General features: G+C 44.0%; 1 protein-coding gene across 1 annotated transcript; it reads right to left on the reverse strand.

Annotated features, from left to right (window-relative positions):
* Positions 1-16,731: 16,731 nt before the first annotated feature.
* On the reverse strand, positions 16,732-32,851 carry LOC121282011 (EF-hand and coiled-coil domain-containing protein 1-like). Its single transcript, XM_041195326.1, has 7 exons — positions 31,764-32,851; positions 25,280-25,476; positions 24,842-24,965; positions 21,329-21,497; positions 18,794-18,952; positions 17,369-17,438; positions 16,732-17,274 (listed from the first exon to the last, which is right to left on the reverse strand). The coding sequence occupies exons 1-7, from the start codon at positions 32,849-32,851 to the stop codon at positions 17,144-17,146; spliced, it is 1,938 nt and encodes a 645-aa protein (XP_041051260.1). The 3' UTR covers positions 16,732-17,143.
* Positions 32,852-72,089: the final 39,238 nt, after the last annotated feature.

The following is a 72,089-nucleotide window of genomic DNA, read 5'->3' on the forward strand; positions in this document are numbered from 1 at the left end:
TGTCCAATATTATCCTTCAACCAACATAACATCTAGTAACTTGTCTATTTGTGGATCTTTGTTGTGCACAAGTTAACTACAGCATTGCCTTACATTTCAACAATGACTCCATTTCAAAAAAGAGGAGCTCCTTTGGCTGTGAACACCCTGAGATGATGAAAGGGGATTTAAGGGGAAGTACTTAATGCGGATGTCACTTTAACTTCTGAGAGATATTGTGTACATCTGATATGGCACCGACTGGAAGGATGATGTACAGGATAATATTATACCCATTTTGAGATAATATAGGCTGGTAACATTACAATGACGGAGAGATATTACTATTGGCAACATAGAGCATTCAATAGCAGGCACCATCATGTGCGTATGTTTCAATAGCACCATATCATGGAACATTTTTCCGTCCATCTGATCAAAGCCTTAACATCTCAGCTGAAGGATAATACTTCCTACAATGCAGTACTCCCTTGGTATTGCACTAGTCAGCCAATTATGCTCCCATGAGCTCACAACCTCCTGACTCATCAGACAGCCTGCCAACTCTACACTTTATAAGATAGTACTAGCTCACTCTATACTATTTAGAGACATTACATTCTAGATAGCACTAACCAAATAACTACAGTTTTAAGTAACACATAGTCAGTACTCCACACATTCGGAGACACTGCAATCCAGCCAATACTTGACACAAGAATGACTGACTAATAATACAGTATGAATAGTCATTCCCATTTCAAGTTCATACATTTAAGGTCGTAGCAAACTCAGAGGCTGTGGCAACTTAGCAGCACTGTGGGTGTACCTACACCACAGGGACTACAGAGGTTCAAGAAGGCGGCTCATCACTATCTTCTCAAGGGCAATTAGGGATGGGCAATAAATGTTGGCCTAGCCAGCGGCGCCCACATCCCATGAACTAAAAAGTAAAAGAATATAGGATAGCTCTGCACTGTACATTCTATGTAAGACACTAAAGATGGCTTTAAAAAAAATCATTCTTGGATGTGGGAATCGCTGATAAGGCCAGTATTTACTGCCCATCCCTAGTTGCCCTAAATAATTGAATGATTTGCTAGACTACTTCTAAGGACAGTTAAGAGTCAACCACATTGGTGGAGGACAGAAGTCACTTATTGGTCAGACTTGGTAAGAACAGTTAGTTTCCTCCCTTTAAGGGCATTAGTAAACCAGTGGGGTTTTTTTACATTACAGGTACAGTTTCTTCAAACCAGAAACCTCAGGACCAAGTCCATGCTGGATTTCGGATTTCGGATCGAGTGAAGTCACAGGTTGCCTGGGCCACCTGGAGTGTGGGAAACACAGGTGCGCAAAGTCAATAAGTAGTCAGTGTGCTGCTGTGCCAACGCTGCACCTAGCTGAACAAACCAATAAGTTATTTTACTCATCGAATAATAATTCAAATTTATGCATGACAGACTTAAAAAATGTTCGGTTTTAGGACATCGCTGGTTTTCAAATAGCTGAATTTGAAACACTAGCTGTTTGACAATCGGATAGATCCATGATCACTTTTACTGATCCCAGTTCTTTACTCCCAGATTTTATTTCTGAACTGAATTCAGTTTTTCAACACGCCATGCTGGCAGTTGAGTTCACGTCCTCTGGAGATGCCACATCTTTATCAGAGTGGAAGCAACTCTTTCTTTCTAGTTGAATAACACGCTTACTGTGCCTCGCTCCTAATCTCTGGGAATGGATTTAGCATCAACATCTGATCGTGTTACTTTGCCTGGTCCTTAGAGTATTTACAGTCTCAGTGTAGGATGATTTATCATTCACTGCGCGATTAAATAGTACTTAGCTTGCAGTCTGTGTCTTCTTGGTGCATAAAGGCTGTGGATGTGTGAAAGAATGAGAAAATGTGAAGCGATATCAATACTTCGGCCTGAACATAATGGTCAAAATTTGCCACATTGTAATCAGCGTAAGATAATGTTTAAATTATAGATTATAGAACATTTAGTTGAAATATTTCCATTTTTCTTGGAGGCATTTGCTTTCAAATATACCAATTAGGTATATGTATATTTCAATCTCTGCTCTGAAGACTGGAGTGCTCATTCTAACCCTGCAGAATGGTGCAGTACTGAGGGAGTGCTGCATTGTTAGAGGTGCTGTTTCCCAGATGAAGCATTAAATCCAGGCCCAGTCTATTTGCTTAAGTGAAAGTTAAAGATCCCATGGCACAGTTTGAATAAGAACAAGATGCGCACACCAAAATTCTTCTTTCAACCACCACCAAAAAACAGACTAACTACCGTTGTTTTGTTACTGTCTGTGGAATCATGCCATGTACAAAATGGCTGCCATACTTATGAACATTAAAACAGTCACTTCACTTCAGAAGTAATTAATTATACATGAAATGCTTAGAGATGTTTTAGAAAGGCACAATATAAATCCTCATCTTACTATGTACGTTATACAGCACTGTGGGTGTACCTACACCACACGGACTGCAACGGTTCAAGAAGGTGGCTCACTACCACCTTCTCAAGGGCAATTCAAGATGGGCAATAAATACTGGTCCAGCCAGTGATGCCCACATCCAATGAAAGAATTTAAAAAAACATATATCTCATGAGGTAACGAGTAGGTTAGACAAAGGAGAGCCAATGGATGTTATCTACTTGGACTTCCAGAAGGCCTTTGACAAGGTGCCGCACAGGAGGCTGCTCAGTAAGATGGTGTTAGAGGCAAGGTACTAGCATGGATAGAAGATTGGCTGTCTGTCAGGAGGCAGAGAGTGGGGTTAAGGGGGTCTTTCTCAGGATGGCGGCCAGTGACTAGTGGAGTTCCGCAGGGGTCAGTGTTGGGACCACAACTTTTCACTTTATACATTAATGATCTAGATGAAGGAACTGAGGGCTTCCTGGCTAAGTTTGCAGATGATACAAAGATAGGTGGAGGGACAGGTAGTATTGAGGAGGCGGGGAGGCTGCAGAAGGATTTGGACAGGTTAACAGAATGGGCAAAGAAGTGGCAGGTGGAATACAACGTGGGGAAGTGTGAGGTCATGCACTTTGGTAGGAAGAATAGAGGCATAGACTATTTTCTAAATGGGGAGAGAATTCAGAAATCTGGAGTGCAAAGGGACTTGGGAGTCCTAGTCCAGGATTCTCTTAAGGTTAACTTGCAAGTTGAGTCAGTAGTTAGGAAGGCAAATGCAATGTTGGCATTTATTTCGAGAGGACTAGAATATAAAAGCAGAAATGTGCTGCTGTGGCTTTATAAGGCTCTGGTCAGACCACATTTAGAATATTGTGAGCAATTTTGGGCCCCGTATCTCAGGAAGGATGTGCTGGCCCTGGAGAGGGTCCAAAGGAGGTTCACGAGAATGATCCCAGGAATGAAAGGTTTAACATATGAGGAATGTTTGAGGACTCTGGGTCTATACTCGATGGAGTTTAGAAGAATGAGGGGGGATCTGATTGAAACTTACAGAATACTGATAGGCCAGGATAGAGTGGACGTGAGGAAGATGTTCCATTAGTAGGAGAGACTAGGGTCCGAGGGTACAGCCTCAGAGTAAAGGGAAGACCTTTTAGAACAGAGATGAGGAGAAACTTCTTGAGCCAGAGAGTGGTGAATCTATGGAATTCATTGCCACAGAAGGCTGTGGAGGCCAGGTCATTGAGTGTATTTAAGACTGAGATAGATAGGTTCTTGATTGGTAAGGGGGATCAAAGGTTACAGGGAGGAGGCGGGAGAATGGGATTGAGAAACTTATCAGCCATGATTGAATGGCACAGCAGACTCGATGGGCCGAATGGCTTAATTTCTGCTCCTATGTCTTATGGTCTTATGATCTCATTGAATGGCAGAGCAGATATGAAAGGCTAACTGGCCTGCTACTATTCCTCTATCCTGCGTCTCTTTTTATGTATCCTTATGTAACTGTACAAAATTGTAAACTATACATCACCATAAGTGCTACTTTGTTTCTACCTCTATGGAATGATATCCAAATAAATGCAGCGCTCTTGGTTGACTCAAATCCAATTTACTGATTTAATAAGTTTTTAAATTAGTTCAAAATGCGATACAAATCATGAAATTCTTGCAGTTATTGACAATGAATTTTATTTACTGTCCCTCAGCTACCACACTCACCGCATGTCATGTCTCACACACCGTATCTCAAAGTGTTAGTTTCCGATAGCGATCGCTCAAATCTACCCTTGAAAGATAAAAACAAAAAACTGCGGATGCTGGAAATCAAAACAAAAACAAAAACAGAATTACCTGGAAAAACTCAGCAGGTCTGGCAGCATCGGCGGAGAAGAAAAGAGTCGACGTTTTGAGTCCTCATGACCCTTCGACAGAACTTCTGTCGAAGGGTCATGAGGACTCGAAACGTCGACTCTTTTCTTCTCCGCCGATGCTGCCAGACCTGCTGAGTTCTACCCTTGAAAGAATGGGTTCTGCTAGTCATAGTCAAGTTTATTAACAAGACGACAATATCAACATGCCATGTTTCAAGGTTACCCTGCCCTGTTCTTCCAGAGCATAAGCAAATGCATCATGGAAGGAAAGTAGGCACCTCAATAGTAAAAGACCCCACAAGCTAAAGACAATGGAGGTTGTTAGCCATGGAGACTACAGAACAGAAACTGACTGCAATTAGATAGATGGAACAGTGTATCAGCCTTGGAGATAACAGGATGGAGGTTATCAGTCGTGGGAGAAATATAACACTCAGCTGCCAACGAAGGTTGCTAGTTACTAGTAGTAACTCACACTAAACAGAAGTCCTTCATACCTTCAGATGAATACAGTAAACAGGTCGATAGCAATGTTAAAATGGCACAGTAAGAATTTATTGCAACCATATTCACTGCTGTGCTAAAAGTAGTCACTGGAAAGACTTTGTCTTTATATAGTGTCTGATCCTCATGGTAGCCACAGGGCAATTGAAGGCAAAGTGTTTTGATGCAAGGGTCAGCCATGGCTGAGTGATACCCCAATCTCACCTGAATCAACAGGTTGTGGCTTCAAGTCCCACTAGAGCCTTGAGAACAAAATCTAAGCTAACACTCCAATGTAGTTTTGAGGAAGCACTGTCTTTCAGAGAGACATTAAACCAAGGTTCAGTTGCCTCCTTGGGTGGATGTAAAATATCCCATGGCACTATTTCAAAGAAGAGCAGAGGAGCAATATTTGTCACTCAACGAGCTGAGTACATTAAAACAGAATATCTGATTTTTATCACCTTGCTGTTTGTGGGATCTTGCCGTGTGCAAAAAAGCACTGCATTTCCTACCTTGCAACAAATACTACACTTCAACAATACTTCGTTGTCTGTAGAGCACTTTGGAACATGCTGAAGTCATGAAAGGTGCTTTATAATTACAAATCTTCCTTAATCCAAGTTTTTTATATAAATGCATTTTTTCTGAGTCTCATTCTTACCTTTTTTCCATTAGTTGAGTGGTTCTGCAATACATTTTACTGAATCACCTGCTCCCAATATTGTGCTATACTGAAGTGCAGTCATTATATGTTAAAGAATAGGCTTTTGTAACATTAAACAGCATAGCCAATTGGTTAAAGGTATAAAGTAAATAGCTCCTGAACATTGACACAAATAACAATTTCAATGGTAAGGTCATTTACTTCATTGGATAGTTGTTCAACTTTCTTTAACATTTTGATTTAGATATTTATCCTGTGGAATCATAATTTCATATTAATTAAAAGAAAAATCAGAAAACTAATTTACTTTTGCATAATTAAAGTAAAACATTGTTAGAAATGGAAAGCTTTCATCTTTGTATTTCTACAGCATGGTTTCCCTCTTAAATCTGTTTCCGATGTGAATTACCTAAAAGCAAAAGCTTTACAGTTCTGGCTTCCTTCTCTGCCTCTTCCTGTAGTTTCTTTTCCAGTTCTTTTGACCTCTTGGCTAATTCCTTGTCCTCTGCACTGGCTCCACTTCCCATTTGTGAATCTTCACTTGATTCTAGTGCAGTAGTAGATGTAAAAAGAGAACTACTTTGCCCGTGAGCGGTTGCGCTTGACTTGGCCTCCGGCGCAAGGGAGTCTGGAGTGTCCTGCATTAGTCATTTACATGTCCCAACACACACACACACAGGCAAACTACTATTGGAGCTTTCCCCTTTGCTCTTCTGGCTTAAATACCCTTCCTATCAGCTAATCTCTTAGTTGGAGTTTGATCAACCATCTGAATGAAGAAATCCAATTACAACCAAAGACACTGTAAGGTCATAAGTTGGACTTCAGATTTGGTCAAACTTTCAAATGCACAGTGAAAAAAAATATTTGCAAGATAATTATGGATAGGGAAAGTCACTTAGACCAACTTAATTCAGAGTGATTCTAAAATTTCCCCAGGTGCAGGATTTAAGTGATTCCAGGAATTTGCCTTCCACTAAGTCTATCTGAGAGTCTGTTCATACATTGGCCACTCCTTGTGTGAAGGACCACCCCAATATCAGTTCTGAAATGATTTTGGGCTGGTTTGAATCTGTGGTCGCTTCTGCAGTTTAATTTAAATTAGTTGTGCTAGACACAACCTTGCATAGTCCTCAAGTGCCTCATCTAAGCTGAAAAGCCAGAGTTTGGGTAGTACTTCTTGATACTTCTGAACTCTTGACAAGAACTGGGCTCATGGATCATCTCCTCACTGTCTCCTGTGCTTCAATGTCTCCTGTGTTACTTGGCAGCCAGCATTGGAAGCAGGATTCAAGGTGAAGCCTGGCCACACTCGCTATAAAGTTTGATCAATGTCTCCTCAGACTTATACTCACTTTCTGTACAATAGTTACCCAGAAGTTAGAAGTGGTTTTAATTCTTCTAATTTTTTCTGGGTAACTATTGATGTCGAAACCAACTGAAGTCTGCGATCTAAATCACATCTTTGTATGGTTCCCAGTGCCGGGCAATGGCCCAAAGCAAGTTTGCACTTGCAGGGCAATTGCCTTGCATTCCTTACCTGGGAACTTCCCGAGGGGGTGATCGAGCATACCTTTGGGGTGCTCACTGTTTAAGATATATCATTCTTTGTTGTTTACTGCTCTGCATTGACTGGATTTGATCTGTGGTCTCTGTCCGCCTCATTCCTGGCGATTTAAAAAAATTCATCATGGGATGTGGGCATCACTGGCTGGACCAACATGTATTGCCCCTCCCTAATTGCCCTTGAGAAGGTGGTGGTGAGCTGCCTTCTTGAACCACTGCAGTCCATGTGGTGTAGGTACACCCGCAGTGCTGTTAGGGAGGGAGTTCCAGCATGTTGACCCAGCACCCAAGGATTAAGCACACGTCCCAAATTTCCACATGAGGGGAAACGTGTTACAATTTTCAGTGTTAAGTTTCTTCTGCTATTCTGTCCACTTACATTATTTTGTTCGATTCATTCTGTAATTTCTGAGCCACCTCCTCCCAATTCCATTACTCTTTGGTGTCATTGGTCAATTTGAATTAGGTTTCAGAATCCTGATCATTTCTGTAAATTAGAAATCACAGTGAACCCAGCACAAAGCTCTTGGTCTCCACCCACTCATGACCCTCCATGACCCTTAGATAGCACTGAGCGAAGAGTCATACCCTTCAACCAGTCTGGTTCACCTTAAACCCCACAGCTTCAGAGTTTAACTAACTTAAACTAAAAGATTTACTTTGACACTAGGAAATTAATATTCTGGTGTAACCTTATACATAGAAAATGCTGGAGATGGAATCCCTGCAACATGAAATGCATAAACACACTGAAATTGCTTACTCACCAGAGAAGATCATACTTAACTGATGCTTTTGTTGAATTGGGAATGACCAGTTTGACTATGGAAATGATATATCACAGGATTCCAAAAATGTGAAGTTATCATTCAATGTTCTGTATAACAATAGAGTTTCTATTCCTTCGGCAGACCGAGGATTATACATCACGACACATTACGGACCGTAACTTCCGAGCTCCAGGTCACTATAACTTGGGGGGGGGGGGGTACCCCAAATCTACACTGATGAACCCCCTCTGGAGGTTCCCAGATAAGGATTGCACGGCAATTGCCTGGGAAGTGCAAACTTTCTTTGGGCAATTGCCCTGCGCTGGGAACTGTACAAAAATGCAATTTAAATTGCAAACTTTGGATGGTTCCAACCGGGTTATGTCAATAGTCACGCAGAAAACGTTAGAAGAATTAAAACCACTTCTAATTTCTAGGTAACAATTATATATCCCACTCCAACCCGACACGGGACTCCGCCCACATTCCTGAACCCCAATGGGCTCCCTCCCAACTACACTCCCTCTACAGGACTCCCCCAACCCGGCTAACCTCACCTCATGGGACTTCCCCACACTCCGGCTACCCCCTGTTAGGGGAATCTCCCCACCACCACTACCCCCCGATTTCCACCCCCCCAACCCCCTGACTATACCGTCATGGGACACCCCCACTCCCCAACTACACCACACAAGGGGCATCCTATCCCCATGGGAGTTCCACCCCCCCCCCCCACCCCCGCCGCCATGGGTCTTCCCCCAACAAACATCCCACATGATTGGATTTCCACACTGTACTTATCACTCCTATTGTAAAATATCGGTCTTTTTCTACCTAAAGCATTGAATTTTAATATCAGGGAACCGACATAAGATGTAAGATTGAATCACATTTACCATGTCGGTGTGCTGATGTTCTAATGCAATGGCCCATTACAATGACTAACCCAATCCAATCTGCTTATTAACAGGGACTTCGCCTATTTATTGATCCTGTTTTGCATTGAAGGGAGGCCCAAAGTTCTTTGAGTTTTTGGGGTGAACAGGCATTGGCCAGATCTTGGAGAGAATCAGAGATGTTGGTATTTAAGAAGTGAAGTCATTTTTCAAATGCCAATTACCAACTCCTATCAGGTGTCCTCCCAATTGCCTTCACATTTACAGTTCACTCCAGAGGCTGCAGCACAAGCCTTTCCCATATCGACAGGGTTTGGGTCAAGTTTCACAGTAGGATTGTTCTGTGCAACTGAATGTGATGTCAGAACATGGACTGGAATAATTGCCTTTGGGATCTGATTTTATTGCTCTGGAGGTCCTTTTCCAAGGAGAAGCAGATAGAAACTTTAAACAATCATGTTGGCCTTCCAAACCCACTCCACTCTCATTTATTTGCCACTGAGATATAATGACTGTTTGTACAACATGGACTAATGCTGGTCAGTTAGTCTGGCAATATAGTCATGCATAGCTCAGTAGTGCAACTCTCCCCCGAGTCAGCTGCTTGTGAGTTCAAGCCCCACCCCACGTTTTCCATAATGCAGACTGATAGTTCAGCTCAGTATGGAGGGAGCTCCGCATTTCTGGAGGTGCTGTTTTTGGAAGAGACATTAAACCTCTGCTGGTTCACGTGGACTTAAATGCTATTGAAAAGAGACCAGTGGAGTCCTCCTCCCCCCAGGTCACAACTGACACCCACTCCTCAACTAGAACCACCAAAATAATTGGCCAATTATCTCATTGCAGTTTCTGCGATGTGATTAAGAAATTAATTGTCTTTGGGTTATCCTGAAAGATGTTAAATACATGCAAAGAGGTGGTGGTGTAATAGTATTGTTGTTAGATGAATAATCCTGAGATCAAGAATAATGCTCTGGGGACTTGGTTCCAATCCCACCTTAGCAGATGGTAAAATTTGAGAAACTCTTGTAGCTTGGTACTGTGGCTTAGTGAGTAAAAGCTCCTTGCCTAGTAAACAGAAGATCCTGAGTTTATAATCACAGGGGTGCCTTGCTCCTATTGCTTCAATACATGGGTCTGTTCTTTCTGACCCAACCCCCAATGGTGGGTAGGGGAGGGGAGAAGTGCAACATCTTTTATTACTTGTGTCTCCTCTAATTTCTTGTGGTAAATAGAACATGCAATGAGCAGCATAACTAAGCACCTTCACTGTAACCTAGATCACACACGCTAGTGACTCCGCCTGAACAGCAAGAATTAGTATCTGAGAGCATGATGCCTCAAAGAAATCCCTTTGAACGAGCTCCCAAAATTGACTAGGACTCCCAATTCTGAATCTGCTGCCTCCACACATAACAAGAATACAATATTCTTGCTGGAGCTAACATACTCAGACCCCTTGCACCAAGCCCCGAGCATAATTTCTGTATGAGCAACTGCAATGTAATCTTGTCAAGAGCTCAGCATGGAGCAGCTTAATGTGCACGGAAAAGCAAAGTCTAGTCACTAAAACTTAATGAGCTTTAATAAGGTGATGAAGGGGACCTAATTACTGAGGCAGATGCAGAGCCTGATTATTCTTTTACAAGCTTTAGGGGATTTTGTGCGCTTGGTAACTGTCAAATGTTATCATTGGTACCTTCAGCATTGGCTGGCAGCTGCCAAAACTTTTCCAGGTTAAGGAATTTTATTTCCACAGCCCACGTCCCCAAAGTCAATCCTCCTTAAAACTCGTCCCCAGGTGAACTTTGATATTGAGGCAGGCACTGTGGAAGAGGGATTGGTTTATTATGGAAGCATTCTCAATTACTGACTAAACTCCATGTAACAATTGCATTCAAATTGGGGTTGTTCAAGAGGCCAGAAAGGCAGATATCTCAGAGGGCAAGGCCGTGGAGGGATTTGAAAACATGATGGGGAACTTTAAACTTGAGGCAAAAACAAAAAAATTGCAGATGCTGGAAATCCAAAACAAAAACAGAATTACCTGGAAAAACTCAGCAGGTCTGGCAGCATCGGCGGAGAAGAAAAGAGTTGATGTTTCGAGTCCTCATGACCCTTCGACAGAACTTGAGTTCGAGTCCAAGAAAGAGTTGAAATATAAGCTGGTTTAAGGTGTGGGGTTGGGGGGGCGCGGAGCGGAGAGAGAGAGAGAGAAATGGAGGGGGTTGGTGTGGTTGTAGGGACAAACAAGCAGTGACATCTTTTGATGATCTGCTTCTATCACAGCTTGTTTGTCCCTACAACCACACCAACCCCCTCCACTTCTCTCTCTCTCTCTCTCTGCAACCCACCCCCCACCCCACACACACACCTTAAACCAGCTTATATTTTAACTCTTTCTTGGACTCGAACTCAAGTTCTGTTGAAGGGTCATGAGGACTCGAAACGTCAACTCTTTTCTTCTCCGCCGATGCTGCCAGACCTGCTGAGTTTTTCCAGGTAATTCTGTTTTTGTTTTAAATTTGAGGCGTTGCTTAACTGGGAACCAATTCAGATCAGAGCACAGGGGTGGTGGTAAAATCCAGCCCCGTGCATATGGCTCTCACATCAGACCTGAAAATGGACCTAAAGGAATCTCAACCACCCAACCCCACCTCCACTTGCTTTTTTAAGATATCTGCTCTGTATCGTTCTTTCACTTTCCAGTCAGGGGAAATGACAGAATCACAACCACTGAAACCACTGGTGCTTCCCATCACTCTTGTTCAATCACCATGAAGTCATAGAATCGAGTTTAGTTCCAAATCCCTGAGTGGAGGGTTCGAACCCCAATCCTAACAGTTCTGGCAAGTGAAGACTGCAGCTCAAGCTTGGAATTCTGTGTTGCAGTGTTGTTGGGGGTGGCTGGGGGGGAAATCTTACGTCTGGTGGGTGTGGGTGGCTCCCTCCTTCATCACTTGGGATGTAAGACCCTCCCCTTTGGCTTGTATAACGATGGGCACAGCCATTGTAGAAGAGTTGATGCCTCAGCCTGTCAGTCTGTGAATCCTTCCATGATTTTCCAAGGGAAGAACATTCTATCGACAGCCGTTACAGCATGAAAACAGGCCATTCGGCCCAATCTTTCTGAGTTAGCGTTTATCCCGGCACATCAGGAAATAGTTTTAATCACATTTCCCACCTTGTTCTGATATACCTGCTACCCTTTTTCCTTCATCCACCCATCCAATTTACTCCTGAATGCTGGTATGGTTTCAGTTTCAACCACTAACCCTGGAAGTGAATTCTACAGCCTCACGACTCTGTGACAAAATGTTTCTCCTGCCCTCTGTTCTAAATGACTAAGGCTATACACTGGGCTGGGTGTCAGTGAAATAACCCTGCTACCTAAGCAAACTACAGAATAAGACAAAAATATTGGGCTGGAATTCCTTCTCCAATATGAACTTTCCAACAGGAGTGGTTTGAAATTTGATCAATCTAATTATGTACAATAACGAAACAATCACTATTCAAAATGATTAAATGGCAATTGAAAACAAGGACATTCGCATACTTTTCCCATCAGTTTTTAATCTTTGCTGTTTAATCCTATTCACAAAAGTCCTATTATCAAAGGAATCTGCAGAACATCTCACTCCAGAATAGGAACTATAATAAATAACTTGATCACCCACGAGGGGGCGATAGATCCTTTAAAAGAATAATTCTTTGTACAATATCATAGTACCATGAATAAGGAAGACAGTGAATCAGTAAGTACCACAGACATGTATAGATAAACACAGGCTGAGAATCGGGATACAATTGCAGAAACTAAAATAATATCTTTTAAAGATACACAACCAGTACTGCTTCATATATACCAGTGGGTAATTTAAAGGGCATATGAATTCATAGGCTTACATAGAATACACGCCGTAGGAACAGACCACATGTACCAACTAGTCCATGCCAGCATTTAATGCTCCTCATTGAACTCTATCAGCACAGCCCTCTATTCCCTTCTCCCTCATGTTTTTCTAGCCACCCCTTAAATGCATTCATATTATTCACCTCAACCACTCTTTGCGGTAGCAAGTTACACATTCTCACCGTTCTGTCCGGGGAGGTGGGGGAATAGTGGTATTTTCACTGGGTTAGTATTCTGGAGACCCAGGGTAATGCCCTGCAGGCTCAGGTTCAAATGGTGAAATTTGAACTCAATAAAAATCTGGAATTAAAAGTCTGATGATGACCATGAAACCATTGCTGATTGTTGTAAAAACCCATCTGGTTCACTAACGTCCTTTAGGGAAGGAAATCTGCTGTCCTTACCTGGTCTGGCCTGCATGTGACTCCAGACCCGTGGTAAATGTGGTTGACTCGTAAATGCCCTCTGAACAAGGGCAATTAGGGATGAGCAATAAATGCTGGCCTAGCCAATGATGCCCACATGAACAGATTACTTGGCGACTATCTGACATTGACGGTCTCTAGTGATGCTTCTCCCAACAAGAGCAAACATTCTCTGTGTCTGAACTATCAAAACCTTTCATAGTTTTAAATACCTTGATTAGGTCATCCTAATCTTTTCAAGAGATGAGAACCCCAGCCTGTCAATCCTTTCCTGATATGTATACCCACTCATTTCTGGCATCCGCCTTGTATATCTTTTTTGCTCCCTTTCCATTGCCCCTATATCTTTTTTCCTATATCTTTTTTTTTATAATATGGTGACCAAAATTGTATGCAGCACTCCAGATGTGGTCTAACCAAGGTTCAATAACTTCTTCAGTACTTTTCAATTCTGTCCCTCTAGATAGAAATAAATCCTAGTGCTTGGTTTCTGTTTTTTTTTATGGCCTTGTAAAGTTGCATCGCTTCTTTTAGCGATTAATGTATTTGTACTCACAGATGGCATTGCTCCTCTACCCCATTTCCATTCTTATTCTCTAAGTAATGTGCGAACTCCTTATTTTTCGCACACTTACCTATGTTGAAATTCAGTAAATTCAGTGTAAATACACCTAGCCATTTATTAAATTCCTTCCAATGAGCAGTTTATTCCTGATAATTCCAAGTCATGGTCCGTGCTAAAGAAATTTGAAATCATTCAATAATTTTAATTAAGCAATTGCTTTTTTTTTTAAACTTCAGCATAGTGAAGTTTTACTTCTTAAAAATAATTTGGAATATTTGGATAATTTTAATATCATTTTGAATTAAGGAGCTGAGTCCATTCAGAAAATCCTAATGAACTTGAAGGCAAGTTTGAAAGCCTTGGGCTGGAACCGTACTGTGCAGTGTTAACGCTCTTTGCCTATCATTTTTGTGGAAATGACAGTGACCAGAGGACACAAATTTAAAATAACTGGCAAAAGAATCAGAAATAAAATGTAAAGGTATCTGGCACACGCTCGAACAGAAAACTCTCTCAGGGCTACAGGGAAAGAACAGGAAATGGGGCTGATTGGATCGTTCTTTCAGCACAGACAAACTGGCCAAATGGACATCTCCTGTGCCGTTTTATTCAGAGGGTGTTCATATCAAATTCTGTGTTTTTTTTTCCATTCATTTCATGGGATGTGAACAAAATTGGCAAGGGCGGCATTTATTGCCCAGCCCTAACTGCCCTTGAGAAGGTGGTGGGGAGCCCCCTTCTTGAACCGCTGCAGTCCATAAGGGGTAGGTTCACCCACGGTGCCGCTCAGGGGAAAGTTCCAGGACTTTGACCCAGCGACAACGAAGGAATGGTCAGCTCACGCAGCCTGTAAGTCAGATGTAACCTGCCCCTTGCCATCAGTTCCAACAACACAAAGATATTGGGCCTTTGCCCGTTCATAGATGCAAAAGAATGTTCGTTTTGAGGAGGAAGTAAAGAGGCTTCAAGGGAATTTAGACAGGCTAATTGAGCGGACAAGGACATGGCAGACAGAACATAATGTGGAAAAATGTGAAGTTATTCACTTTAGTAGGAAAAACAGAAATGCAGAGTATTTGTTAAATGGTGATAGATTGGATAATGTTGACGTCCAAAGGGACCCGGGTGTCACTAAAAGCTAACTTGCAGGTGCAGCAAACAATCAAGAAGATAAATGGTATGTTGGACCTTACTGCAAGAGATGAGTATATGATTAAAGAAGTCTTGCTGCAATTGTATAGAAACTTGGTAAGACTGCACCTGGAGTAATGTGTATAGCTTTGCTCTCCTTACCTAAGGAAGGATATACCTGCCATTGAGAGTGCAACAAAGGTTCAGCAGACTGATTCCTGGTGGCAGGAGTGTCCTATGAGGAGAGACTAAGGAGACTGACCCATATTCTCCAGAGTTTAGAAGAATGAGAGGCGATCTCATTCAAACACAAAATTCTTACAGGGTCAACAGGGTAGATGCAGGGAGGATGTTCCCACTGGCTGGGGGTCTAGAACCAAGGAGACACAATCTCAGAATAAAGGACAGGCCACTTAGGAGGAGCATTTTCTTCACTCAGAAGGTGGTGAATCTTTGGAATTTTCTACCCAGAGGGCTGTGAAGGCTCAGTCATTGAGTATATTCAAGAAAGGGATCAATAGATTTCTAGATATTAAAGCTTTCAAAGGTTGCGGGCATAGTGTAAGAAAATGGCATTGAGATAGAAGATCAGCCAAGACCTAGCTGAGCGGCAGAGCAGGCCTGGGGGCCAGACTGCATACTCTTATTTCCTACGTTCCTAAAATAAACCAATGTTAAGCCAAAGGTAAAGATATTAGGAGGGGTGACCAAAAGTGTTGTCAAAGATGGGGGTTTCATGGAGGTTCTTGAAGGAAGGGAGAGAGTTGAAGGGCCAGAGGGATATTGGGAGGGAATTCCAGAGTGTGGGCCTTCACAGCTCAAGGCATGGCTTCCAAGTGTAGGATGAAGAGGGGGCAATAAAGGGACAATGCACAAGTAGATCTAGAGATTAAATTAATTTTTCCCCTATCAGATATATACTATTCTACTCAATAATAGATATGGGGAATAGGCCACTGACTAAACATTTATGTTCTATTGACTAAAGAGCTGAATGACAGTTTGGCCAGCTAGATTGACGGCAATATATGGATAAAGATAGACAAAGATGACTGAAAGTTATGTCAGTTCCTTAGGCCTGAATTTTCCGGTTGACGATTTGTGGGCGGGGCCAGCTCGCCGACAGGAAAATGACGCGGGACAACGTTGGGAGGAACCCCCGACATCATCCAGGTCCCTTTAAATTTTTAGGAAGGTGGGTGGACAGCGAAATCAGCTGTTCACCCGCCGACCTGTCAATGCCCAATTAAATCCATTTTTAAAAACTTTAATACATTTTGTGTGATATTTATTAACATGTCCCATCTCGTGTGACGTTGTCACATGAGGGGGACATGTTAATAATTTTTTAATTTTTCAATTTTTAAAGTTCTTTGGACTGTCAGTAATCTCCCTGAGGTACCACTTAGTCTCAGGGAGCAGAGCACATGCGTGAAAGAGCGCACTTTGACAGTTGGGGAATCCCTCCCCCTCTCCCACAGGAAGCACTTCCTGTCAGGCAGGCCGCTGGGCGGGACCTTAATTGGCCCGTCCACTCAAAATGGTGGCAGGTCCTGTTTCGGTGGCGGGGGTCAGCTGTCCGCCCGCCACTGAGCCGGTGGGGCCCGCATGCTCACCGAGGGCAAAATTCTGCCCTTAGTGACTGGACCCATGAGAACACCCTAAATAAGAAGCCACGTAGAACATGATTAGCTGAGGCCCATTTCGAGACTTGAGCACATAATCTCAAGTCTGATAAAAGTTCCAGCCAGTTCAAAGGGTGTGCAGAATTGTAAGAGTGTTGAATTGGGGTAGAAGAGCAAAGGGATCTGGAGGTGTCACCTTTAGAATGAGACAAGAAACCAAGGCATTATCTGTCTGTTCGGGTGGACATGCTAGATCCATCACACACTTTCTGAAGAAGGTGAGCAGGGAGTTTTCCCAAAGTCCTGGCAAACGATCATCTTGCAGCCACCACCACCGAAACAGGTTAACTGGCGATGCGCCATTTTGCTCTTTGTGGGATTTCTTTGTGCACAATCTGGTTACCATATTTGTCCATTTTAAGCAACAGGTTTCATTAGCTGTGGATTGCTGTAGAATGTCCCAAGAACCCCTAAGACCTTTCTGAATTAGATTGCCATTCTTAATTTGCTTTTTTGGGACTGCGAGCAAATTTACAGAATCTTTGCCCAGGAGGTAAAATGTGTTGGTCAGAGGCCATGGTAACACATAACTTCTAGTTTCAGGCATCCTGTGTACACGGTGTCCTGTGATCGAACAGCCTTTGATGTACAAGCACGAAAGAACAAAGCATTTTTGAGTGATGAATTTTCAATGGTTTCTGTCTATTAATGTTGGCCATATCCCAACCAATCACTTAAGACGGAAGGTTGAAGATCGCTGCTTCAGGTCATTTATTCCATTCAATGGCATCTGTCCACTTCCGTACATTAACATGATATCACAAGGGAGTTTTTCATGCCCTGTTGATTCTCTGTTTGCGATGAACCTTTGGTGAGTAACTCACAAGACAGCAGCTCTTTATGGAGAACACTCAACATGTCCAAGGAGCCCATTGTTCCTGTAAAACAGGGAGCAGAAGAAGTTGTTGGTGACAAGTTAAATCAGCTGATTGTCCCTCCTTTTGAAAATAATTCACGGTCGTGATTCCTTACCATGTCCAGCACTGTAACAGGAGTCCAGAGTGTTCATTAAGATTTTCCCCAACAAGCGTCTGGGAATGTTCTGTGCACAAGCAGAATAAAAATTGAGCATGAATTGGAGTGCAAGAAAGTGGTTGGAATCGGAAGGACAGCAAAGCACATAGCAGCGGCTTCAAGTGGTGACAATTAAACTAATCCACTCAACTACCCTGGAGTGTGTTGTCCACTTGAACAGGTGCATTCCCATATCCTGCCAGTCAGTCTGGGTGCCAGCCTGATACCCAGAGTAGCTGGTGGCACCAAAATAATGTAACTGTATGTTTGATTGGGCCTCTGGATGTGCAAAAGAGCCATAAGATCCACAGACTAAAAGGCCAATTCAACATCATTGCCAAAAGTTCCATCCCTCTTTGACAGAGAAAGGCTAGAGAGGCTATAGGCAACAGCTTAACCTGCGCGTGTATGGACATACATCATTTTCAACCATTGCTGTTCTCAAAACTGTCCTTCAAACCTTTCTGGGTTGTCTTACCAAAGGCCAAGCCTCTGGTGGCATGTAGACCAAAATACTGTTGCTGCTGGTAACAAGCAGGCACAATCCCATACCATGACATGGTGCAGCCACTCCCACAACACACGTGTGAATGAAACACCTGTGAAAATTTATTCCATTCAATGGCATCTGTCCATGACGGTATTTTGATGTACAGAGCCCAATTGAAAATACCCTGATATCAGGGCTCCTGTTTCTCAATACCTGCTTGAGATGATCAGATTTGAAAACGCCACATCCATGTCCCATAACCCACCCACCCCCCCCCCACCTAGTGAAAGAGGGCGAGTCACACAGGCTGAGCAATGGAACAGATCGGCCCTCACCTGTGAATGCCAGGATGGAATTGAGGAAACCTTGAACGCCCACATACCCACCCAGTCGCTCACTCCACCTCAGCACCACGGTCAGCGATTAACTCAAATATGGATGATCAGCCTAAAGCCCTACTGGCCTATTAAACGCACCTGAATGAGGTGTCGCTGCTACACGAGGTGCTGTCTGAACACAAGGTCAATCCCAAAATCTTGTACACCCAGCAAGGAACAGCGCTCACATTCCATGCATGTTCGTTAGTGGCTCTACATCTAGTTCCTGTGATCCATTCCTTATGGGCACAGCTCCTTGGAGTGTGTGCCATCAGATGTAACATAAACTGGTTTGAATTTTACCAGGTGTCACGTTCAAAGAGAACCACTGACATAGAGACGAGCATCATTGCTATCTTACACATGTTCAGACAGAACCTGACAGATAGGTCAGCTCTGATGACAGTCCTTCAAAAACACCCATAGGTTTGAATCTAATCCAACAGTCATGCATTCAATCCTCTAACAATGCGGTTTAAAAATAGGTATTCACCCGAGAAGGTTAGAAATAATTACCAGCACTCGCAGCTGCTGTAGAAGCTGTAGTACATCGGTCAGCTTCTCCTCAATCAGCGAAAGTCGCACACGATCTGTTTCAACCATCTGCAGCTCCATCCTCAACATTTCCACCTCTTCCCCTTTCAGCTGAAGCTCCTTTGTCATTGAACATGTCCACTGGAAAACAAGGTAGAGTTCACACTGAGACTTTAGTAGCCTGAGGAAAGAATTACATTCTTATAGCACCTATTATTATGACCTCGGGATGTCCCAAAGCGCTTTACAGCCACAGAGGTACTTTTTGGAAGTGTAGTCACTGTTATGATGTAGGAAATGTGGCAGCCAATTGGTACACAGCAAGATCCTACATATAGCAATGAGATAGTAACCAGATCATCTGTTTTTAAGGATGAGGATTGAGGGATAAATATTGATTTAAACTTTGTGGGGATCTCCCCTGCTCTTCTTTGAAATAGTTCCTCTGATTTGAAAGGGCAGAAGTTTTACATTTTATCTGAAAGACAAAAAAACCATTACAAGCACAAACTGCCTCCGGAATGTCCTTTTATATAATTCCACGCTTCCCTGTGGCAGGGTTATTCAACTTATTTATTTTCTCCCCTCCACCTTTAAGAGTTCCCATGTTATGCAATATTCACAGCTTTGACAAACAACTTGACCCTCTACCCAGCCCCTGGAGGTTGCTGGGATACCTGTCGGGAACTAAAATTCACCGCAAAGTGAGTTCCAGCTTTCCGCTATAGGGATTTGTCAAATCAGCTGGGAAAAAATATCAGAGGCCACAACACTCCAGACCACTCTGGTGTATCTCCTCATTGGAAGGTTACAGATTCATAATAGCTGAAGTCTAGAAATGGGCTTCTCCTCCTCCTCCATCCAAGAAGCAGGATGAGCAAGCAGACAATCGGAAGCTGGAGTGTTGTGGGGAGACGGGAAAGGAAGCCTTCAGCAGCACGGGGAATCCAAGCACTGACAGGCGGAAAGCGGAAAGCTGAGTCAACAGCATCTCCCATTAACACGGAGACTCCTGTTCCCGAGAGGAACTGTGTCCTCCTTGGAACTACGCCCCCGCAAAACGCAGCTGTCTGGGTTTGAATCCGACGCCTCGAGCTCCCAGGAAGTGACCAGGATACATTCCCAGAAACCAGACACAACCTAAGGCAGCTGTGCTTTGCAGGGCTGGGTTACGTAATGTGATGGAAGCTGTTCTGAACATCGGTTCATTTTGTGTTTTGAAGTAAATCTCAATAGTTCCTGGTGTTGACTTAAGTTAACCAAACAAAGCAGGAATTTGGGTGCGTAAAACTTGTTTGGCTCGTGCTGAGTCCTGTCTAAACGAGAGCTGCCTCAACAACAATAACAACTTGCATTTAAGATAAAAACATCCGAACATTTTTCACTGAGGCATAATCAAATTTTGAACATGAGCCGAAAGGAGAGGCAGCCAAAAGAGATAGGTTTCGAGAAACGTTTTACAGCAGGGTGAAGAGTTGGAGGGGTTGAAGGACAGATTTCCCTCCTGTGGGGCCTGGATGGCTGAACGTTCAGTGGGGTGAAGGGATGTAAGTGGGGGGGTGGGGCTTGCAACAAGCCTGCTCTTCTGAATCTTAAAAGGGAGACTCTTTCCCCTCCCTTTAGGCCATTACCTCTGCTTTGAGGATCTTTGGCTTGTGAAGCGGCTTTTATGAAATTTAGGAACCTCTGCCCCTTTAGCTTTGGTGCCCTCACCTTCTGATGTCCCATTGCAGTACCCGCCATCTCTTCCTCCCTGGTAGCAACGGGCCCTCTTCATGCGGCAGGAGACCTGCCCAACTCAAAAATAAAAATACCGGGAAAAACTCAACAGGTCTGACAGCATCTGCAGAGAGGAATACAGTTAACGTTTCGAGTTCAACAGAACCTCAACCCAGCTCGGGTTAGGACCACGGCATCAGACAGAAGTCCATGTCTTAACTGTCTGTCGGTGGAAAGAGCTGCCGGAGAGTAATATTTAGCCTTGTGGCTTTACCGTCTTTTCACTTTGAGTTTGGATTAGTCTCATTGCTCTTCTCTACACCTTCAGTATTTGTATGTTTTTATTTTGTGACGATCAGAATTGGACACAACACTATGAACACAAGTAAGTCTTTCCTCACCATCCTATCCTGACGACACACTTGGTCTGCAGCCCATCACACTCTGCCCGAAAACATTCTAATTGTGACCTCCATACCCTATAATCTACACGCAGTTTGAGGGCTATGAAAGCACTTTCAAATGCCTGTGAGCTACATAAAAAATAGCTTTTACTCCAGTTGACTAAGTTGAAAATGCTTATTCTCTAGAGCCATGGAAAAAGCCAAGTTTATTTCTGAAAGTTTCCCACAGTATGAAAACTGTCCTAATGATTCAGGAGTCTGGAAGTGATTCTAAACTTTAAGTCTTGTGGAGAGGGGGCAAGAAGAGAACGTTTTACTAATCAGCAGTGTATAGTACAAGGCTGTAATTTTTGATTTGCACCCTTTGGTCGACTTTCATGATTATCATTCCTACCTTCTCTGTCTCAGTCTGGAGCTCTGTCACTTGTTTCTCCTTGTTCTTCAGCTGTACTGAGAGTTCCTGTTCTCTTTCCATCCATATTGGGGGGACGATGGAACCACTCTCCTTGTTAGCACAGCTGCAGTTGTGAGACAGTAGTGGTTGTAATGTACTACTACGGCACCTATAGGATCTGACAAGAATTTAAAATAAATCCTAAATAAAAGGTACCAACCCCCAAAAATCCGCTAAATTGTAAGTATCCCCACTCAGCTGTTGCTTGGTAAAGGGAGTTAATATAATGTGAGTGATTAACGTGGATATTGAACAAATACTAGAAACAATGCAAAGAGTTAAGTGGACTCAATGGTTTTAAAGACAAAACGTCTTTCACAACCTCAGGATGTCTCAAGTGTTTTAGAGCCAATAAAGTGCTGTTTAGAGTGTAGTGTGAGATAATCTGGCTTTACAGACGTTAGTTGAGGCATTAATATTGGAAAGAATGGTAAGGTTTCTTTGAAAGAGTGCTATGGGGAACTTTTATGACCATCGAAGGTGGGGGGAAAATAGTCTTTAAGCTGCTCCTGAACTGCTGACAGCTATTGGTTAGGATTGTTAAACACGGACAGTGATGAATAAGGCAATTTAGCTTCCATCAAGTGTGCAATTTATAATTTTCTGGTAAGTAAGAGCTATTTATCTTCTGTGGCGAGAATGATTCTTGAGATTTATTGCAATTGTGGTGTCAGGGTGGGAGAAGAAGAAAATGCCTGAGGAGCTTGGTGTAACGTGATAGACTGTTTATGAAGTAATGTCGTAACTTACAGCAGAAACCGCAAACTAGCGTTTTAAAGTATAGTGGGCTGCTTCTGAAACCTGTGTGGATGGCAGCGGTGTCAAGAAAGCAGCTCACCACCTTCTCAAGGTCAATTAGGGATGGGCAATAAATGCTGACTTAGCCAGTGACGCCCACATCCCATGAACGAAATAAAAACAACCCCCAAAACTTACTTTGCCGTCCAGCCCGGGTCTTAGGCTCTGTCATGGTGATGCAGGGACTGGAGAGCTGCTGGCCAGCAGGACTTTACAGAAAAGCTTTGACTTTGCACTTACCCCTGCAACTGCAGAGTAATGTACAGTGATTTCACTCAGCATTGCAACTGCAGAGTAATGTACAGTGATTTCACTCAGCATTGCAACTGCAGAGTAATGTACAGTGATTTCACTCAGCATTGCAACTGCAGAGTAATGTACAGTGATTTCACTCAGCATTGCAACTGCAGAGTAATGTACAGTGATTTCACTCAGCATTGCAACTGCAGAGTAATGTACAGTGATTTCACTCAGCATTGCAACTGCAGAGTAATGTACAGTGATTTCACTCAGCGTTGCAACTGCAGAGTAATGTACAGTGATTTCACTCAGCATTGCAACTGCAGAGTAATGTACAGTGAGTTCACTCAGCGTTGCAACTGCAGAGTAATGTACAGTGATTTCACTCAGCATTGCAACTGCAGAGTAATGTACAGTGATTTCACTCAGCATTGCAACTGCAGAGTAATGTATAGTGATTTCACTCAGCATTGCAACTGCAGAGTAATGTACAGTGATTTCACTCAGCATTGCAACTGCAGAGTGATGTACAGTGATTTCACTCAGCATTGCAACTGCAGAGTGATGTACAGTGATTTCACTCAGCATTGCAACTGCAGAGTAATGTACAGTGATTTCACTCAGCATTGCTACTGCAGAGTAATGTACAGTGATTTCACTCAGCATTGATACTGCAAAGTAATGTTCTTTACGCACAGAGGCCATTATTCCAGCCTAACAAAATTCTGTTCAGCCCGATATGCACTGGGGGCATGGAGGGTGTCCTCTGTTGCCACATTGTACTCAGGAAGACTATTCTGGTTTAAAAATATTACCTGAAACATGGGCCGACACCAGGAAAAGTGGGATGAGAATTTCCAGAGAAAGGCCGGGTCATTTCGGATGTTAGGATTTCCATCCCGCCTTCCAAAGAGTCAGCAGGGGACGCATCCCCACTGACTCCAAGTCACGTCCAAATGAGCGTCATCTGCTGCAGGTGGGATTTCCGCGCCTCCCTCAGGAGGAAGTGCTGCCTTAGGAAGCTGTCAGCCAGCAGTTCTCTAGTTCCTGCAGGTTCAGGAGCTGCAGTGGACAGAAGAGGGAGTGCTTCAACATGACAGAGCCTAAGTCCAGGAACCGGGCAGCAAAGTAAGTATTGGGTTTTTTCTTTTATTTGTTCACAGGATGTGGACATCGCTGTCTGGGCCAAAATTTATTGCCCATCCCTAATTGCCCTTGGGAAGGTGGTGGTGAGCTGCCTTCTTGAACTGCTGCAGTCCATGTGGTGTAGGTACACCCACAGTGCTGTTAGGAAGAGTGTTCCAAGATTTTGACCCAGCGATAGTGAAGGAACAGTGATATATTTCCAAGTCAGGGTGGTGTGCGGCTTGGAGGGGAACTTCCAGTTGGTGGTGCTCCCATGTGTCTGCTGCCCTTGTCCTTCTAGATGGTGGTGGTCGAGAGTTTGGAAGATCCTGTCTAAGGAGCCTTGGTAAATTCCTGGAGTGCGTCTTGTAGATTGGACATACTGCTGCCACTGTGCGTTGGTGGTGGAGGGAGTGAATATTTGTGGATGTGGTGCCAATCAAGTGGGCTGATTTGTCCTGGATGGTGTCAAGCTTCTTGAGTGCTGTGGGAGCTGCACTCATCCAGGCAAATGGAGAGTATTCCATTACACTCCTGACCTGTGCCTTGTAGATGGTGGACAGGCTTTGGGGAGTCAGGAGATGAGTTACTCACTGCAGGATTCCTAACCTCCGACCGGGGTAGCGAAGGCCTGGTGGGGGTTTGGAAAGGGGGCAATTGGAGTATCAGGGGAGAAGCTCGGGAGAGCGGTCCAGCAGCGACTGGACCTTAAGAGTAGGGACACACAAAATCAGAAGGGGGCTTCTGATTTCTATTGGAGGCCCCCCCCACCACCACCACCCACCTTACTGCCAAGGCCTAAGCCTGTTCATGTTCAGGCTTCCCCCATGCCAGGGTAACTCCTCCTGCCAGCCTCCTCCTCAATTAAAAATTGAGGCTGGGTGGGAAACAGCCCTTAAGTGGCCCATAACTGGCTTAAGGGCCTTAACTGGAGCAAGGATGGGCAGCCTGTCCCAGCGTGAAATTGCTGCGAGGTCGGTGTGGGCGTCGATCAGAGGAATCCCGTTCCGTCAATTTCACCCCCACCCCACCAAAAGAAACACCAGTGCGGTAACATGAAATTCAGGCCAAGGGAGTGGCATTCCCCTTTACCGATAGTCAGGTAGAGCCTTACTGCCCCCAATGTGAACTACACAAGGTCAATGTTGGTGCAACTGAACGCAGGAACACAAGACATGTGGGCTCTGACTGTCTCCATGGGTGGAAAATCATGGATTGCAAGGAACAGAGGAGGATGACTGTTAAGGTCAGAGAGTTGCCCCTTGATAGATCTGTCAGAACCTTACTCACCCTTCCCCACTGCCGCTATCCTTGTTCAGTTCCATCATCTGACATGGTCGGTCCTGCGTACATCTCTCTTCCTCCTCATCAGAAGCAGCTCGCCCCTCGACTGCTCTGAGTAAACGCCCCTCATCTGTGGAAAAACAGGTTAGGGCAGGCGCTCGCTGAAGGCTAACAGACTTGATCATAGTAAAAGTTTCAGAAAGTACTGGATTTAATGCTGTTACGGTCCATGGAAAAATTATTTGAAGCAGCGATCAGTGACAGCAGCAACCATGTCTTGCTGCATCAGCTGCTTGTATAGAGATGTCCTCAAAGATTTTATGCACCCGGTGTCTATTAGAGCAGAAGATTCTGGTGGTGGGAGTTTCCATAGATATTTTTTCAACAAGTTTACCTGATGCAGGTTTCTTTACCCCCCCCCCCCCCCCCCAAAATTGAAATTACCTTCATTACAGGAAGGGTTTCCATTGTGCCAGCTGCATTCCCTGCTTTCAGAGACAGAATCAGCTTTGCCGGTTGGTGGGCTCCGTGTTTGTTGGCAGGAGGGATTCCAGTCACTCTGACTAGAGCGGCAATATTTCTGGAAGGGCTGAGAGCTGTTCAGTAAAGCTGGGGCCTTCTTGCCTTGACCTTCTTGTGATCTTGATTAAAAACAAGTTAAGGCACTTGTTAGTATTGGCAGGTCAATACTGGTGGGTGGGTGGAGGAGTGAGGAGAGGTGTTACTTCACATTGAATCCAAATATCACGTCATCTCTGCCAACTTTGAAGCTGGCTACACTGAACTCACTTGCCAAAATCGGTTGTGGCAATTTTATTTACATTTTCTTGGGATATGGGCAATATGGACAAGGCCACATTTACTGGCCATTCCTAGCTGTCCTGGGGTGGTGGTGGTGAGCCGTCTTCTTGAACTCCTGCATTCACAGCAATTTTTTTCAACGGAATGATTATGTAGAGGGGATTTTGGAGTTATCACACAAAAGTGAGATTGGTGTGGTGTGTAGGTTCAGATCAAGGAAGCTCCCCTCCTCGTAGGACACTGGTGAACCAGTTGGGTTTTTCTCACCAACCTAGTTTTTTTCTGACTGTAACTCACAAATGATCAAATGGAATGAATTCAATTCCATGTTTTGTTATGGTTAGATTTGAACTCTTCACAGTGAGAGCAATCAGCCAACTGTATGAAAGACCATTTCTGGACCATTATTTCTTTATACGCTATTCCCATCTAGATTCCATGAAACATTGTGTGAGTGCTTTGATTTCTTTGAACTGCAGTTCCCATTGGCAGCATCGGTGAATTTCCCAGAAGGAATCCCCATGTGTGTGTGAGCTCTTTAGAGGAGAAGATTGAACTGGGAAAAAAAGGTCAGGGTGGCCAGGCTAGATCGGAGATATTCTGTGCCTATTTGGCAGAACACAACTGTATCTATGAGCAGTTGGCGCACATTCCATCCAAGATTAATACGTGCAGAGACTCCAACCCGTAGTTTGTAACTTAACACCTCATAACATCAATGTGATGTGTCAAATGTCATCCTGACACTTCTTTGGAAGCGCTCCAACCACAATGATGCTCTATCTCAGAACATGTGCCAGCTTGGCTCATTGGGCAACACCCATCAATCATGGCAGCAGACGTTGTCTCACCTAGCTAGCACCAGCCGGAGTTGGGGGTGGGTCGATGGGTGGGGAGAATAGTGTCGGGAGGGGTGGGGGTGGAGTAGATTGGTCTTTACAGACACTGAGTTGGCACAATCCAAGATCGACCATCTATTGCAATGAAATCCGCAGCTAAGCCTAGGATAGCCCATGATGGCCATATCCTCTGACCTGCTTCTACCTCTTCCCAGACAAGCTGCAATGCTGATCTTTGGGACAACGCTCTTTGCTGCCACCTCATGTAGTACCATTTCCACTTCAGCAGCCCCCAAACAGGAATCAGATGCTGACCATCACTTGCTTTCAGACCCCACCCGCATATAATGTTTCTTTCCTCTCCATTTTTGCCAGTCTTTTTCCGCTCTCTCCTCTTTCAGCATCAGGAAAGGCTACCCCAATGGTTTGCGAGGCCTCTTATCCCCTCTTACTTTGCAACTTTCTTTTATTATCCATGCCCTTTAAAAAAAAAGAAAATTGCATTCACCACAATTTTCTGTTCCCTGAACAGGTCCAAATCTGCACCCAGGGCTGTGAAGAATTATGCACATGAACAGTCCCAGGAAAGTTGCAAATTCTTCACACATTACCATTACCATCTTAATCATTATGAACTGAACTGTACCAAGGTGCACACATCAGGCAACTTGTGTTCAGTTTACAACACATTAAGATGGGTTAGGACAAAGAAGGCTCTTTGCTCCTTTGGACACATCCTTTCAAATACAAAGTTTCCTACTATAGTATCTAGCTGCTTTTTAAATGAGTCCTGTATCCTGCTCTTAACCCTTCTTCTGGCAACTTGTTCCAACTGTAGACTATATTCTGCATTAAGAAATTTGGTGCTTCAGAGAACTACTTTCATTTGTGTGTACAGGACAGAACGGAGTAACAATATTCCTTTCTCCATGTGAGAATTCTTTCACTTACAAAATGTCACACATATGGACAAAGATGTGAATAAGCAATAATTGCGTAGCAAAACACAACAATGACTCTGATTTCTGTTGCTTTGGCTTCGCTCCCTTGAGGGGGCACAGGAGGATATTTCATTTTCGCTCGATTGCTTTGTCCTATGAAGTGAGCAGTATATTTACTCTGTTCTCTATTGTGTATCTCAGCTGTCTGGTTGTGCTGACATGAGCAGATGATCTATGCCCCCTAATAAGAGTGTTACAAGTTGCTGTGGTTTCAAGTCTAACCAGCAGTTTAGAGATGGCTGATGGCAGCAAAAACCTACTGCAAAACACTCAGCAAGCCCAGACCACTTCACTCATCTTACCAAATACATGAGCTCACTGTGGGTACAGTAATTGTTCATGGGGTTATGAAGAAATTGTGACCGTTTTATCAGCTGTCTTGTCCAAAGACGGATCACAATGTAGACTGATTGCTAATTAGTCCCTTTCTGTCAGGAGCAGATTCCCTACACCCACCTATTGCATCATTTCAGTTCTATTCTGCTCACCTACACTTCACATTTTTCCGTTCAATTTGGTCCATTCTGTTACGCTCTTTTCCATTACACATTATCCTACAGTCTAACATCACTATAACATGTACTTGATCATTAATACATTGCTGTTTGTGAGACCTTGCTGATTGCAATTTAGCTGCTGCGTTTCTTCTATTAGTGGCGACAGTTAAAGTATTCAATTGGGTGAAAAATAGTTTGGGAAGTTGCAAAAGGAGCTATTATATAAATTCAGGTTTTTTTCCCCACTCTTTTATCCATTTTACTTCACTCCACTGGACTGAAATGCCTCCACTCCATTCCGCACCACAGGAGTGAGTTTCTGTGGGGGTTTCTCTTGTTTGGCCACCATAACTTCAGAAGAGCCTGCATGAAGGACTGTAGATATTGCACAATCCCTCGGATCTGTGTCCCCAACGATCAGCGGCCTCACTGGTCGAGTGGCCGCTGGCAAATCCTAAAAACCACAGGAACACACTGGAAGCAACAAATGATGCTTTGCTGCACTCTGTACCTTACCACCTCCAGAGCTGCAATCTGTGCTTTTAGGGAGGTGGGGGCATCAGCTGCTGTTTCCCGGCTGTTCATCTTGGGTTCTGCTGACGATTCCATTGAAAATGCCACTGGCTTCATTGGTGCTCCAATGTTGTTGCTCAAAAGACTCAGGCCACACCTGTCAGTTGCCACATATCCCCAAAGAGTGGTCTCAGCTTGCAAGTTGGTATAATGTTCCTCAAACATCCTTCATTTTGAGAAGGAGCTTTTGTTTTAAAGCTAATTTTATTTCTTTACAATTTAAGGTGAAATGAGGAGTGATCTGTTTGTTGGAACGAGCGGCATTAATTAGCGCCTTTCAGATGACATTATATAGAATCGGAGTCAGATGGAGTTGGAAAACATGTGAGAGAGGAGACTTGTTACCTCTGAAAGCATTTTGTTCAAATATTACCTAACCCTAAGTGTATTCAAGTCCAATTCCTTTGTCCATTATTTTTGAGAGAGATGTTGGCCCATTTAGCACAAAACCACATTACGTATTACTCCTATAATCTCCCTTCCCTGTTATTTTCAGAATAGGACAGCTCTTGTACGGGTAATAAAATTTCAAGCTGTTTTGTTATTCTCTTCCACCCTTTAAATAAACCAGAAGCATAAGTAGTAAACGTTTTTTTTAGGGCACTATTGGGTTAATAATAAGAAAACATGTCTTCAGAGCAAAAAAGGATCAAATGCTTCTTGATCCTGAGCACGACAAATAACGACAAATAGGTCAGTAAAAACATTCAGGCAAAGATTGCTTAGTACAGTTTGTACAAGTTGCAACACCAGGCTGCCCCCAGTACATTTATAAGTAAATTGAGCTGTGATGTGCAAACACTAGAAAGTAAGTTCAGAACTGTTTCCATTTTTAAGGTACAAAATTTGACAATGTCTGGTCTTGCCAACAGTAAGATCCAAGAGAAAAAAACAAAAAAACTGCGGATGCCCGAAATCCAAAACAAAAACAGAATTACCTGGAAAAACTCAGCAGCATCGGCGGAGAAGAAAAGAGTTGACGTTTCGAGTCCTCATGACCCTCCAAGAGAATGAGGCTCCAAATTGTATTAGCCCTGAGAAGGATGTTCTAGATGCACTGCATACACAGCTGACACAGAAATCTCTATGTTTCAATGTGTGCAGCTTGGGGGCTGGCAGTGGTGGGTGGTGGGGGGGCAGGGGGACAGTCACTTGGATCAGTGACTGAGAGAAGTTAGTCTGTCAAATGAGCTTTCCCTTGAGGATCAGAAGTTGATGAAGTTAATAAGGGCAAGTCACTGCCTTGGAGGTCTAAGTTCACAAAAAGATCGTATAGTCTTGGCAGGGATTAGTTAAGATGGGGTAGCAATAGTGCCCATCAATCCTGGCAGAATCTGCCTTCACAAGGAAACTAAGCAGATTAGATTCATAGTAAATGATTAACTTTTTAATTTAAATAGGCAATGGGGATGCAAAACAGACTTAAACAACATTACCTTCTATTAGGCAGAGTATTGACACAGCTGGTATTCAGAAAGATGGCACAGTTGGCATTTCATATGGCATTATGCCATATTCATTGAATGAAGGGATTGTATTTGCAACTTCCCACACGGCTTAAGATTTCCTCTGCTCAAAAAGAGAGCAGAATGATTTAAATATCCTCTTCCAATTGAGTACTCTGGCTACAATGTCTAAAGGATGAAATTCAGTAGCACTTCCCAAACCTGCAACATTCACCACCAAAATGGACAAAAGCAGCAGGTGCATGGTAACAACATCAGCTTCAAGTCATACGCCAACCCAACTTTGACATACATCACCAGTCCTTAGCAATAGTTGAGTAAAATTCCTGGAATTCACTACCTAACAGCACTGGGGAAGTATATTCCCCACAGTGGATACAGCACAACGTATTCCCCACAGTGGATACAGCACAACGTATTCCCCACAGTGGATACAGCACAACGTATTCCCCACAGTGGATACAGCACAACGTATTCCCCACAGTGGATACAGCACAACGTATTCCCCACAGTGGATACAGCACAGTATATACACTCAGACACTTCCTCATGGTAATTTCTTTTAGTGAAATCAGAAACTCATTACACTTTACAACACTTACACAATTATTAGAAATAGGAAAAATAAGAAATCTTCCCTCTCGTGTCTGCAATGACATAGTGCCAAGTCGGGATCACTCCTCTGCCCTGGCTGTTGTCTGTCATTACACCTTGGTGCAGATGGGGCTGCAGGGAGATGATTCAAACTAAATATAGGTCTGAAATCTTTACTGCCAAAATAAATAACTTTCATCCCAAGTATCTGGGCTAGATTTCAAGCAAAACCTCTATCAGGTTAAAGTCAATGTTATCTACCATGCTTTATCATCAATTACTTGCTCCTAACTACACGAGGCCCTGATGTCATTTGAAAACTAGACCAGCAATAGATTGGAGAATGGATATGACTTAGCTTGCTATTCATCAATTGGGACATGCTTCTTGATGCATAATAAATGATTTGAATTATTTAAATTAATGATCTAATGGGAGAGGCGGTGGTGGAGTGATAATGTCACTGGGCTCAGAAGCCCAGGCTAATGCCATGGTGACACAGTAACTGACGAAATTTAAAATTCAATTAATTCATCTGGAATTGAAAACTAGCCTCAGTGACTGTGACAATGAAACTATCATGGATTGTTGTAAAAATCACATTTGGTTCACCCAATGTCCTTTAGGGAAGGAAATCTGGCGTCCTTACCCGATCTGAACTACACGTGACTCCAGACCCACAGCAATAATCTTTCAGTTGAAACCAATTAAACCAAATCAACAAAATGAGGTCAAATCAAGCACAGCCCCTAATTCAGGTCAGCTGTAAAACCAAGAACAAAATTTAAAGGAGCCTTACAAACTTTAAATCAAAATGTGATTAAAAGGGTCAACAAAACACCCCAGTCCCCGCGGTGCCCACCGGGCACGGAAAGAGTGCCAGCAGACACCGTGTGCTCCCTCTCCAGGGACATCCGGCCACGAACGTAGCCGCGGAAGAGGGACAAACAATCGGGCGGGACTCTCCCGTCGATCGCCCGCTGCCTGGACCAACTTGGCCAGGCCCACAGCAATGTGGTTGACTCTTAGCTGCCCTCTGAAATGGCCTAGCAAGCTGCACAAGGACAATTGGTAATGGACAACAAATGCTGGTCTCGCCAGTGACGCCCCCATCCCCATGTAAGATTTTTTTTTAAAAATTCAATTAATTCACTGACCTGCATCGCTCCAGCTCTTGTTCCAGCTCCTGGATTCTGCTTTGCAGTTCTGGGATCTGCTTAGCTCTGCTTTCCAGCTCCTTCACCTTCTCCATGCCCTCCAGGATAGCTGCCCTCGCTCGCTCTGCCTTCTTTCTGACCAGGGCATTGCCAGCTTTGAGTGCCGAGGCGGAGTGCTCCCACTGCACCAACAAACCGTGAGCGGCTCGCAGTTCCTCCTCCAGCTCCTGGTTAAAGCGCATCGCCTCGTCGATCTGCCCATCCCTGGAGGACCTGATCAACTCCAGCTCCCGGACCAAGCTCTGGAACCCCCGGCAGCTCTGCCTGGCTGAGCAGCGGCCCTCCCCGGACCTGGCTCTCCTCTCCCTCGGCCAGCTGCTCCGGCCACTCGGGCCGCCGACCTTCTGCAGCCCCACCTGCAGCGCCAGGCAGCGGGCGTCGCTGCTCTGGAGGGCACCGCGGAGATCCTCCACCAGCTCCCGCAGGCTGGCGTTCTCCAGCTCCAGCTCCAGCGGGGGGGCGGCGGCGGCGGCGGCAGCAGCAGCGGCGGGGGCGCCGCGACCCTGCGGCGCGCCGGCGGTGGGTCGCGGCCGCCAGCCCTGGGCGGAGAGGTCGAAGGAGACGCATTGCTGCTGCTGCTGCTGCTTCCTCCTCCTCCGGCGGCGGCGGGGGCACCGGAGGCGGATCTGCCTCTCGATGTGCTCGGTCTCCTCCCCCACCGGCAGCCGGCCCGGCCCCTCCTCGCCCCGCTGCTGGAAATGCTCGCACAGCCGGGCGTGGAACTGGCGGAAGGTCAGCTCGGCCGGCAGTCCGGCCAGCAAGCCGGCGGGCGCCCCGTTCTCCGGCAGCCCCAGCACCGAGCAGAGCCGGCGGAAGTCCTCCCCCGAGATCAGCCCGTCCCCTTCGCCGTCCAGGTGGTGGAAGGTCTCCTGTAGGTACTGGTCCACCCCCGTGGCCAGGACCACCACCTCGTTGTCCACCTGCCCGCCCTCGCCCTCGCCCTCCGGACCCAAGTGGTGGGACAGGGCGCTGACCAGCCAGGCGGTTCTCCGGACAGGGCGAGCGGCCGGTTCAGAACAGCCCAACATAGCCAAAAAGAGAGAGAGAGAGGAAAAAAAAGGTAAAATTCCAAAAAAACCCCAAAAAAAGGATAAATTCCGATTTTTAAAATTCTCAGGAACTTTTCAAAGTTTTCAGCTCTCGATCCTCCGCAGAATAAATTCGGATTGTGCAAAATATTGTCCCCCAGCTAATGGAGGTTGAGGGTTAAAATTGGAATTTGATCCAATGTCACAGCCCAATTGTTTTTTCTCTCTCTCTCTTAAATCCCCCAATTACAATTCAAAATAAAAAAAAATATGAAGTTTAACACTTGCGTCTTGGCCGTAACTAACAGTGCAGGTCCCCCGAGCTGCTCTTCGGGTTGACCCAGTTGAAATACTACCTGGAAGTTTTTTTTTTCCTAATTAAAACCCAATTTCCACCCCCGCACCCCCTGCAATTCGCCTGAAAGGAGGTGCTGGTGGCTGAGCTGAATGAAGGGTGTAGCGAGAGGGAGAAGCAGCAGCTTCGCCTGGGGTCCTAGCGCTGGCTCTGGATCCACTTCCCTCGCACAGAACCAACGCGCCGTGTGTGGATGACTCGTTTTGAAGTGCGGGGGTGGGGGGGTGGTGGTTGGACCACGACAGGTCTTTTCAGGCTCCAGCTCTGCGGAGTTTCCAACTTTACCCCCAATGGCAGCAATTACTCCACACATCGACTGGGATGAACTTGGGAGGTTTATCAATGTGTGTGTATGTGTGCACACACAAGAACAAAGGGTTACCTTATAACTACAATTGTGAACTTTAGCCCCACAGAATAAAATTCTACCAATATAGCTATCACCCGTTTGTGTAAAAATAAGACCTGCATTTACGTAGCACCTTTCACAGCCACCATCCCAAAGCACTTTTCAGCCACTGAAGCCGGCTTTTGAAGTGTTGTATTGTCAGAAATGCAGCAGCCCATTTGTACACAGCAAGCTCCCACAAGCAGCAATACAATAATGACCAGGTACTCTGATCTTGTGATGTTGATTGAGGGATCAGTTTTGGCCAGGATACCAGGGATAACTCCCTGCTCTTCTTACAAATGGTGTCACAGGGTTTTTTTTTTATAAAAACAAAAAAACTGCGGATGCTGGAAATCCAAAACAAAAACAGAATTACCTGGAAAAACTCAGCAGGTCTGGCAGCATCGGCGGAGAAGAAGAGTTGACGTTTTGAGTCCTCATGACCCTTCGACAGAACTTCTGTCGAAGGGTCATGAGGACTCGAAACGTCAACTCTTTTCTTCTCCGCCGATGCTGCCAGACCTGCTGGGTTTTTTTTATGTTGCTTGAGAGGTTGGATGGGGTCTCAGTTTATTTACTTTTTTTATTCATTCATGGGATGTGGGCTTTGCTGGCTGGGCCAGCATTTATTGCCCATCCCTAGTTGTCCTTGAGAAGGTGGTGGTGATCTGCCTTCTTGAACCACTGCAGTCCCTGTGGTGTAGCAACACCCACAGTGCTGTTAGGGAGTTCTAGGATTTTGACCCAGTGACAGTGAAGGAACGGCGATATCTTTCCTAGTCAGGGTGGTGAGTGGCTTGGAGGCGAGCTTCCAGGTGGTGGTGTTCCCATCTTTCTGCTGCCCTTGTCCTTCTAGATTGAAGTGGTCGTCGGTTTGGAAGGTGCTGTCGAAGGAGCCTTGGTGAATTCCTGCAGTGTATCTTGTAGATGGTACACACTGCTGCCATTGTGTGTCGGTGGTGGAGGGAGTGAATGTTTGTGGATGTGATGCCAATCATGTGGACTGCTTTGTCCTGGATGGTGACAAGATTCTTGAGTGCTGTGGGAGCTGCAATCATCCAGGCAAGTGGGAAGTATCCCATCACTTGCGCCTTGTAGATGGTGCACAGGCTTTCGGGAGTCTGAAGTTGAGTTAGCTTTAGTACTATTCCTAGCCTCTGACCTGCTCTTATAACCACAGTATTTATATGGCTAGTCCAGTTCAGTATCTGGTCAATGGTAACCCCCAGAATGTTGATATTGGGGCATTCGGTGGTGGCAATGCCATTGAACATCAAGAGGCAATGGTTGAATTCTCTCTTGTTAGAGATGGTCATTGCCTGGCACTTGTGCGGCATGAATGTTACTTGCCACTTGTCCAGGATATTGTCCAGGTCTTGCTGCATTTGGACATGGACTGCTTCAGTATCTGAGGAGTCATGAATGCTGCTGAACATTGTGCAATCATCAGCGAACATCCCCACTTCTGACCTTATGATGGAAGGAAGGTCATTGATGAAGCAGCTGAAGATGGTTGGGCTGAGGACACTACCCTGAGGGACTCCTGCAGTGATGTCCTGGAGCTGAGGTGACTGACCTCCAACAACCACAACTATCTTACTTTGTGTTAGGTATAACTCCAACCAACGGAGAGATTTCCCCCGATTCCCATTGAATCCAGTTTTGCTCGGGCTCCTTGATGCACACTTGGTAAAAAGCAGCCTTGATGTCGGGGCAATCACTCTCACCTCAGGAGTTCAGCTCTTTTGTCCATGTTTGAACCAAGGCTGTAGTGAGGGCAGGAGCTGAATGGCCCTGGCGGAACCCAAACAAATTATTGCTGAGTAAATGACACTTTATAGCACTGTTGATGACCCCTTCCATTACTTTTCTGATAATGGAGAGTAGACTGATGAGGCGGTAATTGGCCAGGTTGGATTTGTCCTGCTTATTGTGTACAGGACATACCTGGGCAATTTTCCACATAGCCGGGTAGATGCCAGTGTTGTAGCTGTACTGGAACAGCTTGGCTAGGGGCATCACAAGTTCTGGAGAACAAGTCTTCAGTACTATTGTTGGAATATTGTCAGGGCCCATAGCCTTTGCTCTATCCAGTGCCTTCAGCCGTTTCTTGATATCATGTGGAGTGAATCGAATTGGCTGAAGACTGGCATCTGTGATGCTGGGGACCTCAGGAGGAGGCTGAGATGGATCATCCACTCAGCACTTCTGGCTGAAGATTGTTGTGAATGCTTCAGCTTTATCTTTTGCATTGATGTGCTGGGCTCCTCCATCATGGAGGATGGGGATATTTTTGGAGCCTTCTCCTCCAGTGAGTTGTTTAATTGTCCACTGCCATTCCTGACTGGATGTGGCAGTACTGCAGAGCTTAGATATGATCCATTGGTTGTGGGATCACTTAGCTCTGTCTATCACTTGCTGCTTATGCTGTTTGGCATGCAAGTAGTCCTGTGTTATAGCTTCACCAGGTTGACACCTCATGGTGCTCCTCCTGGCATGCCCTCCTGCACTCTTCATTGAACCAGTGTCAATTCCCTGGCTTGATGGTAATGGTAGAGTGGGAGATATGCCGGGCCATGAGGGTACAGATTTTGTTCAAGTACAATTCTGCTGCTGCAGATGTCCCACAGCGCCTCATGGATTCCCAGTCTTGAGTTGCTAGATCTGTTCGAAATCTATCCCATTTAGTGGTCATGCCACACAGCATGATGGAGGGTCTCTGGAATGCCAGCCTTAAATTTTGTAGTCAGGTCCTGGAGTAGGACTTGAACCCACAACCCTCTGACTCAGAGGTAAGAGCCACAGGTTAGGTGGACTGAAGCAATTGGTTCACAACACTGAAGGAACTATGTTTTGAAATGTTTACCCAGGTGGGCTTCATGCAGTTTTGTGACCGAATATCCAAAGATGGGTTGGCATTCTTTTCCAAATGGGATGGCAAATTAGGGAAGGGTCTTGCTTAATCGCAAAGTGTCCCTTTGACCTTGAGGTCACTGACACCAAAGGATTGGTTCTGTGTTCTGGAACTTCAGTATTGTGTTTTGATTGATTGATCTCTTGGATTTTGCTCGGTGACCATAGATTTCTAACGCTATTTCAGCAAACACATTATTCAATAACAAAACAATGAGCTGTTTCCTCTATATAGCACCTTCAACATAGTAAACTTCTTAAATTGTTTCACAGGAATGTAATCAGACAAAAATTGACACCAAGCCAACGAAAGTGACATTAGGATCAAAAACTTGGTCAAAAGCGTAGGTTTTAAGAAGAATTTTCAAAAAGAAGAGAGAGGTGGATGGTTTAGGCAGGGAATTCCGGAGCTTTGGTCCAAGACAACTGAAGGTACAGCCACCAAAGGGTGATGGAGACACGAAGGGGCAAATGAAATCGGAGATACAAAAGAGGCCAGAGTTGGATGAATGCAAATTTCTGAAAGGATTGTAGGGCTGGGGAGATAGGGAGGGTCAAGGCCAAGGGGGGATTTGAACACAAGGATAAGGATTTGAGAATTAAGATATTGGACCAGGAGCCAATGTAGGTCAGTGAGCACAGGGGTGATCAATGAATAGGACTTGAGATGAGCCAGGATACAAACACAGACCTTCAAATGAGCTGAAGTTAGTAAAGTGTGGCAGATGGGAAGGTGGTCAGGAGAGCTTTGGAATAGTTGAGTCTGGAGATCACAGAAGGACGGACAAGGATTTACATAGCTGATGGACAGAGACAGAAGATATAATGATGGTGAAAATAGGTGGTCGGTCGACTCTGAATCTCAGCTAAGGGCCAAATAGGATGTAGATGCTGGGCAACTCTACCTCATCCACAAAGTCAGAATGAGGTGATAGATTGGCCAGAAAAATATGAATGTTTACATAAAGTTTAGTGAAAATTCACATTACTGGAGTATGTTGGATCATTGAAATCTTGGATCGAGGGGGTTTAATCCACAGGATTTCAAACAATGGAAATAGAGAGATGTGTTTGTTTCAGACAGACCAACGGGGGAACAAACATAGTTCTTTCCAGAGTTTTGAGCAGAAGTGGGATGTAATGTTTACTTTTAAAAATTGCATTTTTGATGCATTAGTTGCACTTGACACAATATATGAAAGAATTGTTGTTTAGAAAGGCTATAGGCTAATTGGTAAGAGAAAAAGAATTTGCTTTAACATGGCATCCTTTACGATCCCAGAATGTGTCAAATGCAACACAGCCAATCAAGTACTTTTTAACATCTTGCTAATGTAAGGGGCTGCTGTCATGTAAGGAAACACAGCAACCATTGTGTGTGCATAGCAAGATCCAATTAACAGTGACCAGCTCATTGACTAGATAATCTTTCCTGTTAATGCTGGCTGAGCCATAAATATTGGCCAGACTACCAAAATTTCCATGCTTTCATTTGCATAGTGTCAAATGATTGTCCACCCAGTCAAAAACATAATCCAATTTATATTGTGAAACTATGTGGTTTCTAAGGACTGTGGTGTACCATTTCTAAAACAATGTGTGTTTTATGTAATATGCAGTGTGTTTGTAAATTATGTACAGTACATAGTGTTTTATGTATGTTGTACATAATGGATGTTATATACATAATATGTAGTATGTCTATTACATGACCAGATAAGTAGTGTCTATGTAAAATTGTATAATCTCAATAATTTCAGTAACTGACAAAAAGACTCCTAATAATACCAATTATGCAATGGCATACAAATCAACAACAACTTGCATTTATATACTTTCTTTAACATAGTAAAATGTCCCAAGGTGCTTTTCAGGAGTGTTATCAGGCAAAAAATGACACCAAGACAGAGAAGGAATTATTAGGACCAGTGACTAATAACCTTGCTCAAAGATTTATAATTTAAGGATTGTCTCAAAGAAAGAGACAGACGTTGAGAGTCAAAGAGGTTTAAGAAGAAAATTTCAAACATTAAGGGCAGCACGGTTGAAGTTATAAAAACAGAAAATGATGGGAAAAATCAGCAGGTTTGGCAACATCTGTGGAGAGAGAAACAGTCAATGTTTTGAGTTCAATATGACTCCTCTTTGGAACTGAACGAGGAAGAGCCATATTGGACTCAAAACATTAACTCTGTTTCTCTTTCCACAGATGCTGCCAGACCTGCTGTGTTTTTCCAGCACTTTCTGTTTTTATTTCAGATTTCCATCATCCGCAGAATTTTGCTTGTATTTTACGGTTGAAGTTATGGCTGCTAATGGTTGGGTAAAGGCAGTGGAGGATGCACAAGAGATCAGAGTTGGAAGATACGGAGCTCTTGGAAGGTTGTAAGGCTGGAGGAGGGTACACAGATGGTGAGCAATGAGGCATTGGTGGAATTTTAACATGAGGATGACAATGTCAAAATTGAGGTGAAAGTGGACTGGGAAACGATATAAATCAGCCAACACAGGGGTGATGGGTGAATGGGACTTGCATGATCATCATTTTTGGTAAATATTAAGCAGATCATTCAGAGCCTTCACATGTAATTACAGAATAACAAAAAGTAATGTTTCAGTTTCCTAGTTTCCAATGTCACAATTTAATCTGTGATTCACTTCCAGCTGTCTATTTTCCTACATTTATAAAATCTTCATCATTTTATATACTTTGTACATCTCCCTGAGGTAATTAGCTACTCTATACCTTGATGTAAAAAAAGGTTAAACTCAAGCTTAAATCAGTCTAGAAACAATTACATCAGTTTGAGAATCACTGTACTTTGAATGATGGCAATGTTGGTGATGCAGTGGGGGGTTTGTGGTTTTATTATTTGGGCCCACTAAACTTCAAAAGCAATCATCTCCCTCACTCCCAGTGGACCAGAGACTCTCCACCAGTGTTTCTCACTCTTTCTCTTGATCCACCCTGCCCCCACTCAAAAAGGTCTCTCTCTGTCTGAAGCAACAAGGTATCGCTCTCTTTCAGTCTCTGTCTCAACAAGGTGCCTGAACAAAGTTTCTCTCTCTTTCCCTCTTGCTGTCTGTCTCCATGAAGTGCCTCTTGCTCTGTTTCTCTGTCTTTCTCACTCTCCCTGTCTCAACAAAGTATGTCTCTTTCAGCCAAAACCTTTGGGCTACTAATGTTTTTATTTCAAATCTAACATCAATCAAACCTCTAATAGGTTTTGCTTGACTTGTAACACTTTGTTTTTGTAAATTACCAATTGTTTACGATGGAAAGCAAGTCACTAAAAGACCAATATAGTTACAGATGGTGATAACCTAAGAAGTCTTCATATTGCTATAATCACTATTCTCATTTCAATTGTCCTGCTCTTGACCTCTTGACAGTCAAATCAGTCTGTCAATTTTCACCTCTGTCATTGCTTGGCTGTTTAAATATGCTTTTTCTTCTTTCTAATTGGCTGTGCTTTATTAATCATTATATGTCAAATCTCTTTCCCCATTTCAATTTTATTCCCAATCATTTTCTATCAAACAAATTCTCGACAATTGTATTCCAGCAAAAAGTTGTTGTAAGGCGCAGCTACCAGGACTGTTACTTATCTATCCCACTGTGGAAAGCAGAGGAGAGGAGGCCTTTGTGGAAGTGGAAGTAGACAGAGGCACCTTGTTGGGACAGATGGAGATCTGTCTCAATGTGATGTCTCGACAAGGTGTCTCTCCATTTGTCCCAACAAGGTGCCTCTGTCTGCTCTGCTTCAATAAAGGTCTCCTCTCCTCTGCTTTCCACAGTGGGGTAGATAAGGAACAGTCCTGGTAGCTGTGTCTTACAACAACTTATTGCTGGAATGCAATTGTCGAGAATTTGTTTGATAGAAAATGATTGGGAACAAAATAGAAAAGGGGAGAAAGATTTTACATATAATGATTAATAAAGCACAGCCAATTAGAAAGGAGAAAAAAGCGGAATTAAACAGCCAAAGAATGACAGAGGTGAAAACTTACAGACTGATTTGATAGTCAAGAACTGGACAATTGAAATGAGAATAGTGTTTATAGCAACATGAAGAATTGTTAGATTATCACCTCCTGTAACTATATTGGTCTTTTATTAACTTATTTTCCTTTGTAAATAATTGCTAATTTATAAAAACACGAATCAAGCAAAACCTATTAAAGGTTTAGATCATGGTATGCCAATAGCTTTGAAATAAAAATATTAGTAGCCCAAAGGTTTCATCTGAAAATAAAATCTGTTATTTTGTCTGGAAGGAAAGGTGGTGCACAGCACACATTCCTTCACAATGAATTTCAGAATGACTCCTAGTTCCTAAGTAGAACCTCAGACAGCTATCTCCTCTTTAATACAATCACCAGTCATATTAGCTGTCCTGAACTCCCGCTGACTAATCATTAGGCAGAAATCTAATCCTCAGGAAGAAAAGCGCACACCTGGATTGCAGATAAAGTTTCTCCTCCACACTATGAGTCATTTAAGCTTCTGCTTTCTCAAGACAATGGCTGAAGCAAGAAGTACAGTAGCAGAAATATTTGGTGTCCCTTTTATTTCTCCAGAGGGAATAGTTGCAGCATTTTGTCATTGTGACAGTTTTTGTATTTCAATCCATCCTTTTAACCTCCAGTATGCAACAATTAAATAGAACCCACATCCTGTGCGCACCATCACAAAGAAGAACAACTATTCTGTGCACAGGAATCCTATATACAAGTTTACACATGGGGACCAATATCCTCTTAACAAAAATACAAGGGGTCATGTAGTCAGCACATTAAACCAGTATGCAGTTTGTATCGTAAGCACAGACACAGGGCCAAAAGATAAGAAGTAATGAGTGTAGGTGGACAGCAATTGTTAACAGTGAATAACCTCCTGTGTGTGTGTGTGTGTGTGTGTGTGTTTGGCATTCCCTGAAGTTCCTTCCTCAAAATGGAATTCATTATCTAAATTATTCAGTTTAACCCTTCCAGAGTAAAGGGGGTTTCCGAATGTAAAAATAAAGTTAGAATTACAATGGGTAAAGCTTGAAAGACAGTGGGTAAAATTTGAAACAAGCAGGTAAAACTTGAATTACAGTGAGTAATTGTTATGAAGAGATATTAATGTCTATAATGTTATTGGAAATTATTTTTAAATTGGAATTGTAGTCGGGTCTGAACCTATGTGTGTGTCTGTGTGTGTCATAATTGGATTAAAGCCAGCTATTCTGGGTGCTTTGATGTATAGTAGTTTGAGATGTTAATTAGATACATGTTAGGAAGGTAATGTATAAATTTGCAGTTGTTGAATAAACCATTCAAAAGTATGAGTAAAATCTTGCACCTAGTCAGGAGACACCAAGCAATGTGTTTATATTACTAATAAAATTGGTGAAATGAAAGGATTATTGTTAGGAGAGGTAAAATTTTTTAAAACCTATTAATACAATGGGAAATTTACATTGATAGGGGAAGCCAGGTATAAACAGAAAGGAGTTCATGTGTGAGTCAGAGCCATTTAAGACCTAACCAGCCTGTAAGCCTACAACTATGGCTACAAAGGAACCTCATAAGTTCAGATGTGCTTTGCCTGGTGCCTGTTTAAATTCTATGGGTTATTGTTGACTTGGTGAAGATTTACCTGGGAATGATTAATTTCGGGATTTGTTTAAAAGTTATTATTGTAGTGATTTGTGGACATGTGTTATGTGTTTATTTTGTTGTTAAATTAATGAATGTATAATTTAGTTTTATATAAAAAACCTTTTGAGGCTCTATGGTCTTATTCCTGAATTCAGAGCTGCATCTCAAACTTACAAATTCAAGATATAGGTTATGACAGTTGTTCAAGTTTCCCTCTGGGATTTAAACAACTCAGCATTTACCAACTGCTGTGTCATCACAGTAATACTTGAATTACAGTGGGTAAAGCTTGAATCACAGTAGGTAAATCTTGAACTACAGCGGGTAAAACTTGAATTACAGTGAGTAATTGTCATGAAGAGACATTATTGTCTATAATGTTATTGGAAATTATTTTTGAATTGGAATTGTAGTAGGGTCTGTGTCTTTGTGTGTTTTTATGTGTGTGCCCGTGTGTGTCTGTGTGCATTGTAATTGGATTAAAGCCAATTAGCTTGGGTGCTTTGATGTTTAATAGTTTGAGATGTTAATTAGATATACATAAGGAAGTTAAAAAAGGTTATGTGTAAATTTACATTTGTTGAATAAATCATTCGAAAGTATGGGTAAAATCTTGTACTTGGCTGGGAGACAAACATGTGTGAATCAGGGGCATTCAAGATCTAACCAGCCTGTAAGCCTACAACTGTGTCTGCAAAGGAAACAAATTGAAAGGAACCTCATTTTGAATTTGTAAGTTCAAATGTGCTTTGCCTGGTGTCTGTTTAAATTCTATGGGTTATTGTTGCCTTGGTGAAGGTTTATCTGGGAGTGATTAATTTCTGGATTTGTTTAAAAGTTATTATTGTAGTGATTTGTGGACATGTGTTATGTGTTTATTTTGTTGTTAAATTAATGAATGTATAATTTAGTTTTATATAAAAAACCTTTCGAGGCTCCATGGTCTTATTCCTGAATTCAGAGCTGCATCTCAAACATATCAATTGAAGATATAGGTTATGACAGTTTTTCAACTTTCCCTCTGGGGTTCAAACAACTCAGCCTTTACCAACTGCTGTGTAATAACAGCAATACTTGAATTACAGTCTGTAAAGGTTGATCACAGAGGAGAAAACTTGAATTGCAGTGGGTAAAACATGATTTTTTTTAAAAATTCATTCACGGGATGTGAGCTTTGCTGGTTGGCCCAACATTTATTGCCCATCCCAAGTTGTATTTGAGAAGGTGGTGGTGAGATGCCTTCTTGAACTGCTGCAGTCCATGTGGCGTAGGTGCACCCACAGTGCTGTTAGGAAGGATTTTGACCCAGCGACAGTGAAGGAACGGTGATGTATTTCCACGTCAGGATGGTGTGTGCCTTGGAGGCAAACTTCCAGGTGGTGGTGTTCCCATGCATCTGCTGCCCTTGTCCTTCTAGATGGTAGTGGCCCTGGGTTTGGAAGGTGCTGACTAAGGAACCTTGGTGAATTCCTGCAGTGCATCTTGTAGATAGTACACACTGCTACTGTGTATCAGTGGTGAAAGGAGTGAATGTTTGTGGATCTGGTGCCAATCAAGCGGGGCTGCTTTGTCCTGGACTGCGTCAAGCTTCTTGAGTGTTGTGGGAGCTGCACTCATCCAGGCAAGTGGGGAGTATTCCAACACACTCCTGGTATTCCATCACACAATGGTAAATCTTGAATAAGAATTGAATTACAGTGGGTAAACCTTTAATTACCATGGGTAAAACGTGAATAACAGTGGGTAAATCTTGAGTTACAGTGAGCGAAGCTTGAATTATAATGGATGAAGTTTGAATTACAGTGGGTAAACCTGAATTACAGTGGGTAAACCTGAATTACAGTGGGTAAAACTTGAACTATAGTGGGGAAGACTTGACTCACAGTGGGTAAAGCTTGAATTACCATGGCTAAATCCTGAATTACACTGGGCAAAACTTGAATTACAGTGGGTAATTTTCTTGAAGAGACATTAATATCTATAATGTTATTGGAAATTATATTTAAGTTGGAACTGTAATAGGGTCTGTGTCAATGGCCAGAATTTTCAGGTTGGCGAGTGGGGGTGGGGCCCATTCGCTGATGCATAAAATGTTGCGCGGTGATGTCGGGCGTGCGTCCCAACATCACCGCGTGTCATTCAGATCTTGAGTTCAGCGCGCACCAGAGTCGGCTGCACGCCCGCCGAACTGTCAAAGGCCTTTTAAGGCCATTTAAACACCATTAAACTAAGTAATGGAGCTGCCCATCCAACCTTAAGGTTGGCGGGCAGGCAAAGAGCCCAGGTGGCTTTAGCGTTTATCCACGGGTGGGATGAAGGTTTTTAAAGTTTAATGAAAGTTTTCAGTAAAACTCATTGGCATGTCTCAGCTCAAGTGACACTGTCACACGAGGGGACATGTCTTGAACATTTATTTTTTAATTACACCTTTCCAAAATCAAACTAATTCAAACAAAATCAAACTCCGTGCCTCAGGGAGATTTCTGCGTTCTTTCACGCACATGCTCGAAAGAGCACAGGCCCCGACTCACACTACTCCACCCCCACCCCCCCCCTCTCCTCCTCGCCTGCACAGGGAGCGCACCTTGATTGGTCTGCCCATATAAAACGGCAACGCGCAGCTGATCAGCTATGCGTCTGCCCGTTCCCGCTCCCATCCAACCCCCTGACGGAGAGAAATTTCTCCCCTATGTGTATGTTTATTTGTGTGTCTTAATTGGATTAAAGCCAGCTAGTCTGGGCGCTTTGATGTATAGCAGTTTGAGATGTTAGTCAGATAACCCTAAGGAATTTAAAAAAAGGTTATGTATAAATTCGCATTTGTTGAATAAACCATTCAAAATATGGGTAAAATCTTGCACCTAGCTGGGAGATGCCAAGCAATTATATTACTAATAAAATTGGAATGAAAGGATTATTGTTAGGACAGGTAAAATTTTAAAAACCTAGTAATATAATGAAAAATTTACATTGAAAGGGGAAGCTAAGTATAAACGGAAAGGAGTCTGCGTGTGAATCAGGAGCATTTAAGATCTAAACAGACTGTAAGCCTACAACTGTGTCTGCAAAGGAAACAAGTCGAAAGGAACCTCATTTTTAATTCATAAGGTCAAATGTGCTTTGCCTGGTGTCTGTTTAAATTCTATGGGTTATTGTTGCTTTGGTGAAGATTTACCTGGGAGTGATTAATTTCGGGATTTGTTTAAAAGTTATTGTTGTATTAATTTATAGACATGTGTATGTGTTTAATTTGTTGTTAAATTAGTAAATGTTTAATTTAGTTTTATTTAAAAAATCTTTTCGAGGCTCCGTGGTCTTATTCCTGAATTCAGAGCTGCATCTCAAACATACCAATTCAAGATATAGGTTATGACAGTTGTTCAAGTTTCCCTCTGGGATTTAAACAACTCATCCTTTACCAACTGCTGTGTCATAACAGTAATACTTGAATCACAATGGGTAACATGTGAATTACGGTGGGTAAAACATGAAGTTTTTTTGTATTCTTTCACGGGATGTGGGCTTCGCTGGCTGGGCCAGCATTTATTGCCCATCCCTAGTTGTATTTGAGAAGGTGATGGTGAGCTGCCTTCTTGAACCGCTGCAGTCCATGTGGTGTAGGTACACCCACAGTGCTGTTAGGAAAGGGGGGTCCAGGACTCTGGCCAAGCGACAGTGAAGGAATGGTGATATATTTCCAAGTCAGGATGGTGATCGATTTGGAGGGGAAATTCCAGGTGGTGTTGTTCCCATCTCTTTGCTGTCCTTGTCCTTCAAGATGGTAGCAGTCATGGGTTTGGAAGGTGCTGTCTTAGGAACCTTGATGAATTCCTGAAGTGCATTTAGTAGATGGTACACACGGCTGCCATTGTGCGTCAGTGGTGCAGGGTGTGAATGTTTGTGAATGGGGTGCCAATCAAGCAGGGCTGCTTTGTCCTGGATGGTGTCAAGCTTCTTGAGTGTTGTGGAAGCTGCACTCATCCAGGCAAGTGGAGAGTATTCTATCACACTCCTGATATTCCATCACTCAGTGGGTAAATCTTGGATTACAGTGGGTAAAGATTGAATTACAGTGGGTAAAGATTGAATTACAGTTGGTAAAGGTTGAATTACAGTGGTTAAAGCTTCAATCACAGTTCATAAAGCTTGAATTACAGTGGGTAAAACATGATTTTTTTAATTCATTCATGGGATGTGGGCTTTGCTGGCTGGGCCAGCATTTATTGCCCATCCTTAGTTGCCCTTGAGAAGGTGGTGGTGAGCTGCCTTCTTGAACTGTTGCAGTCCACGTGGTGTAGCTACACCGACAGTGCTGTTTGGGAGGGAGTTCCAGGATTTTGACCTAGCAACAGTGAGGGAATGGTGATATATTTCCAAGTCAGGATGGTGAGTGGCTTGGAGGGAAACTTCCAGATGGAGGTGTTCCCATCTTTCTGCTGCCCTTGTCCTTCTGGATAGTAGTGATCGTGGGTTTGGAAGGTGCTGTCTAAGGGGCCTTGGTGAATTCCTGCAGTTACAGTCATGAAATTACAGTAATCATTACAAACCTAGATAGGACATGATGTATTAGTCCTATGATTTGTAGGCTGTCTGCAAGCAGCAGGGTAGAGATTGGGTGTACAATACTTAGCTTCTACTGAACTTTATCTGTATATAGTTTTATCTTCAAATAAAGAACCCACACTATTGTTTCACCAATCCTTGTGTATGATTGGTATATTTCCATCAACGATAAGAACAATTTAACAGCCTCCACCCCACCGCCCATCACAATTTGCTGTCCTAATTCTGTTAAATCTGGAAGAGGGTGGGTTGGATTTGATTTGAGTTTTTTTAAGTTTTAACAACACACCCAACCTAAAGGCACCCACCTGTCTTTGGGAGATAAAATTGCCCCCATGATTGTATAAGTAAATTGGTATGTATTATTTGGGTGCCAGCTTAGTTGTGGGCAAGCTGCTGGTGTGACTAACACTGTTGATTGGGATTCCGTTTATTTGTGGGGGTGTGGGGTCAGGAGATTGTGTGCCAACAAAGATTCCTCACCCACAAGAGCCTAAAGCAGAAGGAGGCTTGTTTCCTGATGCCAAACAATTGAGAGATAGCAAGAGGAAAATGTTAGCTTCTAGTTGTGCAAGTGTGCCAGGAATCTGTGGTCGAAACTGATGTTGGAATGAACTGCCCAGGCAGCATAAGTGTTAGTTTAAAGGGAGAATAACTTCCTTTGTGCCCTATAGGTCACTTCGTATCCCTGGATGAGAGAAGGGTAGCCAGTGTTTGCCAGTTTTGTTGATCTTGATTAGTAGGAATATGTATGGGGGTGCACTTTGAGTGATGATTAGGCAGAAGCAGCATTTGACTATCTGACCCTGGGCTTTGGTCTCTTCTGGAATGTTCCTCACCTGAAAGGGAGACAAGCCTATTTCTGGAAAAAAAAATTCTATAGAGTTAAAACCTGATAGCGTTCAAGGAAACCCAAATGTCTGGCCCTTGTATCCCCACCATTTGGAAATCCTGCCCAGGAATATATCAGGGCCATAGACTCTTACTGTACAGAAGGAGGCTGTTAGGCCCAATGTACCTATATTGCCTCTTCAAAAGAGCTATCCATTCCATTGCCCCATTCCTGCTCCTTTCCCATAGCCCTATAATTTTTTCCCTCTCAAGTATATTCCAATTACTTCATGAAAGTTGCGATCGAATCTGCTTCCATTACCCTTTCAGGCAGTGCATTCAAGACTTGCTTCTGTCTGAACCAAGGACAGAGCTGAAAATCCATCCTAATCACTGGTAAATTTTTACAAAACAGAGCCTATTATTTGGGAACTTTAAACACGTTACGATTGGTGACATTTTGTTGTTGCTTTCTGTAGGTGCCTTGCTGACTGTCACCGTATACCTACCCCTGGGCATTCCTGCTTACCTTCTGCTCCTTTTTCTAGCTGTATCAGGTTTTAATTAACTGTTCCCATCTACACTTGGCGGAATAGCTTCTTGTCTTTACACTTGAGCTTAAGGAAAGTCAGATGGGGAGTTTCCTCTGTGTTCTGTTCAAGTGATAATTTATTCCCTGTATGGAAAATGAAAATTTACTCCAGTGCTTTGCTCCCAGGTGTAATTGATCATCTCTTGGCTATTACTGTATAGATATTATTGCCCCCGACTACCAGAATTAGTTATGTGCAATTGTAGCTGTCTAGATTTAAACATTTATGAATGTCCCATGTTTGTATTCAGCCATCTCTAAATTGGTTAGATATTGTGGGTTTTATCATCCTTGCCTGCTCTTGGCATTCCTTGCTCTGTCAGACCATTCCTAACTTGGACAGTTCCAGTTAATTTCGACACACTTCAAAGGCCACAGTTGGCACTGGAAGCATGAAATAATTGATCACTAGTTGTGGGTCTCCAGTAACACTCTCCTGCTCCCAGTGCACCCCAATTACATTCCTCTACCTGATTATCGCAATCACCACTGCTGTCCATCATTGTGCCCTGTGATATAACCCATCTGTGCTCTTTCTTGAACAAAGGGCTATAAACATCTCCTTCCACAGTATGATCCAAAAGCACCACTCCTCTCCAACTCAGTCCAATCCTGCTCTTTGTCTTGGATTCAAGACTCATCCCTCAGTCCATTCATATCTCAACGTGGCTGTTGTTACAATATATTCACAGCATGGAAGGATGACTTCAACCCATCTATGGTGATTCCTTTCCTGGATAATTCAAAACCAATCCCTTTGTATTTCTTTACTTCAGATGTTTAGTTATCGTTCCCTAAATTTATAAATTGATTTCCACCTCAATCATTTCTTTGTATGAAGCATTCTGTGTCTCTGCATTTTGTCTTGAAACTGTCTGCCAATCCTGCAAAACACATAGGGGAGAATTTTCCCCCTCTCTGGAGCAGGCGTGGGCTGGCGAGGACCTGATCGCCTCCCATGATCGGGTCCACGCCGCCATTTTACGTGGGTGGGCCAGTTAAGGCCCGTTCAATGTGCTTCACGACTCCCGTGCACAGCGGGACTGGGCAGGTGGCGGTGGGCGCACTCAGCCCTCCAGGTCCAATGGCGACTCGGCAGCCTGTATAAAGGAAGGGCTGGCAGCCTTGGAAAGGCTGCTCGCAATTGCTGGGAGAAGGGCTCTGCAGAGGGGCCGGGAGGAGGAGCCAGAGGGCCCACCCCTCACCCCTGAAGCTCCAGTATCACACCGTCTCAGCCAGGCAGGCACCAGTGCAGATACTAGCGCCTCGGTGGGCATTAGATCTTCGGCTAATGTCCCGGGGCACAGTGGTGAGGGCACTTCACACTGGCTTGAGGTGCAGGCAGGGACAGAGAGTGCCCAGGGCGCCGGCAGTCGGAGGACTGCTGGGGACCAAGCACAGGCTCAGTCGGTGACTGACGATGTGCCTCTGGAGTCGCTAGTGAGGCAGCGAACGGTGGAAGTGCAGCAGGGTTTGTGGGATGATGTGGCGGAGATACATGAGGCTATGCATGGCATGGTGCCCGTGCTGGAGGAGTCCACGCGGAGCATCTCCGATGCAATGAGCCTTTTGGCTGACCGCCAAGCTTCCTCCATGGAGACAGTGGTGACTCTCATAGAGGGGCTCCTCCAGGAGAACCATCAGGGCCTCCAGGGGTTGCTCTCGGACCTGCAAGCCCCCACAGCGGCATTGGACACAGCTGGTCAGTGCCAGTATGGGAGATGGTCTGGGCATCAAGTATCCCAGCTCGGTGCTCATTCATCTACGGTGAGCAAGGAGGTCCGAAGCGACCTCACTTTGCGGAGCAGCTGCCTGTCATCTCTGCGAGCTCCTCTCAGAGTGCTCCGGATGAGGGCAGCAGCTCCTCTGCCCCTCTGCCGGTGGCCGTGGCATCCGGTGACACTGCGGTGACTGGGCAGAAGCCAGCTGTGGCACTGCCCGCTCCCTCCCAGGCGGGGCCATCAAATGCTCCACAGGCCAGAGGATGTCCTCCAAGGTCATCGAGGCCAACAGGACAGCACAGTGAGCAGGCGGTCTCAGATGCCAGCGAGCGGGCAGCACCAAGACGTAGCACCCTCAAGCTTAAATTGAAGGCACCTTAGGCACACCATGGATTCCTCACTGGTGTTTTTATGTTGGTCCATAATATTTATTCGAAGACGTGGTGTGATGTCCAACACCGTTTATGTTTTGCTTTATGAATTTACTTTTGTTTACTCAATAAATTTTGACATGTTGCCACGCCTCAGGGTGATTCCTTACTTATGCATGTAAGCCAGGATGCTGTGAGTGAGTTGTTTGATATTGAGCTTTATTGATAAGGGCCTTAGTTAATATTATTATCCAGGCTGATTTAGCACTCAGGTATCTAGTGTGGAGCCTGCAGCCCTGGCTTGTGTTGAAGGTCTATCTGTGGTGGGCTAGCTGAAGGTTCTTTGGATTAAAGCCTCTCGGGTGTCCCTGCCTCCCTGGAGTATGCCTGGGTCAGCGTCTACCCCCTCAGCATTGTCCTGTGCAATGCTCATCCTCGGACTCAATGCTGGACTCATCGTGTGCAGCAGCAGACACTGTGTCTAAGTCTTCATCGTCCACAGCATCCCCCCTTTCCAGCGCAAGATTGTGGAGAGCGCAGCATGCTACCACTATCACCAACACATGATCTGGGGGTATTATAGTGCGCCCCCTGAGCGGTCCAGGCAATAGAAGCGCATCTTGAGAAGACCGATGGCTCTCTCCACCACAGCCCTTGTGGAGCCGTGGCTCCTATTGTACCGCTGCTCAGCTTCTGTTCTTGGATGGTGGAGAGGCGTCATGAACCACCTTCTGAGGGGAAAGCCCTTGTCACCCAGCAGCCATCCATCCAGCCGGGCTGGAGCATTGAAGAGCCCCGGTACCTGGGAGCATTTGAGTTTGTAAGTATCATGGGAGCTGCCTTGCACAGACTTGTAGAATCAGCGTCCTGTGATCACACACTATCTGCACGTTCATGGAGTGGAAGCTCTTCCTGTTGACGAAGGCACCGGACTCACCTGCTGGAGCCTTGATGGCCACATGTGTACAGTCTATAGCACCCTGGACACTGGGGAAGCCAGCAATGGCTGCGAAGCCTCTGGCTCGCTCTGTCTGGCTTACCTGGTCCCAATGGAAGTGGATGAAGGTCAGTGCCCACCTGAACAGAACGTCTGTGTTCTGCTTGACACAATTGTGGACAGCTGATTGGGAGACACCACAAAGATCACCCACCAAGCCCTGGAAAGAGCTGGAGGCTTGGAATTGGAGGGCAGCTGTGACCTTCAAAGCCACTGGCATGGGTTGTCCGCCCACACAGTTAGCGGAGATATCAGAGCCAATCATCTGACAGATGGAGGTGACTGTCTCCCTTGAGAGATGGAGCCTCCTTCAGCACTGCACCTCAGACATATTGAGGTAGCTGCTTCGCAGCCTGTCTACCCTGGCAGCGGGATAGTGGTGTCTTCTGCGGCCCCTTTCATTTTGCGTTTCCTTTTGGCCCTGTGCCCCTTGTGCCTGCTCTCCCCTCAAAGGTAGCTCCCCTGGAGGCTAAATGTGGACTCCTGGCCTCTTCCCCCTTCTGACCCTCCCTTCCTCCTCAGAGGAGGTGCCTCCAGTGGAGAGCACAACTCCCATTTCCAGTCTAAGGGAAGGCTTCCTGAAATCTGCAGGCCCCGGAAATGATTTCTACTGTAGAATCCTGACCGAGGCTTTTACTCCTGCCCTAGCAGCTGGTATGAGTTTTGAAGCCCACCTGCTCACTCAGGCAAGCAAAAGTTACTTTCACACTTAAATACCTCAAACATCACATTTGCAACCTCACTGACCCCTCTTATCCAGCCTTTGGGTGAGTTTTATACAAAAGTCTCCTACCCGCCTGCTCGTTGCGCCAATGCGATGACCTGAAGATTGCGTGGGCTGCGAAAAATCGAGATTAATTGCTGCCTGAAGGGCCTTAACTAGCCCGTTAATTGATGGCGGGCGCGCATCTGGACTCGTGGCGTGTCCGCCTACCCAAATATCACAATGGTGGTGTCGGGACACACGCCCAGCATCACCGCGCGTCATTTTACACGGGAGTGTGCAGGGCCCACCTCCTGCAAACCAACGGGAAAATTCTGGCCATAAGAAGGATTGAAAGATTGTGGTCAGTAACTGGTACTATATTAACCCAGAGCCCAGTGACTAATCCACCTTTAGCTCTGCTCAATTTTTCTTTTCCTAACAGGGTTACTTCTAACTATTTTTTCCCACATCTTTCCCCAGTGCATTTACATTCTCATTGCCAGTGCCACTTATAAAGAGGAATTTGCAAAATATTCATAGAACATCTAGTCCACAAGTTTCTTCTTCATCCCTGAGCCGTCTTACTCTCTTTAACTTCCCTTGTCCTTTTAAAATACTTACAAAAGTCAATACTACCTCCTTTTATATTATATGGTAGTTCACCCCCACACTCTCTTTTAGCCTCTGATGACCTCTGACTTCATTTGCCATATTTTTTGGTATCATTTAAGTTCTCACTTTTAAATTTCGGTTTAGTTTTAATTTTTCTATTCATCTATTAATCCTTCCATTAATCCTATCATGGACCTCCTCACACAAAAATATACTTTTACAAATCTATCCATGTCCTACTTAAAGGTACCCCACTGTCGAACCACCATTTAACTTTTCTGCCCAATTAATGTGGGCAGGATTACTTAAATTAAAAACAAAAAAACTGCGGATGCTGGAAATCCAAAACAAAAACAGAATTACCTGGAAAAACTCAGCAGGTCTGGCAGCATCGGCGGAGAAGAAAAGAGTTGACGTTTTGAGTCCTCATGAAACTTCGACAGCACTTGAGTTCGAGTCCAAGAAAGAGTTGAAATATAAGCTGGTTTAAGGTGTGTGTGTGGGGGGCGGAGAGAGAGAGAGAGAGAGAAGTGGAGGGGGTTGGTGTGGTTGTAGGGACAAACAAGCAGTGATAGAAGCAGATCATCAAAAGATGTCACCAACAACAGAACAAAAGAACACATAGGTGTTAAAGTTGGTGATATTATCTTAAATTATACTTAAATTAACCTAACCCGCATGTTAGGAAACTGATGAGATTGGGTGCAATGCCAGTTTTAACCCCCATCTGATTTTACTTCCAGTTAGAGAGTAATATAATACTGATCACAAAACAAAAACAGAATTACCTGGAAAAACTCAGCAGGTCTGGCAGCATCGGCGGAGAAGAAAAGAGTTGACGTTTCGAGTCCTCACGACCCTTCGACAGAACTTGCATTCGAGTCCAAGAAAGAGTTGAAATATAAGCTGGTTTAAGGTGTGTGTGTGGGGGGCGGAGAGATAGAGAGACAAAGAGGTGGGGGGGGTGGTGGGGGGGTGTGATTGTAGGGACAAACAAGCAGTGATAGAAGCAGATCATCAAAAGATGTCAACGACAATACTACAATAGAACACATAGGTGTTAAAACTAAAGTTGGTGATATTATCTAAACGAATGTGCTAATTAAGAATGGATGGTAGGGCACTCAAGGTATAGCTCTAGTGGGTTTTTTTTTATATATAATGGAAATAGGTGGGAAAAGGAAAATCTTTATAATTTATTGGAAAAAAAAGGGGAAGTGGGAAACAGAAAGGGGGTGGGGATGGGGGAGGGAGCTTACGACCTAAAGTTGTTGAATTCAATATTCAGTCCAGAAGGCTGTAAAGTCCCTAGTCGGAAGATGAGGTGTTGTTCCTCCATTTTGCGTTGGGCTTCACTGGAACAATGCAGCAAGCCAAGGACTGACATGTGGGCAAGAGAGCAGGGTGGAGTGTTGAAATGGCAAGCGACAGGGAGGTTTGGGTCATTCTTGCGGACAGACCGCAGGTGTTCTGCAAAGCGGTCGCCCAGTTTACGTTTGGTCTCTCCAATGTAGAGGAGACCACATTGGGAGCAATGGATGCAGTAGACTAAGTTGGGGGAAATGCAAGTGAGATGCTGCTTCACTTGAAAGGAGTGTTTGGGTCCTTGGACGGTGAGGAGAGAGGAAGTGAAGGGGCAGGTATTGCATTTTTTGCGTGGACATGGGGTGGTGCCATAGGAGGGGGTTGAGGAGTAGGGGGTGATGGAGGAGTGGACCAGGGTGTCCCGGAGGGAGCGATCCCTATGAAATGCCGATAAGGGGGGTGAAGGGAAGATGTGTTTGGTGGTGGCATCATGCTGGAGTTGGCGGAAATGGCGGAGGATGATCCTTTGAATGCGGAGGCTGGTGGGGTGATAAGTGAGGACAAGGGGGACCCTATCATGTTTCTGGGAGGGAGGAGAAGGCGTGAGGGCGGATGCGCGGGAGATGGGCCGGACACGGTTGAGGGCCCTGTCAACGACCGTGGGTGGAAAACCTCGGTTAAGGAAGAAGGAGGACATGTCAGAGGAACTGTTTTTGAATGTAGCATCATCGGAACAGATGCGACGGAGGCGAAGGAACTGAGAGAATGGGATGGAGTCCTTACAGGAAGCAGGGTGTGAGGAGCTGTAGTCGAGATAGCTGTGGGAGTCGGTGGGTTTGTAATGGATATTGGTGGACAGTCTATCACCAGAGATTGAGACAGAGAGGTCAAGGAAGGGAAGGGAAGTGTCAGAGATGGACCACGTGAAAATGATGGTGGGGTGGAGATTGGAAGCAAAATTAATAAATTTTTCCAAGTCCTGACGAGAGCATGAAGCAGCACCGAAGTAATCATCGATGTACCGGAGAAAGAGTTGTGGAAGGGGGCCGGAGTAGGACTGCAACAAGGAATGTTCCACATACCCCATAAAGAGACAGGCATAGCTGGGGCCCATGCGGGTACCCATAGCCACACCTTTTATTTGGAGGAAGTGAGAGGAGTTGAAGGAGAAATTGTTCAGTGTGAGAACAAGTTCAGCCAGACGGAGGAGAGTAGTGGTGGATGGGGATTGTTCGGGCCTCTGTTCGAGGAAGAAGCTAAGGGCCCTCAGACCATCCTGGTGGGGGATGGAGGTGTAGAGGGATTGGACGTCCATGGTGAAGAGTAAGCGGTTGGGGCCAGGGAACTGGAAATTGTTGATGTGACGTAAGGTGTCAGAGGAATCACGGATGTAGGTGGGAAGGGACTGGACAAGGGGAGAGAGAAGGGAGTCAAGATAACGAGAAATGAGTTCTGTGGGGCAGGAGCAAGCTGCCTTCTCCTCCCTCCCAGAAACATGATAGGGTCCCCCTTGTCCTCACTTATCACCCCACCAGCCTCCGCATTCAAAGGATCATCCTCCGCCATTTCCGCCAACTCCAGCATGATGCCACCACCAAACACATCTTCCCTTCACCCCCCTTATCGGCATTTCATAGGGATCGCTCCCTCCGGGACACTCCTCCATCACCCCCTACTCCTCAAACCCCTCCTATGGCACCACCCCATGTCCACGCGAAAAATGCAATACCTGCCCCTTCACTTTCTCTCTCCTCACCGTCCAAGGACCCAAACACTCCTTTCAAGTGAAGCAGCATTTCACTTGCATTTCCCCCAACTTAGTCTACTGCATCCGTTGCTCCCAATGTGGTCTCCTCTACATTGGAGAGACCAAACGTAAACTGGGCGACCGCTTTGCAGAACACCTGCGGTCTGTCCGCAAGAATGACCCAAACCTCCCTGTCGCTTGCCATTTCAACACTCCACCCTGCTCTCTTGCCCACATGTCAGTCCTTGGCTTGCTGCATTGTTCCAGTGAAGCCCAACGCAAACTGAAGGAACAACACCTCATCTTCCGACTAGGGACTTTACAGCCTTCTGGATTGAATATTGAATTCAACAACTTTAGGTCGTAAGCTCCCTCCCCCATCCCCACCCCCTTTCTGTTTCCCCCTTCCCCTTTTTTTTCCAATAAATTATAAAGATTTTCCTTTTCCCACCTATTTCCATTATATAAAAAAACCCCACTAGAGCTATACCTTGAGTGCCCTACCATCCATTCTTAATTAGCACATTCGTTTAGATAATATCACCAACTTTAATTTTAACACCTATGTGTTCTATTGTAGTATTGTCGTTGACATCTTTTGATGATCTGCTTCTATCACTGCTTGTTTGTCCCTACAATCACACCCCCCCACCCCCCCCTCCACCTCTTTGTCTCTCTATCTCTCCGCCCCCCACACACACACCTTAAACCAGCTTATATTTCAACTCTTTCTTGGACTCGAATGCAAGTTCTGTCAAAGGGTCATGAGGACTCGAAACGTCAACTCTTTTCTTCTCCGCCGATGCTGCCAGACCTGCTGAGTTTTTCCAGGTAATTCTGTTTTTGTTTTGGATTTCCAATATAATACTGATGTTCACCTAACCCTGTGGCTTTCCCACCCAAATCTTCAATCTCATTAAACTTTGCTTTATTTTTGACTCTTTATTATCCTTTTCCATATTCACATTGTACCTAACTATGGTGTAGTAACTTTTTCACAATAATTTTCCTGTTCTCCCAATAAATATTTGTCCCATTTCATCAACTGAATTCAATCAAACAAGGTTGCTACTCTTTATTGTACTAGAAATGTACTGACCCAGAAAGCAGTAAGGAGTGTTATTTTAAAAAGCATTCCCACTTTGACCACCTACACTATCTGATCCTAATCTATTTTAGGGTTGTTCAAATTTACTTTTATTCCATTCTCTCTTGACATACATAACACCTCCCCAATCCATTAAAAATTTGCCCCTCCTCCAAAAGAGCCATAATCAATGTTTTTTTAAAGCATTTCCATAAAAATTTATCTTTTTTTTTAATCCTGTTTCTTAGCCAGTTGTTACAGGTGTGTGCACATGTCTGTGGTAGGGCAGAGATGTGCTTAGTTGACTAGAGAATTAACTTAAAATGGGTTGGGTTTAAATGAATAATCTATTGGGCGTGGCGAGAACACTGCTGCCTTTGATTCTACTCAAGGATCAAGACTGCTCTTTGACCCTGGACTTTTAATAATTAACCGGCTGTCAAACCTTAACCAATGCAGTCAGCATCACAGCTATTGTATTATACCACTGGCTGCTGTGCAGCCCCACAGCACAAAACAGTCACTAGATTCTAAAGATCACTAAATTCATCTGTCGTTCAGTGTTTGATGTTTTGGGGCCATTTTAAAGTTTCTTTTATGTCTGTTTATATTCTACTTTAGTATTAAAGCCCCTCTTAAATGCTAATGGCCAGAAGTTGACACCAGAGCCCTCTTTAAAATGCTCATTCTATTTGGAGAGTCCTTTGGGGGCATTTTGAAAATGGTTTTAATCATGGTGACAGCATTTTGGGTCCTTTATATAAGAACACAGCAAAATATCCTAAAGCAGCCATTTAGAAAGAATCAAAATGCAGTTCAGACAGTTTAATCAATCCAAGCCCTAACAAGTACAAACCTCTTTGAATTAGGAATAGGACTGAGCCAATAAAGTTTCTTTTCCCTTGCAAAGCAAAAGGTGTAAAATTTCCTAATTTCTCAAACTTTCTGTCTGAATAAAGCAGGGGTTCTGCAATTAAACCAGAGAAAATAAAAATGTGACATTTCTCTGCCCAGGGCCTGAATGGTCACCTGGGGCTATTTTCAATTGCCCAAGGGGGTCGGAGAGGTGTTTCCCAGATTTTTGTGTCCCCGCACCACCCAAATTGGTGTGGGTTTTAAATCTTATTTTCCGCTTCTCCCTGGAGATCATGTGATTTTGGGTGGCGTGCAGAGTGTATATATTATGATGCACAAAGGTACCATCATTGTGCAATCTATGGGGCAGGCTGGATGGACCAGTGAGTCTTTTCCTGTCTGTCATGGTTGATATATTTGCACAACCCCATCTTGAACTTGGCTTTTGGCTCTGGAGAGTTCAACTGTATGGGCTAGTTGTTTTCCTCATTATCTTGTGCTATGTCAAGGGAAATGGAGCTAACCAATCAATTCAGTGGAAGTGTAGTTTTAACTGAATTAAGATCCTTTGTAAAAATCACGACAACCAATATCACAGGCAGAAAGGCCTGTGATATGTTGCATGGTAGAATCTACCCCATCCATTGAAATAAAGCTGCCCAGATCAGAAGTGATAAAACCCACTTCTTTTAGTCACCATGAGAGATGGTGCCAGTGATTGCCTCTGGCTTTTGCAGCACAAAACCAATACCTCGATATTTTACACCTGGGACGAAGTGATCATTGAGCACCTTTTCCCAATGAGAAAGATCTGGCTGGATCAGGTGCAAGGGCTTGTTCATATAATCAGACAGCACAGAAGGAGACCATTGCCCTTATGCCAGGCTCTTTTGAAGAGCTATCCAATTAGGATGGTCCTCTGCACTTTCCCCATAGCCCTTCTCTGAAGGACTGGCCTGACGTGTGTAAGTGAATGGGTTTTGAGTGAGTTAAAATTGGGCCCAATTTATTGTCAAATTGCACCCATTTGTGTTCCCCGCTGTTAACATTACAAAGTCAGGAATCTAAGCTCAGATCAGTAAAGCGGTCAGCATTCCCAAGTAGTACTAACGACAGCTTCACTAGGATCTGGCAATGATCTGAATCTGTATCGATAAAACACCAAAAAGAAAAGGGTAATAAATTATAACCAGTTATGACTTGTGTGGAGAGTGTGCCAAGAACTGTGCTCATTCAGTTAAGAATAAAGCCTCTTTTCTTTTTGAATACAGACCAAACATTCCAGTGTGGCTACATCAGGCAGTTTATGTGTAATTACAGGTCCTAAGGTGTACTTCTAGCATTTAAAATGTTAAATAACACAATGCAACTAAGTGTAATTTTCTTTCATTCTCTTGTTGTATCAAGGTGACAAAAAAACTGTTCTAGGTGGTTCCTTGCTGCGCACAATACTGCTCTCTGCAGCCCATCAAGCACATTTTATGAAGCTACACATTTAATTGATTGCCGGCTGTCCTATTGCAGTCCCTCTCATTTCACTGCACTTGTGTTAGAGAGTTATGGAAGTATTGATCAAAGGTGTTACGTGGGGATAATTCGGTGCCAATATCCCTGTAGGAGGGAGTTCAGATATTTTTCTATCAAATCTTATCTGAGGTCACTGTACGTAACAGATTGCATATGTGCTCACACATACATACGTTGATGTCCTTACACAACACTGTGCATGTAGTTAGCTCTACTGAGGTTATTTATTGGAAGGAAGGTTAGGAATAAATAGTGAGTGTGAGCCAGGCATAAGACTTAGGCAATATTTAGGCAGATGTGATGCTTGGCAAAGCTGGTAATTACTCATCGGGACTAAGATTGATAGCTTTTTGTTGGGCCCAGGTTATCAAGGGACATGGAGCAAAGGTAGGTAAAAACAGAGGTACAGATCACCATGACAGGATTGGACAGGGTAGATGCAGGAAGGATGTTCCCGATGGTGGGGGAGTCCGGCACCAGGGGTCACAATCTGAGGATATGGGGTAGACCATTTAGGACTGAGGTGAGGAGAAATTTCTTCACCCTGAATGTGGTGAGCCTGTGGAATTCATTACCACAGCAAGTAGTTGAGACCAAAGCATTGTATGTTTTCAAGAAGGAGTTAGATATAGCTCTTGGGGCGAAAGGGATAAAAGGGTATGGGGAGAAAGCGGGAGCAGGTTATTGAGTTGGACGATCAGCCATGATCATAATGAATGGCGGAACAGGCTCGAAGGGCCGAATGGCCTACTCCTGCTCCTAGTTTCTATGTTTCTATGACCTAACTGAATAACAGAGCAGGCTCCAGGGGCTGAATGGCCTCCTTCTGTTCCCAAAGTTCCTATCTGGTTCCCTTTGCCTGTGGCTATGTCAGGGTTTATGGATGTGTATGGGGAAGGATTAGGTAGAATATAGACTGAAAGAAAGAGGCCCATGGATTCCTGCACCTTTCCTAACTCCCAAGTTTGAGATGCCTACTTTGCGTTAAGGCACATATTTGGTTGGAGAGTATTAAATGTATTGGCTTATCAGAAAACCATTTGTGCTCCTGTTTCTGAAGAATTGATCCTTCCTGCATGCCTGCAGTAAATTTAAACTCTCCAGTCAGAGAAATTATACAATAATAGGCTTGTACAAGTTCAGTGAACTTAGAATGATCCTATTACATGAGGAGATTGAGCAACAAGCTAAAAAAGGCTAATTGGTTCATCAGTCCTAGTCTTTCCATCATTGATGCATGGCTGTCTCAAATCAGTTCGTTTCATTCTCTGTATTTTGCAATTACACTGGGTTTGTCTCAATTGATTAGAGTAGCTTGAGCTGGCCAAATCTCTGATCCCTGTGTAATGTTTTCTGTGAGCCCTAATTTAATATGAAGCTATGCTTAACAGTAACAGAGCTAGGATCTTATTATTAATCTTAGAGCCCTGCAATAAGGGCAGAGCAGGGAAAGATTTCAGTGCATAGGAATTAGTCATAAAATAAGTCATAACACCTTAAAGCATGATAGGTCATGTCATTGGTAATTTTCAGCAGGATTAATATCAAAATGATCTCAATTTATTTTGGAGTTTAAGTACAATTCTCTTGCTGTCGCTTGATGTATATCACAGTTTATTTAACTTTGCTTTGCTGAGACAATTCACGGTGTCTCTGAGCAGTTTAAATGTGCCCATGCCAGAATATATATTTTGAATTGAAATGTGGCTGATTTATATTAGAGTGGACCTCTCTCACTGTGGGCTAGGCAGTGCCTCCTGCTGCTCGCTGTTCTAAATTTCCTTTATCCACTGCCAGACCATGAATCAGTTTTCTCTTCCACTGTGTGAAGATTGATGCTTCATTTTGTGTTGCCAGGTTACAAAGAATGCTGCAAGGCACAAAACACTTGGGAAACTTATGGGGATTACTGTAGACTCCCGCTGCCTCCTCTCTCAAAAATTGATATTATTGATTTAAGGATTCTGTCATAATTCCAGTTATATCAATATTCCACTAGTGTTTGTGGTTAATACAAAAATCAACCTGACTTTAGGCCATAGCTTTGGTTCACTAAAACAAATAGCAGTAATGAAAGGAATGCAGCCTAAAGATGAAGGAATCCAAGTCACTTTTAGTGACCTGAATGATTATGGACTGGGAATTAGATACCACAAGCGTGTTTTTGGAATGGAAGCTGGGCTGCATATGTGCCATGGGATTGGACTAATGGTATCACTATTAGGCAAATAAATGAAAGAATTTGCATCTACATAGCATCTCAGCACATGCTCAGAATGTTGTGTTATTATAATGATATAATACCTTGGGCTTATTTACTGTACAAGATAAAAGGCAACAATCACTCAAAAGGGATTGGGTAACATGTGTGGGTTTAATTATTAAGGCTGGGCACATGAAAACAGTCATACATCGGTATAAAGCTTGAAGGGATCAGAGCTGTGTGTGTGTGCTCTCTGCTCAAAGCAAAAGTGAAACGAAGACTGGATCACATGACACATTTCCCTTCTAGTGATGTCATGCTGATATCCCTTAAAGGCATATTACAACATTCCCCCTTCTTTTTAAAGATAATTTTCCCTCCTTCCAAAGAAGTTTAACTATATATAATACATGTTCATGTTTAGTTCCTATTACATAAGTGCATAGAACTGATGAATCTATGAGTCTCTAAAGTGTAAAGCTGCTGTTATGCCCAGATCTTGTGATGGTAACCTTGTCTGGAGGTTTCTGTAATTGCTCACAGTGATCTGTGGGATTATCATTCTTGTTGTTCCTGGTTGCATTTGGGATCTGGCCCTAGATGCAATGGGACTGCACGGTGGTTGAGGAGCTGGAATGGGTCTGACTTCTCCTCGGTTATGCCTGACCATTGGGCCTTTGTGTGTAATGACTTCAGAGGGCCTTGGTTCTGAACAAACCCTTGTCACCTCAGCTGGCTGCCATGTACCATCTGTGGGACCCTGGATGCAAACTTGTTGTCCCAACAGTAAACTTGGGAATTCTGTACCTGCATTTTTATCGTACATGTTGGTCAGCTTCTCCTACAGTTTGAAAAGTTGCTCTCTAGTTTCTGAGAGAGTAGAATGGGTAAGAGTAAGTTAATTGGTATGCACTAGTCTGCCAAAAATGTGCTATGCCAGTGATGGAATTGTTGCACTTAAAGATGTTGCTCTCAGATATAACATTGCAACGTGTAGATCTTGCTTGGTCTGTCTACATCTGAGAATTAGGGATTTCACCCTGTGAATAATTTGTTTAGCCAGGCCACTAGATCCAGGGTAATGAGGAGAAGAAGGAGTGTGATCAATATCCCACTTCTCACACATATCCTGAAATGGCTTACCAATAAATTGTGAACTGTTACCTGTAATGATCTCTCTAGGCACACCAAATAAACTGAAAATAGCACTTGGAGTGTGCACGACAGCTGTGCTTGACATAATGTGCAATTGTCAAATAAAGGGGTACTTAATAAAGTAATTGACAATGATGTTGGAGTCAGTGCCATGAATATGAAAGATGTCGGATGTGATTTTGGACCAAGGTTGGTTAGGAACTTTATGTGGAATCAGTGGTGCTTTGTGCTGACTTGGCTTATGCTCTTGACATGCCGTGCACTTCTTGATGACAACTTCAGTGTCATTGTTCATAACCCGGCCAATAGACTCTCTCTATTGTGAGTCTTCTCATCCGATCTATGCCTTGTGATGTCTGACTGAGTCCATAGATTGTTCCTAGTGTGAGGTCCCAACATGTCGGTAGCACTACAATCACTGGGCCTTTAGCTTCCACAGCGTAGAACATCTGTGACACCCAAGAAGATTGATTCTACTTACACTCCAGGACTATGGATCCTGCACGTGGAATTAGTGAAACATTGTACGTTGAGAGTTTTACAGCAGTAAGCTTTGCCATGGCCTTCCATGTCTGTGGATACATGGGTAGAATTCTCCCCCCGTTGGGGGGCGGTTGTGTGAGGGCGGGCATGGACCGATTGGCGCCCCCGATTGGGTCTGTGCTGCTATTTTATGTGGGCGGGCCAATTAAGGCCAGAAACGCTGAGCACTCCCCGTGCGGGCAGTGGGGGAGGGGGGTGGGGGGGGGTGGGGTGGGGTGGGGGGGGGCGGGGGGGGGGGTGGAGTCCTTGAGTCGGGGGCTGCACTATTTCGCACTAGTGCGGGAAAGAGAGCAGAAATCTCCCTGGGGGCACAGAGATTAGTTTAAGTTCCAAAAATTTTAATGAAGAAAAGAAAATTGAGATGTGTACCCTCATGTGAGAGTGTCACATGAGCTGGGACATGTCAATGAACTTTAATGAAAATGTTTATTTAATTTATAAACCCTTCATGAAACCTCTTCCCACCCACGGATGAGGTTCCATGAAAAATACGAAGGCCGCCTGGGCTCTCTGCCTGCTCCCCCCCTGCCAACCTTAAGGTTAGACGGGCAGCTTTCTCAATAGCCTTAATTAGTTAATTTAATATTCTTAACAGGCCTTTGACAGTTCGGTGGGTGTGCAGCTGACTCGGCTGTGCGGCCGCCGAACTGAAAATCTAAATGACGTTGGGACACCTGCCCAACGTCACCCCTCGTCATTTTACCCTTGCACCCCACCCGCACCCGCCCCCCCCACCTTCTCCAAGCTGAAGATTCAGCCCCATGTCTTTTAGAATTCACAGGGGTAATATGTTGGCACTTGCCCCTGTGTCAATCTTGGTCAAGAACGAACAATTACCAACTTTCTTAGGGCAGATAATTTGAACTTTGGCAAACACTTTGAATGGTTTGATGGCATCTCCGTCTTCCACAAGATTAATGGTGTGAAACCTGTCTTCACTGCTCTTTGTCTCTGTGGTCATCCGATGTGTAATATTCCTTGAAGAAGAATATTATAATGGAAGATCACATGATCTTAGTATCCAATAGCAGAGTAGTGTGGGCTACCTCCAAAGTTAGTAGTCTGTAGTCCGTAGTTAGTGGCAGTATAGAAATAGAGTCTGAAGTTGCTGCTGAGCACTTTTGTAAATAGACACAGAGTTTCTGCCTATGAAGTGTCTGCTACTCATCTCTATCATTAGTACTAAATTGGCCACCCCTTACACCAAGCGTGCGAACAGGATCCAACAAATTGGTGACTAGGGTTCAACAAACTGCCGACGAGGATTAAACAAGTTAAACCGAAGCAAGCAAGAGAAGCAAGATTGGCACTGTACCTTGCACAGCAATTGTAAGTAGAAGTTCCATTCAAATCGTCGAAGTAACTCCCTCACAGCATGCCGCAATTTGGAAGAATTGATCCTTTCGATCCAGCAACATAAGATTGGTCCCACTATATTGAGCGTCTTTCACTCTTTTTTCAAGCAAATGAGACTTTGGGGAAGGGAAGAGGCAGGCCATCTTCTTAAGTACATGAATAAGACTTGTGGTTTGATTTGAAGTTTGAAGGCCCTCAGTGCCCCAGACTCGAGAAACCTGGATGAATTAGTGGACCTGGCGAAGGGCCATTACCAACAAAAGTCCTTAGTAATGATGCAAAGGTTCAAGTTTAATTCAAGAATTGGAGAGCCCCGGGGGAGACAGTTAAAGCTATGTGGCAAGCTTGGAGCAATTAACGGAGCTTTGTGAGTTTGGTACATCCTTAAATGATAGGCTTAGAGATCGTTTAGTGTGCAGTGTGAATGGGGACACAATTCCGAAATGATTGTTATCTGGCACAAATTTGGATTTTAAGAAGGCGTTGGAGATTGCGCTGGCAATGCAAAGCACGGTTAGAGATTTGAAAGCCATACAGGACACGCAAAATGGTGCCGTCCTCCACATTGGGCAAGAAGCCCCAGGCAAAAAGGGTGCGAAAGTGCAATACGCTACTAAGAGGTGGGAAACAGACCTCGCTGGAAGGAAAATGAGAAAAAATGACTCAACGGTGAAAACAAGGAATAATATCAATAGAGGTGGAAACAAACAATCTTTTAACGACTAGCACTTTAAAAAAATAGAATGTTTTTATTCTCATGAAAATGGTCATATAATGCGACAGTGTAAGGAAAGAGTCAATCAGACTTTTAAACAAAAGAACAAAATCAGTGAGATCTACAATGTATAACAGCCTGAAGCAACAGATTCAGATATTTATTTGTTGTATAACTTGAAGTTTGGAAGAACAGAACCAATCTATGTAACAGTGAAAGTGAATGGTAGACCTGTTAGAATGGAAGTGGACACAGGAGCTTCCGCTACAGTAATTGGGGAATGTACCTTCAAATATCTGAATAATGGGGAAGGAACATCAATTACAATTGGAAGAAAAAACTGCCCAATTAAAAACATACATGGGTTGAACCATCCAAGTCAAAGGCATAAGCAAAGTAACTGTTCATTATGGGAGCCAACCGGTAAAGCCACTAGTGTTGGTATTGAGAGGCAAAGGACCAAGCCTCCTAGGGTGAAACTGGCTAAGGGAAATCAATCTTGGGGGAACCACTGAGATTCCAGAAGGAAACAGGAAGCATTTCTGCCTTGGAAAAGGAGTGTGTAAAGACTCAACAGCCTGAAGAACTGCAGGCTGTCTTAAACTAAAACATGGAAGAACAACAGAAGGAACTCGAAGAGACCGTGCTTAAGGACAGAGTTCGAGATGAGGGGAGCAACCTCTGAAAGAAGAAAGAAAACCTGCTGAATGACCTTCATACACGACAAGATTCCCTCAGGTCAAAGTTTGTACCTCTGGAAAAGTACGAAGAGAAACGGAAAGAATTCAGCACCTCTCTGACCAAAATGAAGGATGATTTGGCAGGGAAGACACAACAATGCTTAATTTTCCAAGAGGCAGCAAATGAATACAAAAAAGAGATGGAAGAGCTGAAGAATCAGATACATGAAGGCAAAGGGGCTTTGGAGGCAAAAGTCAGAGAAATTTCTAAGAACGAGACAGATGATGAAATTCTGGGAGACTCGACCACAGAGTTCACTCAAGTTGAGCTTACACCTGAGAGTAACTGGGCCAATATTGAAACTGAACAGAAGACTGAGATCAAAGTCAGCACTACAAAGAAGACACTGAAATACAAATAAGGCTTTAATCCTGGCAGCATATGAGTATGCTTTCATACACAGGCCTGGTAGTCAAATTGCAAATGCCGATGCACTTAGTCATTTGCCTTTACAAGAAAAGGGTGTGGAAGTCCCAGATCAGAGGCTGGACAAGTAGGGACCCTGTCCTATCACAAATACGAGAACAAGTACTTCATGGTCGGTCATAAGAGCCTGTAGCTAACTAAGTGAGCCCGTACTTTTATAGAAGGCATGAAATAACCAGCCAGCATGGCATCTTATTGTGGGGAGCACAAGTGATAGTACCTCCAAAGGGTGGGCAGCCATTGCTAATGGAACTACACAGCGCACATCCAGGAATATCCCAAATGAAGACCATACATGCAACTACCTATGGTGACCTGGGATAGATGGTGAAATAGAGAGTTTAGGGGAGAATTGTGTGCAATGTCAGCAACTACAAAAGTTACCTTTAACAGCTCCATTACATCCTTGGAGATGGCCAGGAAGATCATGGATGCAGTTACACATTGACTATGTTGGACCTTTCATGGGAACAACGTGTTCTGCTCATTGTAGATGCCCACTCAAAATGAATGGACATATATGAGGTGAAATCACCAACATCTTCTGCTACGATTGAGAAGTTACATTAGAGTTTTACCATTAACGAACTACCAGAAGTGGTCATTTCTGATAACAGCATGGCACTTACGAGTGCTGAGTTTAAGCGGTTTATCAGCTTCAACGGTATCACTCATGTAAAAACTTCACTATACCACCCTTCCTCAAATAGACTGGCCGAAAGGGCAGTTCAAACACTCAGTGTTGGCATGAAGTTATTAACTGGCGATTCCTTAACAACCAAGTCAGCATGCTTTCTTTTCCATTATAGGAACTACCCCCTCACACAACAACAGGTGTCACACCTGTAGAATTATTGATGAAACACTGTCAAAGGATGAGATTGAGCTTAATAATGCCAAATTTAGGGGGGAAAGTAGAAAGGAGTTGGGGAAGTCAGAAAATTATATATGACTGGCATAGTCGCAAGGGGAAATTTATTGCAGGAGAAACGGTATATGTGAAGAACTTTGGAGAAGGACCAAAGTGGTTACCGGGTGAAATAAGTGCAGTGACTGGACCTCTATCTTATCTCGTGGAGGTGAAAGGCCGAGTCATCTGGAGATGTGTGGATCACCTAACAGAGAGAGAACTATGCACCAAGAAATGATTCCACCAGTGTTCACAACCAGGTCAGCATTTCCTGTTGAGAGAACTCAACCCAGTACAGACACATCTGTTGTTCCTTCAAGAATAGAGGATATAGATCTACAGGAGCCCACCAAAGCACCTGATGTTCAGGCAACTCTGGAAAAGGAGGGTCCTGAAAAGGCATCTGAAGCTGTAGACCATAAGGAAACCCCCAGGAAGACTGAAGTTGTAAATTACTTGTCAGTGTAAATAATTGCTATTTTGAGAAGATTGTAAATGTAAATATAAAATGTATTTCTGAGTAAAAGGGGAGGAATGTGGTAATCTGATGTATAATATACCTTAAAGAAGAATGTTATAATGGAAGATCACATGATCTTAGTATCCAATAGCAGAGTAGCATGGGCTCTGTTAGTTAGTAGTCTGTAGTCAGTAGTGAGTAGCAGTAGTAGTATAGAAATAGAGTCTGAAATGTTAGCACATGTTTAGTTGCTGTTGAGCATTTTTGTAAATAAACACCGATGAATTGTCTGATATTCATCTCTATCCTTAGTACCAAATCGGCCACCCCTTACAACAAGCATGTGTACAGGATCAACAAATTGGTGACTAGAATCCAACAGTCTCATTATGCACTTCATCGTCATTTTCTGGTTTGTCAATCACCTCGTGTATATGTATCTGACAGGATACCAGATGATTGTTCTTATTACTTGAAGGCACCTGTTGTATATGGTCTGTTTGGAGCAGTGCGTGGGTCTTTGTAGCTGCATCAGCCTTTGCTCTAGTGCACTGCCCCTGCCAATGGCCTTTTCTGCCACATGCCTTGCAGAATTGATGGAAAGCTGGGCATTTCCTTGGTACATGCGGAAGTCCACGCTTTCCACATGTCCTGCTAGGTTGGGTGTTCTAGTGAGTGCATCAACAATTGGGGTTGTACTCAGGACCTGTAAATATTGTTGACCTGTGAGGATCACTTTGTACTTACGTCCATCCTTGAGTAGTTCTTTAATGCTTTATGTTTTGGGCTCGTCCAGCAGATCTTTCTGGCATGTTTCCAGGGAAATGGATATGATCAACGACCAACTCAACGATTCTGTCTGCTAGCTCTGCCTTTGAAAAGTCACAGTGTGTACCCTTTTCTCTGCATCTGCTGATGAAGTGGTCTATGGATTCTGTAGGCTGTTGTTGAAATGATATGAACTCTAGTGGATGAATACAGAAGTTTAACCTGATTCTGAACCGGTCTTCCAATGTAGTCCATGTCTTTTGGGGATCCTTTAGCTCTCCTGCTGTTAATCCTGATGTGTTCAGCCTGTGTAGACCTTCATTCCCAATTTCTAGGTGAATTTTTATGGCTCGCTTGTCTGGTTTAGACACAGCTGAATCAAAACACAATGATGTTTAAACATTTTGAATTTAGATAATTGGTCAGCTGCAGCCCAATTCAAACTGGGGAACTTATGGACGTTCTGATAATATCCCCTGAACATTTCTTCTTCTGTAGTACCTGGGATGAGTGTAATTGTAGCTGCTTTTGAACACTTTTCTGAAGCTCAATCCATGAAGATGAGTTGTACTGGGAACACAGCACAGGATAATGGTGTCTTTGCTTTTAATTCAACTTAAAGCCACCTGTTATAACAGCAACCTTCTCTGGCATGATTTTTGATTTTTTTTGTTTGACTCTCCCTTGCTCACTATCAACCCAAGGGATTGGGTAAACATGTGGGCTCATTTATTAAGATTAGGCACATGAATAGATATACATTGGTAGAAAGCTTGAAGGCATCAGAGTTGTGTGTGCGCTCTGCTCAGAACAAAAGTGAAACTAAGACTGGATCACCTGGCACATTTCCCTTCTGGTGATGTCATGCAGATATCCTTTAAAGGCACATTACAACACAGGACATCCCAAATGCTTCACAGTCAATGTACTTTGAAAGTACAGCAAATGCTCCAGACAGTTTTCACACAGTGATAATTCACAAACAACAACTAAAAGAATGACCAAATAATCTGTTTTAGGTGGTATTAGCTGAGGGAGGCTTGTTACCCAGGACACTGGGAAAACTCCCTAATTTCCTTCGCTAATGATTTGGGATCTTTGATATCAGCCTGAGCAGGCAGACACGGCCAGAGGTTGATTCCTCATCCAATATACAGTCGAGCACAAATCCAGCAACATCATTAACACTTCTGCCATCCGATTCCCACCTGGTCTCTACTTCAGAACATTCGTCACCTCCTGAATGCAGGCAATGGCTGTTGATGAATGTGAACCAATTCAGTTAGCTAAAGCCAAAGTATAATGGGTGCAATACGGTAATTTCTATCAATGTGGGCTCTTGGTGGTGGAGCTTTGTTCACCAGAAGCAAACATCAGGAAATTATAGGCTTAGCCCCATAACCTCCAGCTGTGCACTCCCAATGGGTGAAGCATTCAATAAAATTTACCCCATAAAGACCCTGACTTTATCATCTTGTCCTCTTTTTATAGGACAGGGTCTTCTTTTGACAATTAATGGGCTGCAAATGTGTGTTTGTTTTACTGAAGGGACTGACAATCACCTTTTATGGTAAACCAGCTCCTTCCATCCAAATAAGAACAATCCAAGGCTTTCATCTTTGTGATTGCTGTGTTATCCTTGGCTCAGTGGCTAACACTTCTGCTGCTCAGTTGGAAGGTTGAGGGTTTAAGTCTCACCTCAGAGACTTGTGCACCAAACCAAGACTGACACTCCAGTGGAGTGCTGTGCTGTTGGAAGTGCTGTCATTCAGATAAGACATTAAATTGAGGCTCTGCATACCAGGCAATGTAAATGTCCCATGATGCTATCTCGAAGAGGAGAGTTCTCCTCAGTGTCATGGCATTCTTTATCCCTTAACCAACATCCTTAAAATGGATAACCCAGTTGTTATTGGGTTGCTGTTTGTAAGAGCTGGCTGCGTGCAAATTGGATGCTGTGTTCCCTCCATCATTAACATTGACTATAACTTCAAAAGCATTTGAATGGGAACATTCCACCGACTCTCCATCACTGGTGGAGCCTCTGTCACATCAGGGGGATCACTGGAAAATTGTGGGAACATTTCACATCATTATTGATGGATGAAAAGCTGTGAGAACAGCACCTTTTAATTTTCTGGTGAGTCAGCTGGTGTGTTTGTGTTCACCTGTGTTTGTGTAAAAGAGAGGGAGAAAAATGGCCCACTGATGATTAGGGTTTCTGTGTAAACTTCCGACTGTTTTGATGAGATCCAACTTACCTTCTCGGGGGTTTCATGCACGCCCAGGTCGGGAGCGGGTGGCACATGCACAATCCGGCAGCTAAAGGGCTCGGCCATCCTGACAGCAGTGCAGCCACATAAAAGAGAAAAAAGAGTGAAAATGGGGTCATGTGACCTGGGAGCAGAGAGCCATAGTCGAGAAGAGTCCCAGACAGGGCAAAGGGAGAAGGGACAGAGAAAAGTCCCAAGGGGTCTCCCAGATAGGGACAGAGAGGGGGTGCAGGGAGAGGTCCCAAAGGGAGTCCAAAAGAGGGGACAGAGAGAGGTTCCAAAGGGAGTCCCAGATGGTGGACAGGGAGAGGTCGCAGCGAATAAAGGAAAGAGAGAGGAGCGGAGAAAAAGGCTTCAAGCAGGAAAGGGCTGTGGTTGGCAGACAGAGCCAAAGAGCTGCAGTTGTGTTTGTGAGTTGGTGCTGGAATGCAGACTTGGGAATCCAGGAGAAAGGAGTCTCTGGAAACGAGACTGAAACTTTAGAAGGTGAGCCGAGTTGGAGAGGCTTTTGTAGAGAATTCCAAGATTAGATCTTTGAAGGTGGAATCCATCATGAGAGAGACGGAGTTCCAATGGGAGTGGTTGATTCAAAGAGTTTACTGGTCTAGGTGGGTTATTGAGAAATCCGTAGAATCTGACTTGGTCACAACTGTCATATATTGTGCTGTGCGGTTTGGTTTTTTTTATTCATTTATGGGATGTGGATGTCACTACCTAGGCCAGCACTTATTGCCCATCCCTAATTCCCCTTGAGAAGCTGAGCTACTCTCTTGAATCGCTCAGCTCATGTGGTGTTGGTACACCCACTGTGCTGTTAGGGAAAGAGTTCCTAGATTTTGACCCAGCAACAGTGAAGGAACAGTGATATATTTCTAAGTCAGGATGGTGAGTGGCTTGGAGGGGAACTTCCAGGTGGTGGTGTTCCCATCTATCTGCTGCCCTTGTCCTTCTAGATGGTTGTGGCCGTGGGTTTGGTAGGTGCACCCTAAGGAGGCTTAGTTACTTCCTATAGTGCATCCTGTAGCTGGTACACACTGCTGCTACCGTGTGTCGGTAGTGGAGGGAGTGAATGTCTGTGGAAGAGGTGCCAATAAAGTGGGTTTCTTTGCCCTGGGTGGCATCAAGCTTCTTGAATGTTGTGGGAGCTGCATTCATCAATGCAAGTGGAGAGTATTCTATCACACTCCTGACCAGTGCCTTGTAGATGGTGGATAGGCTCTGGGTGTCAGGAGGTGAGTTACTTGCCACAGGAGTCCCAGCCTCTGACCTGCTCTTGTAGCCACAGTATTTATATGGCTAGTCCAGTTCAATTTCTGGTCAATGATAGTGGGGAATTCAATGATGGCAATGCCATTGAATGTCAAAGGGCAATGGTTAGATTCTGTCTTGTTGTAGATGGTAATTGTCTGTCACGCGAATGTTATTTGCCACTTGTCAGCCCAAGCCTGGATATTGTCCAGGTCTTGCTG

The sequence above is a fragment of the Carcharodon carcharias genome, chromosome 9 (assembly GCF_017639515.1).
Source record: "Carcharodon carcharias isolate sCarCar2 chromosome 9, sCarCar2.pri, whole genome shotgun sequence".
Classification (NCBI taxonomy): domain Eukaryota; kingdom Metazoa; phylum Chordata; class Chondrichthyes; order Lamniformes; family Lamnidae; genus Carcharodon; species Carcharodon carcharias.

What these genes read in the sequence shown, in the direction of transcription:
- LOC121282011 (XM_041195326.1), bottom strand. Translation starts at nt 32,851, where the DNA reads ATGTTGGGCTGTTCTGAACCGGCCGCTCGCCCTGTCCGGAGAACCGCC. An exon ending in TACAGCAGCTGCGAGTGCTG is followed by an intron (nt 17,439 to 18,793) that starts GTAATTATTTCT and finishes GCTTGTGCACAG; the next exon opens with AACATTCCCAGACGCTTGTT. An exon ending in CTGTTACAGTGCTGGACATG is followed by an intron (nt 17,275 to 17,368) that starts GTAAGGAATCAC and finishes CCTGTTTTACAG; the next exon opens with GAACAATGGGCTCCTTGGAC.